General features: G+C 32.4%; 2 protein-coding genes across 3 annotated transcripts in view; both read left to right on the top strand.

Moving 5' to 3' along the window:
• Window positions 1–8,399, top strand: part of LOC132754799 (low-density lipoprotein receptor-related protein 1B-like) — a 14,740-nt gene extending 6,341 nt beyond the window's left edge. Inside the window, exons 4-7 of the mRNA XM_060745509.1 lie at window positions 3,149–3,253; window positions 3,821–3,937; window positions 4,995–5,168; window positions 8,332–8,399. Coding sequence (XP_060601492.1) covers window positions 3,149–3,253; window positions 3,821–3,937; window positions 4,995–5,168; window positions 8,332–8,399 — 464 coding nt within the window. The remainder of the gene's footprint in view (window positions 1–3,148; window positions 3,254–3,820; window positions 3,938–4,994; window positions 5,169–8,331) is intronic.
• Window positions 8,400–38,451: 30,052 nt separating this feature from the next.
• Window positions 38,452–63,231, top strand: LOC132754801 (G-protein coupled receptor GRL101-like). 2 transcript variants are annotated; one of them, XM_060745512.1, is made up of 10 exons: window positions 38,452–38,467; window positions 38,808–38,951; window positions 43,374–43,490; window positions 53,384–53,902; window positions 54,374–55,637; window positions 56,313–56,842; window positions 57,072–57,199; window positions 58,342–58,390; window positions 59,207–59,454; window positions 62,679–63,226. In XM_060745512.1, exons 2-10 carry the CDS (start codon window positions 38,876–38,878, stop codon window positions 62,811–62,813), a joined length of 3,066 nt encoding a protein of 1,021 aa, XP_060601495.1. In that variant the 5' UTR covers window positions 38,452–38,467; window positions 38,808–38,875; the 3' UTR covers window positions 62,814–63,226. The 2 variants fall into 2 exon arrangements, with proteins under 2 accessions (XP_060601495.1, XP_060601496.1); XM_060745513.1 differs by lacking the exon at window positions 43,374–43,490 and having other exon boundaries at window positions 62,679–63,231.
• The last annotated feature ends 8,858 nt before the right edge of the window (window positions 63,232–72,089 follow it).

The following is a 72,089-nucleotide window of genomic DNA, read 5'->3' as shown; positions in this document are numbered from 1 at the left end:
AGATGGTAGTAAAGGAAGGAATTTTTGCTGCGACCAAATTTAACAGAATTATGGCCCTTTATTGATTTTTTCACTATGTACCATATAGAAATTTTGTGAATGTAACTCCTCTTAAACCGGATGGCAGATTTTGCTTAATTTTCCAGGGATAAACAACCTTACTGCTTAGATGAAAGTAAAGGAAGGAATTTTTGCTGCGACCAAATTTAACAGAATTATGGCCCTTTGTTGATTGTTTTCACTATATACCATATAAATGTTGTATAAACTTGAAAACTACTAGCTGGAATTCAATACAACTGTATACAATTGTCAAGCATATTAGGTGAAGTGCAGTGCACAAGAACCATAACACCGTTTTGACAAATTACAGAGTTATTGCCCTTTGATACTTTTCCTTGTTCAGAGCATAACTTGAAAAGTACTGGTTGGAATTCAAAGTAACTTCATACAATGGTCAAGCACATTAAGAGGCAGTGCGGTGCATAAGAACCATAAATCTGTCCAGAGTTATTATAGAGTTATTGTCCTTTTTGACTTTTTCATTGCTATGTTCTTGTGCAGAGCATAATTTGAAAAATACTAGTTGTAATTCAATACAATTTTATACAATGGTCAAGTATATTTGGATTTTTTTTGGTTATTGGTTAGTTCACATACATGCATAAAAACACACAGACAGACCCATTCACATGCATTGTCATTAAGCTAAATCAAGTGTCTAAGCATTGACTTGGTATCTCAGCTTTGTTTGGAATACGAACTAATAATGAATTTTATCATGCAACTGCTTTGGTTACTGAGGATAATACTTTATTTTTTTTTATATCAAGTAAGTAACCTGACATCAAAAATAACCTCGCCTATTCAACGGACTTGTTTCAATCGCTGATATTGTCATTCATATCAGCCTTTGAATTTTACAATAATTTCATATCATTCCCAGACAAGTCTCAAATCGAAAAGTGACATTTATAATTTTAATTTCGTTTTCAATAACGAACAAATGTGAAAGCGACAAGTATAGCACAAATTCAATGATGTGACGTCCTAATTCATTCGCAGATGACATCGTCCATGCCCACATCATATTATAAACATGACAAGCATGCTCATGTTAACTGTGTTACACCAGATTGTTATTAAAAAGTGAGAGAATGTTTTCGTTCAGAAAATAAGCTGCATGTTTGTGTAGTTTTTGTTTTATTGCTATGTTGGCTGATTAAAGCCATGTCGTGTTTTCGCTTCTGAAAATGCAAAAAAAATTCGAATGGACGACAAAGTTGACTTGTCGTCTCTTCGTGTTTTCGCTTTTTCGGGGTTTAAAGGAAAAGAGAGAAAATACGATCAAAACCTATCGTCTATTTGCATTATATATGTCGCATATTTGCAGTTTCATATTGTTGTATTTAGACTTTTTCGCATCGTTGTGTTTTTGCTTTTTGGCATTGTTGTATTTTTACATTTTCGTAAATCGGCCTGTAGCAATTATATTATTTATGATTAACATATCATCCACAAGTACATTCTAATAATTCAATTACATTTTATGAAATAAACAAAGAGAAAAATGCATCAATGCGAAAATGTAACAATGCGATGAAGCTAAACCACGACAGATGGAATGCGAATATATGACAGATTTTGTGTGTCGTATTTTCGCTCTTCTTCTGTCGTATCTTCGCTTTTCTGCCTAGAAAAATCAAAATAAGCGAAAATACAAGTGTCCAACTTTGTCGTCTTTTTGTTTTTGCATTTTGCATTTGAGGTAAAAAGGCGAAAATGCGACATGACGTAAAGCAGCCACCATAGATTGCCGATTAAACTTTGATTGAAACTAACATTATTGTAAACTTTAAATTTGACATGTCGAAGGAAATAGTGAAGGAAAGTTTATGTGATTGATTGACAAGTGATATTTTTGGATCGATTTTTAAAGGTAAGAAAAGTTTAAGTCAAATTTAAAAATGGCCGCCATTTACAAATTCTAGGGACGTTTTGTTCAAAGGAATAATTCTTGACAACAAAGTCCTCCGCCCCTTGAACTTAGAATTTGTAATTGGTAGCCATTTTTTCTTTCGACTCAAGATTATGTCCTTTGATAATAGATGCAACATAATGCAACATAATTAAATAAAATACAATTCTTACCTTTAAACATCGATCCAAAAATATGTCCCTAATACTAATAATAATTATTCACGTTAACTTTATTTTCCGGAATTGCCAGTGAACCGAAATTGCCATACGAACTGTACCGTAGTTTTTTTTTCCAAAAAATGTTACCATATTTTCAGTTTCAATCAAAGAAAATTCAAATCGGCAATCAAACACAAGCTACACAAACATTTGTCTTATTTTCTGAACGAAACTCTTTGCTCACTTATATAATAATTATCAGGCGGAACAAAGTAAACATAAATTTACAAGTTCTTCAAGAAAAACCTAGACAGCATGTTTGTAATGTTTGTTATATGACGTAGACATCGAAAATGTCATTTTCAAAATAAATTTTGACGTCACTTTATTAAGTTGGTGTTTAACTATTCGATATCTTATGTGTTCGTAATTGAAAACGAACTAATTTGTCTTTTGAAGTCTTATCTGTGATACGCAGGCTTCATAACCTCTGATCCCCTTTCCAAATTCCATTTTATTTAGTTCCGCCCATTGTTTTCTCGTTTAGGGCACACGCTTTTTATTACTTGGGGACCATACGCCGCTTTTAATGGAATGGCACGGAAGTGTCACATTGAAGTTTCCATGATAACCGCCGTATGAACACATCTGCGTATATTTCTAAATTCAAAATTTTACCATTTCATGTTTTAATGTTGAATTCTGCTTAAGCCGGCTAGGGGGCGTGGACGGTAACTTGCACTTTCCAGTACCGTCCATGAACAGGCTTAATCAAACCGAGCCTGCAACATTTTCAATTCTGCCGTGTTGGGCTTTCTTTAGGAATTCTGTATTTATCTATTTAATGATAACATGACATATTGATTCAGACTTGAAAGAGTATGGGATAAAATTGTAGAAACTCGAAAGCTGATTAAAATGAAAATATAAGCTGTTGAAGAGAAGTCATTTAAAAGAGGCAGGGCTTATTTCTATCAGTTTATCGGGCAATTATGGTAATATTTATTAGGATGTGATGACAATGAATTCTCTTGTGATGGTGGACATTGTATAAAATTTAGTCAAGTCTGCGATTTTATATCCGACTGTGCGGATGGTACAGACGAAAAATGTGGTAAGTAGTAAAATTAGAAGTATGAAAATTAATAATTCAATAGATTGCTCGATTTTTTTTCTAGGTGACAGGTCTTTAAGATTATATTTTACTTTTCTAATACACTGTAGCTGGCCTATAACGAATTTCTAGGGAAACGTCATAAGAAATTCGTATGGACATAATGTATATTGTTAAGGTAGTTGTTTATTTTGTTAACATAAATTTTCTATATAAGCATCATGCAAACTTACATAAAAAATAACTAAACAAAAGTGCCGATAAGGCTTATCTTGGTGATACATTGAAAACTTATATATCCTACAGAGATATATCATCAATTATACCTACATTAAACAACGGTTAAATTACTAAATAACAGCCTAATTTTATCATTACCAAACATATTCAAATTATAATCAAAACATTTACTATACGAAAATAACATTGTGAAATATTAGTTCATAAAGGATTAAAACACATTTTTTGTGAAACGTACTTACATGTCAAGTTCATAATTCAAAGCTTGATTTGTATCTTGCATGTTTAACTTTTCCTGCAGATCGATTGTTTTACAAACATTTGCAGATTTCCAAAAGTGTGATGAAAATGAATTTCGTTGTTCTAATAAACAGTGCATTCCATCAGATAAACGATGTAATTCTCAACCTGACTGTTTAGATAAAAGCGACGAAGAAAAATGTGGTTTGTATTCAATATTATATTACTATACAATTCAAAATTAAGATAAGTAAATATGTCTTACTTAAATGAAAGAACGTATGAACTATGTATGGAAATCTGCGTTCGTTACTACAAATAAAGGTGGTCTTTTCTTGAATAATGCCAGATATGTAATGCATTTTATTTTTATTGTTTGTCCACTTATTATGTGCACGACTTAAAACATAACATATGAATAGTTTGCTTCAAGTCAACACAGGTTTATTTCATATACATAAAAATACCATGTAGTAATTACCAATATTTTCAAATATCAAATTCGGCATAGTATATCTTTAAGAAAATTCATTTTATAATGTATATCACTTACAAATCAAGACGAATGATTAGGAACGACCTACCTAACTTGACATTAATTAATTAAAACTGATTAACAAATATCATCAGTCATAAAGTTTTTAAAATATTGCGCGTAGAAAATCGCATTAAACATCATCTTTAGGAAGTGGAAAATATTAACAAACACATAATTTTGATAGATAATTCCTGCAAATCACAAGTATGTTAATCACTACATATGCACTGGTTTCTTGTCAAAACAGGTAAGAAATGTTTAAAAAATATGATCCGTAGACGTCAAAAAAGACGAGAACGATGGGGTTTTTGTCGTTCCGGCACTGTATAGATCGAATGGCAACTTTTAAGCTTCACTTGTTGAGGAAGTGCCATGCAGTGCATTAATTTAGAGACGAACGGGCACCAGAGTAGAGCCATTTATATTCGGTAATCGAAATTCGGTTATCTGACTGAAAAGCTTCCACAAAAGAAAGAATCCAAAGTGCCTGTTTCGGTGAATCGAACCAACAGCGTTGAGGTACACAAATCGATGTTGTAAATCTTAATTTTGAAGAAGCAGGAATCATCATGTTACACTTACTTATATTTTGTTTCATACATTGAAACTCTTCATTTACATATTATTTAGGAAATGAAAAAAGATGTACTACGAGTATTACAAAAAGAAGTTGAATTTAATTGTAATCAAGGTTCATAAACATATCTTTTCTTTAAATTAAAGAGTCCTGCACAAATTCATTTTTGTGTTCTGGTGATTACAAATGTATTCCTCTTCGTCTGACGTGTGATCGCTACCCTGACTGTACACACAGCAGTGATGAATTAACTTGCCGTCTGAAAATTCTAACATCAGCTGATATGAGAGATGAATATCTTTCTCTGACAGGTTGGAAAGGTGAGCAAAATTCTTATATCAAGTTATTGTGTACTCAAAATTTTTCTTTTCTTTCTTTTTTTTTTGTTTTTGAGAAAATGGTCAGAACATTGATGACAAAAGCATAAGTAAACTTCACGCGCTCATAGAAACTTTTAAAGTGGAATTTGAGAACTTCATCCATTTTCTACATAAATGTCAATTCTTTTAATGCATTTAATCTATATCTAATAGATGAAGCTTATAGATGAATTTTATGATCAAAAATAACCTTTTTTTAAATTGTTACGAGCCAGGCGTAACGAGAAAGAAAAGCCAGCAACAAACTTGTAACAATAACAAATTTATTACAGAAAAAATAATAAAGAAAATCAAAATAACAAATTATGTTTACAAATACCTGAAGTCCAAATTAAAATGTAAATTACAAATGTCTAGTCTGATCCTGGAATGATCCTTTTTGAATAGCACAGTTAAATCCAAATTAAATCCAAGAACACTTTAGAATAAATTCCCACAATAAAATCCACAAGAATAATTTATTTTAAAATCCAAGCTCCAATAATTCACTTAATATCCAAGTTGAAAAATACTCCAAATATATTGATGTCTTAAAAGGTAACTGATGACTTAAAGATCACTGATGACTTTAAAAGGTAATACGAAAGAAAAATGTCTTCTATATATATTAAGCTAAGAAGTTTCTAGAATAGTCTTCCATTTACTACAGTTATCATAATCTAGCAACTTCAACAATAAAAATCATTCCAGAAGTTTCTCTCTAAATATAATGCATGAGTTTTCTACAGCAGTTAAGAAAGTTCTAGTACATACATGTAGTTTATGTTCTAAAAATAGAACAATGATAATATTGGAAATACCAACTGGTCAGATATAAACTTTATACATGTAATATGTTGCATACATAACACTTCCCCTCTTCAAGAAAAAGAAATATGAATGAAATGAATATTTCTTTTACATAAATCCAAACAATATGACTTGCGAATAATAGGAGAAATGTTAAACAATTTTATACATACAATCATATATATGTGTATTATAAACAATTACAAACAACAATATAAAAATAAACAATCATAAGATGTAGATGTTAAATGTAAATACTGAAAATATCAGTTTTAGACACGAGAAAGTGCATCAGGGATCAAATTATCTTTCCCTTTAATGTGTCTAATGTCAAGACTATATTCTTGCAAAAACAAACTCCACCTCAACAACCTTTGATTTTTGTTTTTAAGTTTATGCAAGAAAGTGAGGGGATTGTGATCACTAAAGACAACAACAGGCAACTTTGAAGAAGTTAGATAAACTTCAAAATGCTGAATAGCAAGAATAAGAGCAAGGCACTCTTTCTCTATAGTAGAGTAATTTTTCTGATGTTCATTAAACTTTTTAGAAAAGTAACAAACAGGATGGTCAACACCATTGTTGTCTTCTTGGATCAATACACTTCCAGCACCTATGTCACTAGCATCTACAGCTAACTTAAAGTTTTTATTAAAATCTGGTGCCAAGAGAACTGGTGCACTCTTAAGTATGGCTTTAAGGCTGTCAAATGCTATTTGACACTTGTCATTCCAAATGAATTTGTTTCTTTTCTTCAGCAAATTTGTCAATGGTTCTGCAATAACCGAAAAGTTATTACAAAATTTACGATAATACCCTGCCATGCCAAGAAATCGCATCAGTTGTCTTTTACAAGTAGGCACAGGAAATTCAGAGATAGCTTTGACCTTAGCTTCTATTGGTTTAACTTTACCCTGTCCCACTACATGTCCCAAAAATGTTAAAATTGCATGACAAAATTCACTTTTTGCAAGATTAACTGTCAATTTAGCATCACTAAGCCGGTCGAAGAATGCTCTTATAGTTTTGAGATGTTCCTCCCATTCATCAGAGTAGATGATTGCGTCATCAATGTATGCGTCACATCCGTGTAGACCAGATATTACCATGTTTATTAGCCTCTGAAAAGTTGCTGGTGAGTTTTTCATACCAAATGGCATAACTTTATATTGATACAAGCCGTCTGGTGTTACAAAGGCTGATATTTCTTTAGCTCTATCAGTAAGTGGAACTTGCCAGAATCCTTTTAGAAGATCAAACTTTGTTACATACTTTGCTTTTCCAATTTTGTCAATACAGTCATCAATTCTTGGTATAGGAAATGAATCAGTTTTTGTTACAGAGTTCACTTTACGATAATCTGTACACATTCTATATGTTCCATTTGATTTCGGTACAAGAATACATGGAGAGCTGTAATTGCTTTGACTTGGTTCAATAAAGTCATTATCCAATAAATACTGAACTTCTTGTCTTAGGTCCTTTTGTTTTACAGGATTTGTTCTATATGGATGCTGTTTTATTGGTTCAGAGTTTTCAAGAATGACGTCATGATGTATTTTATCAGTCCGTGTGAGAATGTCAGGAAATAAGTGTTCATATTCATAAATAAGCTGTTTCAGTTCATCTCGTTTCGACGGTTCTAAGTGAGCAAGTTTTTCATCCAGATTTTTCAGAATATCAGAGTTTTCAAGCTTTGCTGAACCAGGATCAGACTTTTCAAAATTTTCAAACCTATAAGATTCAATTGAACATTGATTTTGTGGAACAGAGTTTACAAAAGATATAGGTTTACTAATTTTGCTATCTCTGTCAAAATATTCTTTTAACATATTTATATGACACTTTTGCTTTTGCTTTCGCCTCCCAGGAGTATTAATAATATAATTAAGGTCACTGACTTTCTTCTCAATAGTATAAGGACCAAAGTTTCTTGCCTGTAATGGTTTTCCAGGTATAGGTAAAAGAGCAAGTACTCTATCACCAGGGTTAAAACATCTTTCCTGAGCATTTTCATCATACCTTTATTTCATTTTACTTTGTGTTGATTTTAAATTGAGCCTAGCTAACTCACATGCATTAGTCAACCTATTTCGAAATACTGAAGCAAATTTAAAGATATGTCATCTTCAGACAGAAATTTCTCTTTTAGAAGTTTTAAGGGTCCTCTGACAGTGTGACCAAATACTAATTCAAAAGGGCTGAAGCCAAGAGATTCCTGAACAGATTCTCTTACAGCAAATAACAATAAATGGATGCCTTCATCCCAGTCTTTTTCAGTGTCAAAACAATATGACCTTATCATATTTTTCAGAGTCTGGTGAAATCTCTCTAATGTACCTTGACTTTCAGGGTGGTAGGCTGAAGACCTGTATTGAGTAATTCCTAACTCGTGCATGACCTGCTGGAAAATACCAGACATAAAGTTTGACCCTTGATCAGACTGTACTGATTTAGGTAAACCAACAAAAGTGAAAAATTTCACAAGAGCCTTGACAATAGTTTTGGCTTTAATATTTCTTAAAGGAATAGCTTCAGGGAAGCGCGTAGAAGCACACATAATAGTTAATAAGTACTGAGAACCTGATTTAGTTTTTGGTAATGGACCTACACAGTCAATGATAACTCTACTAAAAGGTTCATCAAATGCAGGAATAGGCTGTAAATGAGCTTTAGGTATTGTCTGATTAGGTTTTCCAACCATCTGACAAGTATGACAAGATTTACAGTACCTAGATACATCTGCTTTAAGGCCAGGCCAATAAAAATGACTGTGAATTTTATGGTAGGTTTTATTAACACCTAAATGACATGCCATGGGTGTTTCATGAGCCAAGCTTAATATTTCCTGGCGATATGATTTAGGGACCACAATTTGGTGATTTACAGTCCACTCCTCTTCAGCATGGACATCAGGCGGTCGCCATTTTCTCATTAAAATACCATTCTTTTCATAATAACAAACAGGGACTTGTAAAGCTTCATCTTCACTTAAAGCCTTTTGATAAAGGACTGAAATCTCAGGATCATTTTGTTGTTTCTGGATAAGCTGTGACCTTGACAGCGTGTCATGACCTTGATCTTTAGATCTTGGTGTAGAAAAGTCAGATATTGAAGCATCTGTCTGAGTTTCAGGCAGAGTAGGAGTGAGAGAAAAATTTATTTCATTATCAAAAGACTGACCTATAAAAGTATCAGCTAAGTCAATATCTGAACAATAATTATCTTCTTGAATGGCCTTCGTAGCCATAGCTCGAGTAACTGCACATGAAGGGTAAAGGTCAGGAACTTCCTGCTCAATGGGGTCAGGTATCTGATCCACACAAGGAGTGTCAGTTACAAGTGGATTAACCACTACCTTATCTCCAGCTAAGTCATTACCTAGCAATAAATGGACACCTTTAAAGGGTAAGAAAGATCTTATACCTACAGCCACCGGCCCAGTTACCAAATCTGAGTACAAATAAATATTATGGAGAGGGACATTAGAAAAACCACACTCTACACCCTGAATAAGGACACTAGATCCAGAAGAAGTCTTCTCAGAAAAAGGTAGTGTATCTGCTAAAATAAGAGATTCAGAAGCTCCTGTGTCTCTTAAAATTTTAATAGCAGTAGGTGGGCAAGTATCACCGATAAGTGACACGGAACCTTCCGAAAGGAATGGTTCATAAATCTCCATTATAGAATCAGACTTGGGTTCTTTGACCTTCAAAATTGCATTGTTATCAATACAAGACTGAGGTTCAGGCCTTGAAGTGGTAAGACCTGTGGGTTTGGCCTCATCACGTTGCTGTTGCCTCCTTTTTAAGGTAAAGCAATCAGAAATAAGATGTCCAGCTTTCTTGCAATAATTGCATGTAGGACGAGATAAGGGACTATGATCTTTATGTTCATCAGATGACTTTGGTTTGGGAGTACTTGAGTGACTAGATGAGCCAGATAAATTACCAGAACTGAACTTGGAATTAAAATGTGAGGGTGTGGACTTCCCTTTATTTATAAATGAGACTTTGTGGGTTAAAGAATAATCATCAGCTAGACGGGCAGCTTCTTCTAAAGTTTCTACCTGTTTTTCATCTAAGAAAGATTTAACATCAGAATGAATACAACGTTTAAACTCTTCAACCAACATGAGCTGTCTGAGCTTTTCATGATTTTTATCAATTTTCTTAGATAGACACCACCGATCAAAAAGTTGTTCTTTTTCTCTTGCAAATTCGACATGGGTTTGACCAATTTCTTTCTTAGAATTTCTGAATTTTTGCCTGTAGGCCTCTGGTACTAACTCATAACCTTTCAGAATTAATTCTTTTACATTATCATAATTAGAGCTTTGTTCAACAGTAAGTTGTGTATAGATTTCACGAGCTTTACCAGTTAAGACGCTCTGTAAAAGTAATGTCCAGTGCTCTCTTGGCCATTTTAAATTTTCAGCAACCTTTTCAAAATGAAGAAAATACTTATCAACTTCTTTTTCTTGGAAAGGTGGAACAAGCCTAATATTTTTAGTGACATCAAATTTTGAATTTATTCTATGTTCAAACTGATTTGCTTTCTCTTTGATTTCTAATTCTCTCATTCTTAACTGAAATTCTCTCTCTTCTCTTTCTTTTTCAAACTGCCTTTCCCTTTCTTTTTCTTCCCTTTCTTTTTCTAACAGCCTTTCTTCCCTTTCTTTTTCTAACTGTCTTTCTTCCCTTTCTTTTTCTAGCTGCATTTTCTCTAGTTCAAATTTAAATTGAAGTTCAAGCTCTCTTATCTTTATTTCAGAAATTTCAGAGTGTTTTTCAACAATGTGAGAAAGTGCATCTTGTCCAAAAATATCTTCATCCACAAAATAATGAATCAGAAAATTTTGATTTCTTGTTTATGCATTGAAGATTTAATTTCTGATAAATTATACTTTTTTGCAAGATCAAGCAAATCAGTTTTCTTAGCCAAATCTAATACCTCCTGGGAAGGTTCAGCTACAAACTTTTCTAAATCAAAAGACATGACTGCTTGCTGCTGGTTTTAAACTTAAATATGGTGTGTTTAAAAAATTTCAGAATTGAAAAGCACACTTAATAGAACAACTATTATATCAACTCAAATGAGTAAATACGGTAATAATAAAATGTAAAATAAACGGTAATAATTTCCAATAATGTAGCCAAAAAGAAATATTCAATCCCGGACGAGCCCCCAATTTCTGTTACGAGCCAGGCGTAACGAGAAAGAAAAGCCAGCAACAAACTTGTAACAATAACAAATTTATTACAGAAAAATTAATAAAGAAAATCAAAATAACAAATTATGTGTACAAATACCTGAAGTCCAAATAAAAATGTAAAATTAAAAATGTCTAGTCTGATCCTGGAATGATCCTTTTTCAATAACACAGTTAAATCCAAATTAAATCCAAGAACACTTTAGAATAAATTCCCACAATAAAATCCACAAGAATAATTTATTTTAAAATCCAAGCTCCAATAATTCACTTAATATCCAAGTTGAAAAATACTCCAAATATATTGATGTCTTAAAAGGTAACTGATGACTTAAAGATCACTGATGACTTTAAAAGGTAATACGAAAGAAAAATGTCTTCTATATATATTAAGCTAAGAAGTTTCTAGAATAGTCTTCCATTTACTACAGTTATCATAATCTAGCAACTTCAACAATAAAGATCATTCCAGAAGTTTCTATCTTAATATAATGCATGAGTTTTCTACAGCAGTTAAGAAAGTTCTAGTACATACATGTAGTTTATGTTCTAAAAATAGAACAATGATAATATTGGAAATACCAACTGGTCAGATATAAATTATATACATGTAATATGTTGCATACATAACAAAATGCAAATTTAAATCGAACTTCTCTTGTCAAGAATATATCGCAAATTTTACTTAAGATAATCACAATTACTGACCCATAGTTTGATCTTAACATACATCTATCGGTAGTTTATAAACAACTGAAAGACTTCACAAAGTCGAAAATAAGAACCAATTAAAGAAAAATACCGACATCAGCAAAATTAAAAAGAGCAACAAATATTCCTGTTTTGTCACGAATAATTCAAATGTCGACATTCAACTTGATTCAAGCTAGTGTTTTTAACGCTGAGTATTTATGTTAAAATCAACTTTTTAAGTTTCTTTTTAAGTACCTTGCCGACAAATACATGGTTGATGGCCATGTTTTGACTATCCCTATATATATTTTTAATATATAAAAAAAATAATTTGAGCCAAATATCATTGCGTGTTTATTTGTTCCTTTTTTACGCATTGTATGGCTTTAATCATGCATAAGAGTACAAGTAAATAAAAAAAAATCATGTACATCTGCTTTTCATTTCGTTAACAATTTTTGATTTTTTGCATTGTTGCAAACTATCTTTTTTTTTTAAATGAAAATACATTTTGTTATGTCTGTATAAAAATAATGCACTCTAAAACTGTCTGATTACATGGCCATGTGTTACTGACCGGAACAAAATAAAATGGAACCAGGCTACAATTAATATGTGTAAAGAGTATCTGTTTTGCATTGAACGAAGCGCATCGGTGTAAGTGATGTTGCACTGCATTGTCATAAAACGTCTGATATTATCTATATATCCATTTAAGTATCTTTGGAAACAAGAAAAATTTCGTTCTAGAGAAATTAATTTAATCTTATCTTAAAAAGTTCTTTAATTGCCACTTTTTATATTTTGTTGCAAAGGCATAAATGGCGTCAAACCCGTTACCAAATCTAACCAAAATAAACAGCGCACATGTGACCTCGCTTTACTTCATCAATAGATAAACCATGTATATTATTGGATTTATTAACAATTTTTACATTATTATAAAAGATATCAAAATGATAATATAGTAGGAAACTTCTTTGCTTATTTCACTGAATACAACATTTGAAACGACCTTTTACCGCCACAACACGTATATTTTTTTGGCAAACTGCATTGCAAATTCAACGCGCAAATTATTAAGTTTTAAAAATCAACAGCGTTGATTTAAGCCGTCCTGTCGCAGTATAAAATGAGTACTTGTGTGGTCGTAATGGAACTTTATTGCCGCTGCGTTTCCCCTTCAACTTAACTCTAATAGATCTAAGCCGAGCATTTTGTTATGTCCTTCTCTCAAGGAACTAATTACACAGATGCAGTGCAACACCATTTCTGTCACCCATTTTGAGCTTGCGTCAAACCTCTCTTCGATTAAGGGGTGCGACCTAATTCTTGCCAGTTGTCTTTTTTCTAAACAGGTCAGCTCTTTATATTTTGACTGAGTCAACTAAATTATAGTATTATTGTTGTCATAAATAAATATATATTTCTAAGACTTCATGTTCATTTTATATATTCTAATGTTTTGTCGTGTTCACATAGGGGTAAATAAAGCAATTTAAGTGAATATCGTTCTGATCAAGATAATTTTAACTCGCACATTAAAACAAACAATAATAATAATTAATTTAAGCACTTCATTGTTTGTTTGAAAACCCCATAATTTGAATTATATTAAAGCATTTAAATTGACTAGGTTTCACATTCATTGTAATTATATAAATTTGATCCTTATTCAATGTATATTCTTGCAGGCAAATCTAATAAAGCAAAGATCCTCATGAATATTTTAACAATGTATCTATGAGGGTCACTACAATTGCGATAAGTCATTAGTTCAAAAAGAGAACTGTCGATAGGAGATAATAATAAGTTCAAAAAGCATAAAATATCCAGCTGAAAGTTTCCTTTTTCCTTCTTAGCCATTTTATTTTTGAACAAGTAGAGGGCCCTTGAGTTTTAATCTGGAACAGAGGCATCCCGGTGTCGTCTAATAATGTAAACATATGACTGATACGGCGTTGGAAACAGGATATCATCATCCATTGACTCTTTTGAACATTGACATGAGAAACATCTGTGTGAATTGGACCTTAAGTCCATTCACCAGAACGTGTTTTGGAGTACTACACATTTAAATAAAAGTATGAAAAACAAAAGCATAGACTGCGTTTAACAACATATCATCACAAATAACGATCAATGCAGAATCATATCGTGACATTTGACTTTCAAGTTTAATCTTAATCTAAAGTCTGCTGAATTTTATCGTGTTTACATGTATTACATATTTGCTGAATGAACAGCATTGTTTTGTTTTACTGTTCATAAACTATTCATAAACAAGAGCCATGTAAGCATGGCCATCCCACGCCGAATGTGTTTGCTCATTGGGAGAATGTATATGTAGTAGAGCATAATTATCCAATTTAAAGTGGTATTTTGGCAATGAAAATAATAACAGATTTGAAACTTATGTGAATACTGATGGCTGAAAATACGAAAAGGCAATAACTGAAAAAAGCAGGGTAGGTTATCATTCTTGAGTGCTGCACTCCTCCTCAATGAAATATACCCGCCTATGAAGTATCAATTTGATACCTCTTACAATTTTTGGGACAAGCGTCAGACAAAAAGTATGAAAAATAACAAAGGGAAGTAACTAAAAAATTATAAAGGGTAGAGCAATGAATGTTTCGCACAGCATTCCTCCTTAATAAGATAAGTATACCTATGAAGTTTCATGTTGACATCTCAAAGGCTTTTTGAGTTATGCTCCACTCATGTGAAAAATTAAGTATAAAAAATAACAAAGGGCGATGACTAAAAATTATGAAGATTACAGTTATCACTCTTATGCACTTTGCACCTCTTGAGTGAGATACATCCTACCTATGAAGTTTTTATGTTGATATCTCAAAGGTTTTTTACTTATGCTCTGGACAAAAATTAACCACAAAACAATAACAACAGCAATAACTGAAAAATAATGAAGAATAGGTTATCATTCTTGTGTGCTACACTCTTCTTCAATGAGTTTTATCCACCTATAAAGTTTCAAGTTGATACCTCCAACACTTTTTGAGATAAGCTCCGGACAAAATGGGATGAAAAAGAACAAAGGGCAATAACTTAAAATTATACAGGGAAGAGTTATCATTCTTTCGCACAGCATTTCTTCTCAATAAGATCTATCCACCTATGACGTTTCATGTTAACATCTCAAACACTTTTGAGTTATGCTCCACTCAGGTGAAAAATTACGTATGAAAAATAACAAAGGGCAATTACTCAAAAAGTATGGAAGGTATAGTTATTATTCTTGTGCACTGCACACCTCCTGAGAAAGATCTTTCCATCTATGAAGTTTCATGTTGAAACGTCTAATACTTTTTGAAATATGCTCTTGACAGAAATTTCGGACGGAAAGACGGATTGACGAATGTTCTAACAGGACAGTAGTAATGTGGGTACTCTTTTGTTCCTTTTAGCCACACAAAAGAAAATAGCCACATCAAATTATTACGGAATGAATGACATCAGTTTACTATTGTACCTCTATCCACATTGTTCCTGTCCCGTGAGAGCGGAAGGACGGACCGTCGGACGAAGACATTTTCTATATCCCCCGCAGCCTTTCGGCGGGGGAAAATAACAAATGCACAACAATTACAAAGCAAGATCACATAATAAGAACAATAAATTACTTAACATTTTAACTAAGATCTTGTCCTTTCATCTTGAAAAATGACTCTTGCACTCAGAATGACAAAAATATTGAATTTATATTATTTACTCACATCATTCAAAAATGACATTGCTAAAAGTCCTAGCATGAATTTCTGTGAAAAACTATATATTTTAGCTTGAAGCGTAAATGTGTCTTTATATCTTGAACGAAATTAAGATGCCGACAGTGTCATTGAGTAGTTTCAATGAAGTCATGTATCTAGAAAAAATATCTAGAAATTGCAATTACTGATATTGTGGAGATTGGTAGTTTAAAATTGCCATTATTTTGACAAAATCATTAACGTTTTCATAGTTCTCTATAACTACTTTTGTTAAATCTCAATGCTCTAACCTGACCAAGTTGGAAAACTGCAATTGTTTTCTTCATAAGGAGAAAGGTTTTGTTCCTGTGACTGCTAAGTGTACTCATTTCGAGGACTTTTATAGAATATTCAATTTGATGGAAAATTCAAATCGAATAAATGACATATTTCCCAATGTCTCCCTTTAAAAACTATCAATGAATGACCGAATTGATGACCAGACATGACATGCAATGTAATGTCATGAAAAAATCAAAATACTATTTAGACGAAACATCTATGTGTTATTGCATAATAAACATATTGATTAATTAATTGAATGAGTGAATAAATGAGTGAGTAAATGAGTGAATGAGTGAGGGATTGAGTGAGTCACTGTGTGTGAGTTGGTGAGTGATTGAGTGAGTAAACTGTGTGAAATTTGAATGAGACAGCACTAAAAGTTTTGAAGATATATCCCGGACAAGCATAATTTTACATTTAAAAGTATCAAAAAGTGAGATAAATGAAAAACTTAAAGATATCAAAATTATGGTTCTTTAAAACTGCACTTTCTTTCACTGTAATGTATCACTCTGTAAACTTTTAGTCAAATTCCTTCAAAACTTTTAAGTTATTCTCCGAACATGCATTATTAAATATTATAAAGGGAGCTAGTTTAAAAACTATGCAATGTAGAGTTTTGGTTCTTTGATTCTGCACTTCTATTGTTAGTCTCTACAACAATTCGTAGTTTCATTCATTGGTAGTGTTGGAGTTAAAGCTGCATGCCTCTTGATGAACCGAAATATTTCAAGAAAATGAAACTTGAGAAAATGTACTTTTATTTAAAGAAAAATAAAATAAACCCAAGATTTCAGAAACAATGTACATGCTATGCTCGATTTTCATTATCTATCATCATATTTCTTATTCGTTTTTATATTGCGTTACTAATGCAGTAAGGATTATTGTTGCATATTTTGACATATTTGTAAAAATAAACATTAGTAACAAGTTTCATTTGCAATGTATAAAGTATTTTTTTGTTCACTTCTCAATACTTTACTTTGAAAACAATTTTAAAATTTCCATGAAAATTAGCCGGAATCTGGAGGCGTGCTGCTTTAAACTCCAGATAAGCATTTTATCTTTACGGATATAATTAAAATCAATGATCGCTGCACTTCCTGTCAATGTTCTTAATCACTTGATGAAAGTTAAATGAAATTCCTTCAAGATATTATCTTGACAATTTTGTAACAGACGGACATTCTTCACGAATCTTCAATGTACAAAGTATTAAGAACCTAGCTTTTGAACCCTAAGATTAATGTAAAACATTCATATTGCTTTGACACACCCCTTTGGGACTAATAACAACAAAAATCTATTGTAGTTTCAATTCTCAGGTTTAATACCTTTTATAAAGCAAGCTAGGCTACATGTTATAAAATTTGAAGTATGTTAGTTATGGATTTTATTACTAAATATGACTGTATAAGTGGATATATCCGGGTGAAGAAAGTTAGCGGAATGAAAATTCTAGCTATTTGCCTTGGGGTTGTAGTAGAAATGATGCAATGGGTAGGTTAAAAAAGAAATTGGTCGATATTTACGCTTCATGAAACTTTTTTTTGATTTTCGTCAATTCAGAAATTCGCCAATATTCCGCGTTACTAACTTGACCGCTTATACATTTTACAGTACTACAGTTTTGAAATCGAATGTACAGTCGTATCTTACAGGAGGCCCGTACTATTACTATAAGGGGGATTCAATTACAAGTGCTCGCCTATTTCCCTCTCTTATCCAGCAACTTGTTTCATATTAGCCTTGAAAGTCATTATCATTCCGTACATCTGAAAACTAGAGTATCCCACAGACTGTGATGCTAATTTCTATTTGCCTCGCAGTGATGAATATGTGCATTGTCACCTTATTGCTGAAAATGCTAAATGTTATTATTTTCATTCACTGACATTTATAATAAAGAGCACTTGACTTGTTTTTCTGTCATCTAAAATGACCTTCATGATAACAATGCGTCAATATATTCAAAATAAAATAGCTTTCATAAATATTAAACTACTTTCTGTGACTCTTTTTCTAGATTTACAGTTTCATATTTTTATAGTTTAAACCCAAGTCGGGCGAGCTTTGTTCTTGTTCCCCATTTCTTCGAAGATTAAGTGCTCAATTTTAAATACATGTACGTATTTTTATTTTTGGCTACTATCATAAATACAAATTTCAATCCTTTGGAGAAGAAACAATCACTTCACTTTTGTGATTTCATTTTCTGAATGATTTGTTTCAATGATAAATGACCAAAATAAACATTTTGTTCATATAAGGATGAATTTTGTATACATATTAAGATATTATTCAAGACCACAAATATATAGACAATTTTGAAGTTCCTTATAATACCCTATAGGAGTGGTTTGTTCCATACCATACTATGCTACTTCATGTACGTGGTCATTCTTTAGCAAATTAAAAAAAGTAATGCATGGCCAGTTTTTATAAATGCGATGGCAGAGATATTTGAACATGTACTTCATTACACTTTACTAATTTAAAACATAATACATAATCACCCTTCTATGTTTGGCCGCAAACGTCCTGGTACCTCCCAGTATATTGATTTGAATTGAATAATATTTTGTTTGTTTGTGTGTGCTTGTGCGTGTGTGTGTGTGTGCGCGCACGCCCGCTTACGTGTGTGGAATAACGGTCAAGTATGCTTATAACTACATCATAGCGGCTGTTGGCCTTATATATTAGCAGTAAATAGTAGTTATAAAACGTGTAATTGGCAGTAGCACAGCAGTAGCAGTAGCACAGCAGTAGCAGTATTACAGCAGTAGCGTTGCAGTAGCAGAACCAGTACCACATCAATAGCACAGCATTAGTAGTAGCACAGCAGTAGCAGTAGTACTTTTATATAACTTGAAATTGGCAGCAGCAGTAGAACAGCATTGGCAGTACAAAAGAATAAACTTAAAAACGTAAAATTGGCAGTGGTAGTAACACAGCAGTAAACATAGCAAAATTATAGACCGTGAAATTGGCAGTAGCAGTAGAGTGCAGCACAGCAGTGACAGTGGCAAATCTTAAATAGTGACGTTGACATTAACAGTAGCACAGAAGTAGAAGTAGCACAGCAGTAGCAGTAGGACAATTATAAAACGTGAAAATGGCAGAAGCAATATCACAGCAGTAAAACAATCATAAAACGTGAAATTAGCAGTAACACAGCAGAAGCAGTAACAGCATAATACAACGAGAAGATGGTACTAGCAGTAGCACAGCAGTAGCAAAATTATAAAATGTGTAGTTGGCAGCAGCATAAGCACAGCAGTAGCAATAGCAAAACTATAAAACGTAAAATTGGAAGTAGCAGTAGGCAAAAGCATAACAGTAGCAGTAGCAAAATGATAAAATGTAAAGTTATAAAACGTGAAATAAGCAGTAGCAGTAGGTAGTAACACAGTAGTAGCAACGGCGAATTAAAAATAAAAGAAATACGTGTTGTTGGCAGTAACAGTAGCAAAATTATAAAATGTGAAATTGGCAGTAGCAGCAAAATTATAATACGTAGAATTGGTAGCAGCAGTATCACAACAGTAGCATAGCAGTAGCACCGCAATAGCAGAATAGTAACAGTAGTACCTCAGAACAGCAGTAGATTTAGCGCAGCATTAGCGCAGCAGTTGCAGTAGCAAAATTAATAAACATAAACGTGAAATTGGTAGTAGCACAGCAATAGCACCATAGTAACAGTAGTACCGCAGTAGCAGTATAAGTAGCACTGGTAGTGGCAGTAGCACAGCATTGTTACAGAAATAGCTAAGCAGTGACATGAATAATATATTTTCAACGATCAATTTGATTTTACATGTCTCACGACTTCCATAATATGACAATTTGCAGTATACATATTGATATTCAACATAAATTTCTAAATATAAAACATCACTTATTTTAGAATCACAGACTGGTTTGAATAAAACAGTCATTCTTAACTTAAGAAAGAAAGACGGCCATGTTACATATATATGAAATTGCATTTTTATAGAAGTTTTAATTTTACAATCGATGATCGGTTGCATTCGTAATGCTGTCTTATACTTTCAGAATATTCCGGAATTTAACATTCCAGATAATCGATTTCATGACCAAACATAACATGGTAATTTATCTTTACAAACTTAACAATTTTTTTTATTATTAAACCAGAGACATACATACAAAATCTATTTTTTAGCTCTATGATTAAAAGATGTAAAGTTCAAATTTGTATCTGGAAAATGGTAACTTAAGATATAACTTTCTGTATTTTCTTTTTTATGGTTGGTAGTATTAATTGGTTTCCTTTTTTTTCAAGAAAATCCGCAAGTACTGGCCAATGTGAATGGAATTAAAATGGGCAAACACTAAAAAACTAATTTCTCATATGCATTTATAAACATGATGAGTTTTTGTAATTATTTTCAGAGGTACATTTAGTACAGCATTGTAATGTTGATATTTATTCTGATGCGAAGATATGTGCCACGATATTAGATATAGTGTATTTCCGAATAACTTGTTTCTTACATTAGAGTAGAATAAATAGGATGGCGCAATGAAAAATGATAATCTATTGCAAAACTATTAATATCACTTAGGAATCGGTGTAAAATTACATTCGAGGAAAATATTACAAAATACAGCGTTCTGCTTACTGTATATCGCTTATTGTGCATGTTATAAAACTTAACGGATGACTCTCCTTATAAGTTTTTTTTCCAAATAATTACATTCGTTGCAAAATTCGTTTTGTTCCATACGAGAGTAAAAATCTTTAAAACTGTTTTTGCGATAACAACGGCCAATTTTTTGATATTTTCTCTTTACTAACAAAATGAAACAATAATGTTTTCGTAGGTTAAGCCGTAATGGTGTGACTGTTCATCTGAATTTAGTATTAAATAAGGGTCAGCTTGGTTTTATACTGACGCCCGAAGGGCGATTGTAAAACGGTATATTGACGCGAAATCGCAATAAAAAACAAAAACCCGTGCTTTTAGTATTGTGTTTACGCCTGTTCACCCTGTGGTATATATAACGGGTTTTCACCCTCTCAGGGCCAAATATTGCGCTATATTTTGCGGCCTTTTCCGTCTTCACCGCGTTAGTAAAATCGCCGCAAAAATGCGTTGCTGATCTTCCGCTACACTGTTACTGTTACTGCTTTTACTGTGCTTCTGCTTCTAATGTGCTACCGCTACTGTTGTGCTACTGTTACTGCTGTGATACTGCTATTGCTGTGCTATTGCTTCTGCTACTGCTGTGCTACTGCTATAGTTCTGCTACTGCTGTGCTACTGCTATAGTACTGCTACTGTTGTGCTACTGCTACTACCAACTGCACGCTTTATCATTTTTCCACTGCAACTGCTTACTGCTACAGCTATCCTCCGGTCGTTTGGTTTTGCACTCGAAATATTGAGTCTAGTCTGATAAATCTTGGTGACGAAATGACTGCAGATCTTTAAAATTACTTCAAACTATATTTTTTCTCAGGAACAAATTGATATCAATAAATAACACTTATTACTAATCTTAATCAAATCAATACCATATATTAATTTAAAACTTACCTTAACATCATAAACATGCTATCTTAATGATGCTGCATTTTAGGTATTACAATAGGCCAGGTTCTTAAAGTAAACCGGAAGTTGTCAGATTTCATTGCTTCCACCATAATTATAATTATAGCTTTTACTCGGCAAATACAAGCTACAAAAATGTTTTCATTAAAAATGTACTATTTCAAATATTTCTAGTATATCGTGCAAAAATATGTCATGATAAGGCAAGGCAGAGTAAGTTTGATAATATCCACATCATGCATCACTAGGCTACGACTGTATTTGTATATTTATTTTCAAATAATAAATCTTATTATCTACTCTTCTTTTTGTAATAAAATGCAAGTTTTCAGAGCACTATTATTTAACCCGCATCAAAATAAAATATAATCGTCATGGTCGGTTGATCGGTAATCGCTATAGACCCACCGTTAGCGGTAGTACATTACGGGGACACAAGTGAGAAGAGGTTTCTGTAGAAACCGCGGCTCCGCCCTCATGGTGAGAATGTTATGTAATGTTACAATTTTTTTCATGCCTGTCACGAAATATGATCTAATAAGAAACTTTCGACACAATTAATCATAAACTATGTTCATTTATAAATCAAAATGCTGCAAAAATACTTTTTATATGACTTATGTACATGTATTTTTTTCATATGCAGAGTAGATAAAACCGATTATGGACGTTTTCCTTTGTTTATTGGGTATAATCATTTAAAGGGTATGTACGTGTTTCATTAGAAAATATGGAGCAACGCTTTTTAATGTTATCAGATTTGAATGTCTCTGATTCAGAAAGTGTTTAAGTTTTAGTCAATAGGGCACGTGGGAGGTTCAGTGAAAGAAACGCTTAGTGAGGTTCTATATTTATAAGCAATATGAAGGAAGAACATTTCATGATAAACGAAACAGTTATAATAAATATTTTACAGTAGACAATTCATGCAATTCACATATCAATTCACAAATACAATGAATACAATTTTCACATTAATATCAACATTTCATATTAACGCCTGAATACCTAGCACCTCTTGTTCCTCCTTTTGGTGAAACATTAGGGTAGAGTTTGCGCAATGAAATAAATGAGCTTCCTGCAGATCTTCAAAATGCCCCAACACTATCCTCTTTCAAAAAACTTTGAAAACAATCTTGACATAATCCCAAAACTATTTCTATACAGGTATTCGAAAGTATACTCTCTCAATCACCAGCTTGACAATAAAAAGAAATTCACCACTGTGTCAATGTGAACTTCCGGAAAAAAACACTTCTTATTCTTTGAATATCGACGAAACAACACTATTAGAAAAGTCTATTCCATGCTCTATTGATATTTTCCACATGTGTATTTGTATATGCATATTAATTATATTGACCCCTTTCTATTAATCAACCCTTGACAACTCATTTAGAACAAGCTACTAATTGTAGCAGTAATTACTTATTTACCAAATTTAATGAAGCAATACATGACAATGTATCTGATATATAATATCATGAATGTTAAACAGAAAGTACAATTTTTTTTAAAAGCAATCATTTTGGTAAAATATCATCAGTGCAGTATCAATCAGTGTTCTCATTTCATAAAGCACTTACTGACAATCTTATTGGTAAAATATCGTTACTGTAGTAGCAGTCACTAACTTGACTTTGTGAAGCAATCTTTGACACTTAACTCCATAAGATATTATCGTTGCAGCAGTATTCTCTAATATCATTACTAGGAATTTGCACATATCGTATTTTATTGTCATTTTAGTCATCTAGTCTAAAAATATCTTATTAATAATGCCTACCTACACTGGTGGGTAAGTATTACAAACTATCTAGTTTTGAAATGTCTTGTTTTAATGCCTACCTACACTGGTGGACCTCTATTACAAACTATCTACTCTTGTAATATCTTATTATCTTATTATAAATGCCTACCTACTTAAGTGGGCCAATCTTTATTCCTATTTAGCCTTAACATATATTTTTATAATACCTACCTTCACTGGTGGGCCACCATTACAGACATTCTTGTCTTACAATATCGTAATATTAATGTCTTCCTACACTGGTTGGCCACTTCTGCAAACTATTTAGTTTTGAAATATTTTATTAATAATGCCACTCTTAAATCCTATTTAGCCTAAACATATTGTATTATAATACCTACCTACACAAGTGGGCAACTATTAAATACTTTCAAGGCTTGAAATATCTTAATATAAATGACTTTCTACACTAGTGGGTCACTCTTACATCCTATTTAGCCTTAACATATCTTTTTATAAATATCAACCTACACTGGTGGGCCACTATTACAAACTGTCTTGTCTTGAAATATCTTATTATTGTAATTGCCTAGCTATACTGGTGGCCCATAACTAAATCCTATTTAGCCTAAACATATCTTATTACAATACCTACCTAAACTAGTGGATCGCATTTACAGAAAATCTGGTCTAAAAGTACCTTATTAATAATGCCTACCTACACTGGTAGGCAAGTATTACAAACTTTCTACTCTTGAAATATCTTATCATAAATGCCTACCTACAATGGTGGGCCACTCATAAGTCCTCTTTAGCCTAAACATATCTTATCATAAATGCCTACCTACACTTGTGGGCAACTATTACAAACTATATAGTCTTGAAATGTCTTATCATAAATGCCTACCTACACTTGTGGGCAACTATTACAAACTATATAGTCTTGAAATGTCTTATCATAAATGCCTACCTACACTTGTGGGCAACTATTACAAACTATATAGTCTTGAAATGTCTTATCATAAATGCCTACCTACACTTGTGGGCAACTATTACAAACTATATAGTCTTGAAATGCCTACCTACACCGTTGAGCCGCTATTACAAACAATATCTAATTATTTATATCTACCTACACTGGTGGCCCACTTTAATAAACTATCTAGTCTTGAAAATTGTTATAACTTAAACCTACCTACACTGGTGGCCTACTAGTACAAACTATCTAGTCTTGGAATACTCATTATAAATACATACTTACACTGGTGGCCCTCTTTTATAAAGTTACTATCTAGTTTTGAAATATCTAATTTATTATACCTACCTACACTGGTGAGCGACTATTATAACACAGTGTGTCCTTATAAATCTTATTAACTACCATCAGTTGTGGCAAACCACATCTCATTGTAATTTTGATGCCTGAAAATGTTGTTTGATCATTTAGTTACCTATTCTTTGAACATGTTTGAATCTGTATGTGTTTATGTTTATTGAAGAAATACATTCAAATAGCACAAAATATTTTATAGAATACACCAATTTATCATTAGTGCAGTAATGGGTTAATCTATTACTGAACTGTGGTGACAAAATGTTCTATTTGGTGTTGATCCGGTATGTTTACAATGTGTTTACTGATTGTTATACCATGCTAATATAAAATTTCTCAAAGGGTAAAATTGAATTTTACAGTAAGTTATTCAAATTATATTCATGAGTCTAACATTGACCTTTGGACATTGACATGCTACTACAGTATTTGCATATTGAGGCTTATATTTGCCAGCTAACAGATGGACAAACTGCTGCATGCAAAAACACTGTTGTCAGAACACACACACAAACGAAATATAATAATTACGATATTGTTACACATTATCTGTCTTCAGTACCCAAAAAAATATAAATGAATGGTTAAACAGCTAAAATTTTAACTTCTATCAATATATATGAAGAGCTACAATTTTGAATTATAAAACTGATTTGATTTTGTTTAAGAACATATATCATTACTTTAAATTTAATGAGGTTTCTTACAAAAATATCAATAACATGAATATCTGTTTTAATTTACAGTATTAAACCAACCTTCTTAAAAAAGGAGCCTTAATAGAGGATATTGGATGAGTGGAGATGTTACTAAGGTTTAATACTAAATCTATTGAACTAGTTGAATAAAATCATATTAAGCAAGCCTCTGGCGAGCATAATATTGTTTTATTCAACTCGTTCAATAAATTTAGTATGGAATCAATATGAATATAATAATTTATTTATCATATACCCAAAGAGAGAGTGTATAGTTAAAAAGTGTCAATTTCATTGACGCGCATATAGTGTAACGCTAACATTAGCGCACATTCACTCTATGTATATCGCAAATGACGTCTGGACAGAGTGTTATTTCACTAGAGTATTATTGTTTTTAATAAATGGCTTTATTACACTCAGTTGCCGCGGTTTATATGATAATTAGAGTTATTTAAACAGGTAACAAATTTGACAATAACAAAATTTTACAACATATTCCTTATAGCAATGGAATGAAGCAGTTTTGACTAACATTTTAAACATTATTTACATATGAAACAAACTGTACTTTTAAACATGAGGGCCATTATGGCCCTGAAATCGCTAATCTGTATATAGGCCCCTTGGCCAATGCAAATTCTAAACCAAGGGCTTTTATTTGAACAAACTTGGTAGACAGCCATTAGAAGATGTTTCATGTTAAATATCTGTTACCTACACTGGTGGGCCACTATTACAAACTATAAAGTTATGAAATGTCTTATCATAAATGCCTACCTACACTGGTGGGCCGCTATTACAAACTAGCTGGTCTTGAATTATCTAATTATATAATCTAACTCTAGCTTTTTGGGATTTTTATAAGTAGATTTTTTTTAAAGTTTTTACTTTATACATATAGGAAAAAACAATGACCCCCAGGAGGGGCCAATTTTGACACCGGGGCCTTTATTTGAACAAACTTGGTAGACACCTATTAGGAAATGTTTCATGCTAAATATCTTAGCTCTAGCTCTTTGGGGTTTTTAAAAGAAGATTTTTAAGATTTTACTACATGTTCATACATATAAGGAAAAACAATGAACCCCTGGGGAAGGGTCAATTTTTACCCAAGGGCTTTTATCTGAACAAATTTTGTAGACACTCACTAGAAGATGTTTCATCCTTTATATCTAAGCTCTAGCTGTTTTGGGGTTTTTTAAGAAGATTTTTTTAAGTTTTTACTTTATACAAAATATGACCCCCTGGGACAGGGCTAATTTTAGCATTGTTGTTTATCTGAAAGTGTAAATAGAAATTTCTACTATAACTAGGTCTATTATATTATTGATAATTTTAGTCTGTACACCGACTGAGTTCTGCCTCACTTTGAGAGGAAAATAATAAACTAAAGAACAATGCTTAATAAGGGAGGAAGTATCTTGAAACATAACTGGAACACGTGTTATATCCTAATAATGACTGACACCTTGTCAACCATTTTCATAGCGATTCCCCACCTTACAAATTCATGAAAACGTGACTTATTTGTGTTTTGCTCAGAACAGGTACGTTAGAGCTATTAATTACAGAAAGTCATTGTGAACTGAACTTGGTAGTAGTGATCCATTTAATTTAATGTGTTCCATGCATTGCATAATTTTGTTTCTGTTCTGCACCTTGAATATCTAACTTTTCGAAAAACATAACATTTTGGCGTAAACAATCGAGTTACACGTACCTGCTCGGAAACATTTGTTCGCGGTAGAACTTAAAATATTCGACTTTGTCGCATTTGCACGGACACACGTTTTTAAATGTAAATAACCGTGTCAAAAATCATGATTGACCTCGAATAAGTGGCATCCTGTATTATGCCATGCATTAATGTGTATGATTAAATGGTCGGGCCTCATCCAAATTTCGAACATAAATAATGGAATCTACACGGCAGCCATAGGTGACACCTTCACGATTACATTTATTACGCTATAGTCGTTGACAGGATATCACTCTTTATTAGTTCTCTTTAAAAGGTATATATATCTCGGTCTTAACACTTTACCATGTCTATCTTAACTTCTATAGCTTTTATTTATAAAAACCATTGACTACGCTCCTCCTAATACTTCAAATTAATATCGCCTTGCGCTCAACATCGAACCTTTTGCTCCATCTCTCGCCCTTTCGCTCCACTACTTTCGAAAAATATCGATTTACAAATTTAAGAAATTCTTCAGGAGTAATTTATTTTGCACGAAGGACAAGTTCTTATTACGGGTTGATAATTTACTAATACACTTTCTAAAGAAATCCGAAAGGTATGACATTTCTATGGTTTGGAAGTTCAATTTTCTACAAATCATCGTTCGCTTCGTCAGGGAGAAAAGTTCTCCCGGGCTTAATATAATTTTCTTTTTGTAACAGCTTAGATCATTGGAAGCCTAAATCAATCTTACACGGAACTACATTTTTCGTTTTCCGAAAAAATACAACTTAAATAAATAACGAGACAAAAACATAAACAATTCTTACAATTAGGCGTTTAAATCGGCCTTCCGCTCTATCTCGGAAATGCCGTTTGCTCGTTTTACCGTACACCACAATTTTGAAGTGGAGCGACAGTTTGCCGGGCGTGAACTAGTAATTACCAATTTCTATGTAAGTGATCAACTACTTCTACGTGATTTTTAAATCAGCAGTGAAAGAGATAATGTTGAACTATAAACCCAGGATTATTCATTAAATGCTCTCCCGATTGCGCTAAGCAGGCGTGCCAGAGCGAATCCTGCAACAAACAGTTGTAACTCACATTAAACAAACAATTATCATAGTATTGCAAACAATCCATAAGTTCCCTACCGGTTAAAACCCCAGCAACATTCTGATGTGTCATATTCCATTGAATGAATGAAAAACATGAATGCACTTGAATATTTTGAGTTCTAAGTGTGCCTATATCATAGTAATGTACTAGTTTCCCTGACAAGTAAGGAAATTATGTTTATGCAACAGATAATCAAAAGGTCCAATTTTCTCAGGATGAATACGTATAACAAATGTTTCAATTTTTCTCTATTTTAAATAAAATTTGTTGGAAAAATCATTAAGAGTGATCTCAGGAAAGAGTTTTTTATGAACAGAAGACAGACAAACAGACTGAAGGAGACTCTACGGTTATTTTTTTAAACATCCCTGTTACCTAACTATAACAGAGGAGATATCTCTTCAAATAAAAATGCTAGATTTATGGACATTGTCAAACATGATGATACCATTTATAGTCACAAAGAAGAAAAGTAACAAAATAACAATTTTCAAATATACCAATAACATGATGAAAATTAAAAACTATATTTATAATGTAGGTGTTGATGAAGAAATAAGAAAATTAAAGAACGCATTAGAAAAATTCAAAGTTTTAGGAAGAGATAATTCTGGAAATATAGATTCTAGATTTATAAACCTTGTCATATTATTATGATGTTGAAGTTTGAAGTAAATCCTATAAGGAATAAAGAAGTTGGGAGTAGAAAATACCAATTTCTCGAAAAGGGGGCATAATTCTGAAAGTCGTCTTCCTAGAGTATTGAACCTTTTCATATATGTTGAGTGATAATAAGAAACATACATATAAAGTGTTTTCATGTTCAAGGGAGGTAATTCTGATATTTTTTGTGCTAGAGTTGTAAACCTTCTCACACATTATGTGGTTCAAGTTTGTGCAAGGACGGACTGACAGACTGCCAGACAAACGGACGGAGGGTAAACCTTAATTCCCCTCCGGAAAAAACCGGTAGGGGACTAATAAAAGAGATTCAACCATTTTCATATAATACCATACAAGTATGAATTTATAATGGGATAATTCAAGACCAGATAGTTTGTAACAGTGGCCAACCAGTGTAGGTAGGTATTACTAATAAGATATTTCAAGACAAGATAGTCAGTAATAGTGGCCCACCAGTGTAGACAGGTATTTATTATGAGGTATAGTAAGGTTGAATACAATTTACTAGTGACCCACCCGTGTAAGTAGGTATTAAAAAAGAGATATTTCAAGACTTGAAAGTGTGTTACACTGTCCCAACAGTGTAGGTAGGTATAAATGATAAAACATTGGAAGACTAGATAGTTTTTATAGTGACCCACCAGTGAAGGTAGGTATTTAAAATGAGATATTACAAGACTAGATAGTGTGTAATAGTGGCCCACCAGTGAAATTAGGTATTAATAATAAGATATTTCAAGACTTGATAGATTTTAATAGTGGCCCACCAGTGAACGTAGGTATTACTAACAAGATATGTTTGTAAAACATGTATACCCCCTATTGGCAGCCAATAAGTCATGTGATCAAGTTATTATGCATGACTTCTGACCCAGTGAAGAAAAAATGAATAAGGGTTATCTACTGCTCATGACTAGTCACAAGGCAATAATTATTGTGACTATATAGGTTGTGTGCAGCAATTTAAAATATTACTACAAATTCTACAAAAAATATATGCATACATTTTATGAATCATGTAGGCCTCATTAATGACAGCCAAGTTGTTATATTACATCAGACCTTCAAATGTGTATACGAAAAGCATTTTAGATTAATATAAAAATATTAACCAAGGCAACTTGAGTTGTTGAGTTATTGGTCAGAAACCATCTTTAAGTACAAGGTCAAAATGACACTGACCTCTTGTCCAAAAAATAAATAGGGGTCATCTACTGGTCATGAGAAATCATCATACGAAGTTTGTAGTTCCTAGGCCTAAACATTCATTAGTTATTGATCGGAAACTGTGATTATCTACAAGGTCAAAGTAATCTTGACCTTTGACCCCTAAATCAATAGGGGTCATCTGCTGGTCATGATCAATCATCGTACCAAGTTTGAAGTTCCTAGGCTTTAGCGTTCTTTAGTTATTAATCGGAAACAGTTTAACCACCAAAGTCAATGTGACCTTAACCTTTAACCTCTTAACCTAAAAATCAATAGGGTTCATCTGCTGGTCATGAGCAATCCCCATACCAAGTTTGAAGTTCCGACGTCTAAGCGTCTTTAGTTATTGATTGGAAACCGTTTTTACCTACAAGGTCAATGTAACCTTAACCTTTGACCTCTTAACCTAAAAATCCAAAGGGTTCATCTGCTGGTCATGAGCAATCACCATACCAAGTTTGAAGTTCCGACGTCTAAGCGTCTTTAGCTATTGATTGGAAACCGTTTTTACCTACAAGGTCAATGTAACCTTAACCTTTGACCTCTTAACCTAAAAATGTAAAGGGTCATCTGCTGGTCATGTCCAATCACAATACCAAGTTTGAAGTTCCTAGGTCAAAGCGTTCTTAAGTTATTGATCGGAAACCATTTTTACCTACAAGGTCAATGTGACCTTGGCATTTGACCCCAAAATCAATAGGGTCATCTGCTGGTCATGACCAATCACCATACCAAGTTTGAAGTTCCTAAGTTTAAGCGTTGTTTAGTTATTGATCGGAAACCGATTTTACCTACAAGGTCAATGTGACATTTGACCCCTTGACCCCAAAATCAATAGGGTCATCTGCTGGTCATGACCAATCACCATACCAAGTTTGAAGTTCCTAAGTTTAAGCGTTGTTTAGTTATTGATTAGAAACCGTTTTTACCTATGAGGTCAATGTGACCTTGACCTTTGACCCCTTGACATAATAGGGGTCATCTGCTGGTTGTGACCAATCATCATACTAAGTTTGAAGTTCTTAGGCCTTAACGTTATCTGGTTATTGATCGGAAACCGTTTTAACCTACAAGGTCAATGTGACCTTGACCTTTGACCCCTTGACCCCAAAATCAATAAGGGTCATCTGCTGGTCATGAACAATCTCATACCAAGTTTGAAGTTCCTAGGCCTTAGTGTTCTTAAGTTATTAATGGGAAACTGTTTTTACCTACAAGGTCAATGTGACCTTGAACTTTGACCCTTTGACACTAAAAGCATTAGGGGTCATTTGCTGGTCATTGCCAATCATAATACTAAGTTTGAAGTTCCTAGGCCTGAGCAGTTTTTAGTTATTGATCGGAGACTGTTTTTGCCTACAAAGTCAATTTGACCTTGACCTTTGCCCTTTTGACCTCAAAATCAAAAGGGGTCATCTGCTGGTCATGTCCAATCATTATACCAAGTTTGAAGTTCCTAGGCCTAAGCGTTCTTTAGTTATCACTCGGAAACCATTTGGTCTACGGACCGACGGACCGACAGACCGACAGACCGACGGACCGACCGACAGACAAATGCAAAGCAATATATCCCCACTTTTTTGAAGGGGGCATACCCCACTTCCTTGAAGAGGGGCATAATAAGATATTTCAAGAATATATTTTGTTATTGTGGCCCACCAGTGTAGGTCGGTTTTTATAATAGCATATTTCAAGACTAGATAGTTTGTATTATAGTGGCCCAACAGTGAAGGTAGGTATAAATAATAAGTTATTTCAAAACTTAAAAGTTTGTAACAGTGGTCCACCAATGTAGGTAGGTAAATATAATGAGGTACAGTGACTTTTAATAACATTTGATAGTGGGCCACCAGTTTAGGTAGGTATTAATTATAAGACATTTCAAGACTAGAATGTTTGTAATTGTTGGACACCAGTGTAGGTAGGTATTTATATTGAGATATTTGAAGACTAGATAGTTTTATATTGTCCTACAATATTGTCCTACCAGTATAGTTTAATAGGGTTGAATAAGATTTAATAGTGGGCCACCAGTGTAGGTAGGTATTAATGATTAGATATGTCAAGACTTGATGGTAAATAAAAGTGGCCAATCAGTGTAGATAGATATTATAATAAGATATGTGAAGGATATACAGTCGACATTGTATTAAGAGACCACTCAAGGGACTGCCAAAAAGTGGTCTCTTAATAAAGTGGTCTCTCAATAAAATTCTGGGAAATTCGAGACTTTTTATTACAAGTAAAATAGATATAATAACATATTTTTTATAAAAACAAAAACTATACAATATTATGTATGTATTACCGTTTTATAATTACATTTATGCCTTTTTTAAGTAAATAAGTCTCTGTTTTAATAAACTTCTTGATTTTTACAACAATTAGTTTTCACACTACCCCGATTTCAAATTCAATAAGATTTTTAGAGATCTAGGATTTTTTTGCCTTTTTTTGTCGAAGGGTAATATTTAATGCGATACTACATGTATTTTGTAAAGCATCAGATGAGCACCTACACCATCAGCAATGAAAGGCTCGGCTGGCTCTGTAATGTTTTGTCTACTAGGTTTCACGATTTTATTTCGACTACAATCGATGACATTTGCTATTTACTCAGACTCAATTCCATGCACGATTTCCTCATACAATTTATCCGGTCTTATTAGTTGTCTGTCCTCTTTCGCTCGATCCGACATCATTTTCGATAAGGGAGGTCACTCTCAGCACATGACAAAACTATGCAAACGCCGGTGTTGTGATACGTTATTGCTCTGACAAAATATGTCACAATAAATAGTACGATCGGAAAATCCGATTTTGAAACGAGTGCAATTGTTATTCATTTCGTTTTTTAAACGACAATTATTTGTCTGACCAATGACCATGAAAATTTTTTGTTTGTTTGCTTGTACACATCTAACCTACTCGCTAATTACACAGGTGAGAATGCCCGCAGGGTACGATTGTTTGTCACGGCCGTTTAATAGATACTTTAACACTTAATTTTGTACATTTGGGCCGACATTCAGTGGCCGCTGGCCGCGATATAAAATAGTCGTTTAATGGAATTAAATTAAATAGTAAAAATCATCGGGAGGGATTTTATGCGGCCGCTTAATAAAAAAGTCGCTTAATAAAGGTGGCCGCAAGTACGATGCCGACTGTATAGGATTTAATAGTGGGCCACCAGTGTAGGTAAGTATTAATTATTAAATATTTAAAGACTAAATATTTTGTAATAATGGCCTAGTTGTAGGTAGTTATTATAGTTTAAATATTTCAAGACTATAGATGGTATATAATAGTGGGACACCAGTGTAGGTAGGTATTATAATGAGTCAATGAGATATGTTAAGGCTAAATAGGATATTATGATGGGTCACCAGTGTAGCTTAAGAAGGTATAAATGATAAGATATTTCCTGACTAGAGAGCATGTAATGGTGACCCACAATGACAGGAAGTTATAGTAATGAGATATGCTAAAGCTAAATAGGATTTAAAAGTGGGCCGGCCACCAGTGTAGGAAGGTATTAAAAAATTGAAAATTTTATTTCATTTTACGCCTTTTCCTAACAGTATTTCAGTCATATATACGGTTAGTTTCCTAACCATCGATCCTGGAGAACTACACAAGTACTAGACTACTTCCTCCGTGCTAAACTACTTAAGCATCTCCCGAGGATCGACCCCATGCCAGAGAGGTTACTGGATTTGAAGTCATCGACTCTAACCCCTCGACCACGGAGGCGGTCTGACGCTGAACGTGTGTTTCGAAATTAACATATATACAAAGCAGTAAATAAACTGAGCAACAAAAGTATTTACAGCTTACACCCTTCTTCCTATTTTCCTTGCCACAAATCGGACACTGTTCAAAGTTCAATTAAATCCTTTTTTCAGCTTCATCGTCGCTTTTTGCTATAACAGTAGCCATGTTGGATGAAGAGGGTGGAGTGACGGTTTTTTATCGTAACCTTACGGTTTCTACCGAACCCTTTTTGTCACTGGTGTCCCCGTAATGTACTACCGCTAACGGTGGGCCAATAGCGATAAACTTGGTTGATCACTATGAAATTAATTTTCCTGAAAAATGTAAGAGAACATTATAAAATTTAAACTGTTGTTGAAACGTTGAAAATTTCGGGTTTGTTAGTACTTCGTCCCAATATACTTTTTGGCATGCCAGTTATAATTTTAATTTCCGACTGCCGCTCTCGGTATTTTATATGACTCCATCTCACGTGGTGAGAATGTAAATATCATAAAAATCACAAATGGTCAGCCATGTCAAATTTTGATATAGGAAACTGATTAATAAAATTCATTATTCTTTGAAACGTTATAATGAGCAACAGCCTTTTCAACTGTAATTGTAGTGTCTTATTTTATTTTTTCTATATCCCTTTGTTAGGTAGATATTTTTCTTAGCCTCTGGAAAAGCTAAGTATATCATGTTGATTTAAAAATTTAAAAAACAATCATGAGTTATAGTAAGCAATGTTTTATCCAAATGAAGTTTAACAACTGATTGCATTTAACATTTTACGTTCATAAGATGATTCATATAGAAATAGGCACAGCATGCTTTATACATAGAAGGTGGGCTTACAAAGCTGAAAGCAACACACTACACATGGATTTGTTAACAGTTGAGGAATTTAGTTAAATATGTCAGCCAATTTTAACTATGGCGAATAATGTACTCAAGAAGAAAATTATATTCAAGATATAAATTTTCTGTCAGATTTCAGTTTGGATTTACAATCAATAGAATTTGGAAGAATAACTGTTTTAGGTTACGGAAATATGACTTACAGAGAAAGTTTAAGGAAGGGCTATTCATGTATAAGAAGAGTAAGTTTTTCATCTTTTTTTAAATTTTTAAGTACATTTGCATATAATATTTGTACAGTTAGTACTTTTAACATATTCAATATGCTATTATATAAGAATTGCAATTTACAAAAAAGGTATACATAGCTGTAATAAACTATTATAACAAATTTTACTCACAATAAGTATCTTTTAACATGTCAGAAAATATTAAAAGTTTGTTGTAAAGCGTTAATAAAATAACAATTATATTTCTTATGGACCAGGTATAGTTTCATATTGTTTAGTTCGTGTAGAAAGATTCCATGAGTGTTTATAGTATCGGCACGTTGGTTACTCGTCATAATTATAAGCTTTGTAAAGCCAGTAATTGTAAAGATCAAATTAATTTGCCAAAGATTTGATTGCTACGTATTTTCGAACCTATAACCAAGAACAATATTTTTGAGATTCAAAGTATGTTTATAGATTTCTAGCGACTTAAAAGTTTCAATTATTGTTTTCCGGAAAGCATTTAGTGATTGCCAATGAATAAAGAAATGTTCTGTGCTATCAGTACAATTGCATAAAACGCATTTCAGATTATTTTCCTCTTTCATTTGGATAAGTTATCCCCTGTCGGTATTACATTATGAATGAGTTTATAATGAAACTGTTTATATCTTTTGTCAATGCTTGATTTTATATTCAGGTATATTTTATTCCACGGAATGTCATGTTCAAATTAAAGTTCCCATATGCAATGAATGTATGTTTTTTTCTGCTTTGTTGTTTCTTAGTATGTTATTATACATTTCTTCATTCGATTTTTTAATGAGTAATAATGATAATTCAGTTGTAACCCTAGTGATTGATTCGTCAGATTTTAAAATGAATTTCCAGAGTTGCGGTATATGTTTTCGTAGCGTATAAATGTCGAAAAGCCAATTTGATTTATTTCTAAGTTTTTGAAAAAAAAGATGTGCATTGGCATCAATAATATCATTTACAAAAATTATGTCAGAGTTTATCCAATTATGAAAATATAAAGATTTTATATTCCATAAAATGTGTTCATTACCCCAAATTATTTCTTTACGAATATCAAAGAAGTGTTTTGGATGCTTCTTATTAATATGTTTAAATCCATTTTTAATAAGCTCTTTATGAAATCATGTAAATAATAATACTATTTTGGTAAACTTTAGACAGATTTTAATTTCATTTAAAAAACAAGAATTTGTTTAAAGTAAGTTAAGGTTGGCATGAACTATAAATAATCGTATCATCCAAATAAAGTGGTTTTCAAAACGATTGTTTTAAAATGAGATGTTTGGATAATTTATATATAATTTGAGCCGCGTCACGACAAAACTAACATAGTGGGTTTGCGACCAGCATGGATCCAGACCAGCCTGCACGTCCGCGCAGTCTGATCAGGATCCATGCTGTTTGCTATCAGTTTCTCAACTTGTTATAGGGTTTGTAAGCGAACTCATTTCTATAATGGCATACCAGTTATATAATACATAATTATATGTTAATCTATAAATAAATTGTGTTTGTTAATTTAAGTATCAGATAAAATCTGTATTTATAGAACAAATCAGTCCAATGTATGCCTGAAAACATTTGTTATTTGATTATTGTACAGATCTGACCCTCTTCTTTGTACTTGAAACTGTGCAAACTTGTACAGTTTTTTTGCTTTCACTTTAATTAAATGCCAAGTATATAGAAAAATAAAATAAGACAATACGCCAAAATAATATATAATTAAAATCACCATTCAATTTTGAATCCCTTCTTAAAGCAAAAGAAGATCTTTTTCTTGTAAACTCTTAATGGGCTATGTATCAATAATTAAGTTGTATCAGCAGTGAATTATTTGTTGTGTGGGGTATCTTAAAAAGCAATAATACAAAAATAAGAATGGCAGTACAATGTGTTGTAAAATAACATATAGGCAATCGTTGATATATTCATAAGATGCATATTTGATTGTTTATATTTTTCTCAGACAAATTTTTCTAAAATGTGATAAAAAGTAGGTTTATGCAATGCGTACTCATTGTAATGCAATATTATTCCTGTCACATCTGAATTGGTGAATAGAAACTAATAAAATAATAAACATATGAATTAAATAAAATTACAAGGTTTTCGCATTGTTTCAGACAAAATTTGATTGTGAACTAAGATTCCGAGAGGCGGCTGATGTTGACAATTTAAATAATATATTTGGGTATCCGTTTTGTGACTGCATAGAAAAAGTACAAACACACACGTATGTGTTCAAATAATTTTCCAAAAAAATTTGTTATATCAATATTAGATCATTTCTTTAGTTGATATAATTTACATTTCTAATAAAAAAATATTACTTTTTTATTTTCTAAGTTTGACAAATGTACCTCTTTGATATTGAAAATATTATGTTTATAATGTTACAGATATACAAAGCTCATATTTTAACTGATTAATGTTTATAATTATTGAAATCTAGAAACTTCATGGTTAGAAAGTCTTATTTGATTAAGTACATTAGCAATTGCATACACTACATTTTGAGCTCAGCATTCCCTATTACTCTTTAAGTTGATCTGGGGTGTTTTCATAAAGAATCTTATGACCGATTTTAGTCGTACGTGCAAAACTGTGATAAAACTGTGTTTCAAGACAAGTCCCAAGTACAATTTTAAGACTAAACTTAGGACTACTCCTCTAGGTGCCTTAGGGCACTCCTATCTTTGTCTTAAGTTATAAATACAAATAAACAAATATTGATATAGTGCCTGATATAGATATATACGTAAATAGTGGTGGGAATAAGTGAAGATAAAGCTAATATAAATACCAGCAAGTATACAGTACATTATTATATTGATTTTGACATGCAACAACAACCATAAATAGTTTTAAGATGACTCAAACTTTTTTGAAAATAAACATGTTAGGTAAAACGTTAGGACTAATCCTAATACAAAAGTTAGGAGAGTTTCTTGAAACACAACTTTAGTCTTATGTTTTAGACTTACGATTCTTTATGAAACGCACCCCATTAAAAACAACAACAAAAAAGCCTGTATGCATTGCATAATAACCTATAGTGACTTCTCTTTTTGTTTTCAAAAGACGTTAATTTAAAGAGTTCGTATTATTTTCATAATACCAAAGTGATCATAATCTATCTTTATCTATCATATTTATAAGTACAATATAAATTCTGCTATTTTTGAACTAACATTGAGTTTGATGATTCATTTTAAGTTCTTATTATAATAAATTACTGTACTGAAATGAATTTTGCTTTTTATCAACATATAATATTCTGTGACCGCAAAATGCGCAACAAAACGATGATAGAGTAAATAAGCAAAGTATCGTTAAGTGAATAAACAAGATTATTAATATACCGTGCAATAAATATTGAATGAATAAAATATCTTTTCTTCAACACTGATACATTGAATGCATTCTAAAGTTACAGATATAAAAGCAGTTTAAAGAGAAAACATTGCAATGGAAGTGAGATCAGAGACAGGAGATTGGTCAATGAAGGGGGGCACTTGAATTTGAATAGATATCCACCTATTTGTGTGTATGGTATGGAACCTCAAAATAGCAGCGTGATTTACAAACTTATAGTCATGTGTCGTTTAAAGACATATGACACTTTAATTTACTTCGATTCCGTATAAAATTAAAATATAAAATTTTACAAACCTTCAAAATCAGATGTTTAAAAAATTACCGATAAAATAAGATCATATCACTTTTCATTCAGTGTTAATTTACATACAAACTTTTGAAGTTTTCCATAATATGTGTAAACAGTTTTTTAAACAATCACTGTCACAATTGTTTCCAGATAAAATATCTTTAAATTAAGTTGGTAAATACGTTTATTAATTGTTGAGAAAAGTCTGGTATTTTATTTTTTAAGAGTACAGTGCGACCGAATTTGGTGAGTTCTTTTATTGTAAAAGAGACGACAAAGCCATACCAAAGTCGATGATGTGTATATATGCCGTAGATGCCAGCGGTTACATGACTGGATGCAGATCTGGAGATCATTTACAACATTGTGGTAACTAATATAATTATCTAAATTATAACCTTATTTTGTGTGACTTGACATGTTAAGTATCTATGTTTACAGCAACTTATTTTGTGTGACTTGACATGTAAATTATCAATGGTTTTCAAAAGCTTTATCAATTACCTTTTACTACTTGATAAGTTCGATCCCCGGGAGATGCTTGGGTGGTTTAGCGCGGATGTAGGTAGTCTAGTACTGGTGTAACTCTCCAGGAACGATGGTTAGGAAACTACCCGTCTATATGACTGAAATACTGTTGGGAAAAGGCGAAATATGAAACAAACAAACAAAGTTGATAAGTAATATAATCAATTTGATAACATTCCTTTCATGCGGGATATTTTTCTCAACTAAAGGGCATACATCATCTTAATTCTTCTATATTCAAAATCTTCCTCTTTTATCCAACATTTTTAAATTCAATAAATGATATGAAAAGACAATGTTTTGTTATATCGATATGTAAAAAAATGGACTGTACAACTGTATGATTTCATGAAATGAGGGTAGTTTACCACAAACCAAGCTTAAGTTAAAATCTTCGTAAAACACAATCATTGCCTCCATTTGAAGGGGCACCTTTTGCATTGACAAAATGCATCAATGTAACATCTATTGCAATGCATTGTAATAAAGCATCCTTGTTTTCCCGTGTATTCTAAATAATTTTGAAACAAAAAAATAGAGAAAAACAGAATCCCGAAAGAAAACCCAACACGGCACAATTGAACATGTTGAAGGTTCGGTTTGATTAGGACTGTTCATAGACAGTACTGATAAGTGCAATTTATCTTACACGCCTCCTAGCACCGGCTTAACCAGAATTCAACATTTAAAAACAAAACGGTGGGATTTTGAAATTAAAAACATCCGCAGATGTTATTATGCGGCATCAATGTGACACAGTAGTACCATTCCATGAAAAGCGGCGTATGGTCACCAAGTAAAACATGCGTGTTCCCTAAACGAGAAAACAATGGGCGGAACTAAATCAAATGGAACTTTATGAAGCCCGCATTTCACAGTTAAGACGTCAAAAGACAAGTTTAAAAAGCAGGCAACATATCCTAAGGGTGATTATACAGCATTCAAGTAGGAATACTGGAACCACCCAAGTGCAAAATAGCAAACACTGAAAAAAAAACACAAAACATGTACACAAAACAGTAATGATATTCAAGTAAGTTTCGAAGAATTATTTTATAAAGTTCTTAATTTTTCTTTTGAGATGGTTTTGATAGTTCTGTGCGGACGTAGTTCTGTCTTGACGAAACGAAATTAAAAATGACGCTTGTAATTTCGCTGTACCTCATTAAAATAATCTGTGTGTATAAATGGATTAAGAAAGACTTCTTTTATTATTATGTACCGTTGTAATATTTAAAACAACTTTCCACAAAGCGAGACCTCACGAACCGCTTCGAAGTTTCAACATAAAAACTTTGTGGTTCTATAATCGTGCTTCTTTTTTAACTTGAAAATAGAAAAAAAGAGTGTTATAATATTATTGCAAATTTTCCAAATGCGCTGATTGGAAAAGGTTTTTGTCATTTAGGTACTCTCAAGGCTAATAGAGCAGAGCTTTGAAGCACGCCATTCTTCTGTGGCTATTTACCTCACCTGTGAATATTGATTTAATGGAATAGATGAAAGTTGCACAAAAAGAAAGAGTAGTGAGATTAGTTGGCGAATGAATAGTTTGACAGCCAGTACATTTTCATATGTGATTTACAGTCAGTCAGTATGGATATTGTTTTATTAGAAAAAAATGTTAAAAGCAACAAGCCACCAAAACTTATTTAAGTCTACTTCTATTAAGAAATCGTTGCTCAAATAAAAAGGAGAGTTGAAGGAAAAAGCATGCATATTTTGATATTTTGCTTTAAAATATTATTTGAAAAAAAAGAATGAAATGGAATCTTTTATCCGGTTTTCATAGTACTACTTAACAGTAGGACAAAGGTATCTAAGGATCGTATTAAACATATTCGGAAACAAGACAAAAAAAACTGCTTTTATTTAAGCTTATGTCGTTTTTTGCGGCAATAATGATATATAATATGAGGTTGTTATACATTGTTAAGTTCTATTTGGACAAGTAAACAGCTGTTAAAATTATACTGGATGACCACTAGCCGAGCCTGAAAAAGGCTTTGCAGTACAAGACAAATAGTACCAGTATTAATCTCAAAAATATATAATGAAATGTCTTGTGAATGCCATCATTCTTGAAAATTTTGGTTCTCAAACTACAAATAGGATTTTTACTCTTAAAATGAAAACGAAGCTAGATAAAGAGTATGATTTGCATTTTATAAAGAAGAAGATTTTTTGAACTATGAAAGTGAAAACGATGATATATGGGGTATATATGATGTTAATTTCATACGTTATTTTTGGACACTTGAATTGAAAACAAGATCCGTTTTGATAAAATTATATAGATCTAATAATTATTTATATAAGAACATAAAGTGATGCAAACGTTGAAGATTATTTACATTTTATAAAATGTAGCATAAATGATTTTTTACATCATATAAGTATATTTTATATCAATTTAAAATTAGGTTGAAAAAGGATCAGAGCTTTAGCAGCCTTCACATAAACTACCTCGGATTCCATGCGTTCCAGAATCCCTTGTTTTCGTCATTTATGTGCCAATGAATTATCTTCAATATACTTTACCCACTTTTTGTTATTTTAGAAAAGTCTTAGATCTGTTTACATTATCATTTATGAACATAAATATTTTACCTTAAAAAAGCAATTCCTTAACTTGAACTGTAGGAATCTATTATATCATTATAACATCTAAAAACTCTAAAGAAAATCAGCATAGTATATATGCATTGTGTGACAATTTAAATTAAACAGAATTAAAACTGAAATACAGCTGGAAGATACAGAAACACTTAAAACTCTCAAAATGATAAGGGAGTTTCTTGATACGTCAAATCTTTAAACCTCATTTTCAAGATAAAAGTTCTATAAAATATCAAAAGGTTCTTAGCAGTGTACATCATTTTAATTATCTATTAAAAACAGGGGAAAATATTTTTTTAACAATTTCAATAGATGCAATTACAATACGATATGATATGTGAAGAAATATTCGCGGGCTTAAATCTTTCGCGATCTTCGCGGTGATATTGGATTTGAGAATTCATGTTTAGCGCAATGAATTATCCAAAAATAATATCTAAATAGTCATATTTTCGCAATTCTATAGAACATTGTTTACTAATGTGTTATATGATTTCAATTAATACGATTTTTGTAAAATGTTTACTGAGTAGTTGTGTTTTGTTTTCAAGATTTGATTCCGTTAAAACCGTTTATTTTTGTGTTGTTTGTATTGCCTGTTTATACGTTTATGACGCAAACTGTGAAAAATCTTGCATGTTAACGGGCATTCTTTTGTTTGCAATAATCTGTCTGCTAGACAATGTCTTTGTCCTGCACAATAGCATATATTTTGACATCAGGTAATGAAAATAACTGTTAACTCCTACGATATTACAGTAATTTCCCTTATGTTTTTACCTGAGAGGTCTATGCAAATTTATATTTTTTTGCAGTCAGCTCCATGAATCATATCGTCAACTATGTCAGTAACGCAGTAGTGATACACTTTTTACTGAACATTACCGTATCCAGGGTTTAATCAAAATATAGTGTAAAAAATCTTTACATTATACCATGTGAAAGAGTGTTGCATGTAAAAGTTGTTTTTAATATAATGACTGAAAAAGGACATGAAACAAATTAAACAGTTAGTGTATAGGTAAATCACACTCATTTCAACTAGTTGAATAATCTCTATTGTAAAAACACATATTGATGAGTTCAACGTTATAGATGTCAATGCTTACTAGAAATAAACCTATGTTTTTTCATTTGTTAAAGACGATTTGTTCTTGCTGTTTACATATTTTGCTTTTTGAATTTGATATATTCTTAAGATTCCTGATGAAACATGTATAGAGCTGAAAAGTTGATGTTCATAATAGAAAACATATGTTTCAATAAATCCAGCTTTTACTTGAACATGTCTGTTTGCTTTTAAGTAAAAAAAACATCACGTTTAAACGGATATTATTCATTAAGTTAAGATATATATTTCCGCAATCTAATACAGAAAATTGAACAACGATTCTGTTTTGATTCAAAACAACTTTATTAATGAATCAATCATTTAAAATAACCTGAATAATAATGTAAAGTAATAATGTAAAACATAAGGCGCTACTGAACAATAAACAAACATATAACATGTCTTTCTCAAATTCTTTGTTGTTTTAAATATTCAAGTTGAACAAAGAAAAACAGAATGTCATCATAAATGACATAAATTCACAAAGAATTGCTCAATATTGCCCGAGTCATTGAAAACAATTTGATTTTCAGAGAATTTCACTTGTCCAGCAAATACTGTCAAATGTCCTGGAAGTTATTGTATTGAACAACGATTTCTTTGTGACGGCCATAATGAATGCCCTGGAGGAGAAGATGAACAAGACTGTAGTAAGTTATAAAATATATAATTTGTAAAGCTCATTCTTTTGTTTTGCTTTTGGTTTGTTTAAGTTATGTTATTTACCGGTATTCCAGTAGTAATTACATTTTGTTAATTAACGGGCAATTATTATGACTCCGGACTCACCCTAAAAGGTTATTTTGTTGAATATTACAAAAACATCTAGAGATCAGCCCATTGTTTTACATGCAGATTAGCCCATTGTCATACATGCAGATTAGCTTATACTATTGTCATACATGCATAATAAACCTTCATATTAACCCATTGTCATTTATATATACAATCTCATTGACAAAACTTCAGATTAGCCCATTGGCATATTTACAAATTATCCCATTGTTAGATATACAGATAACCAAATGATATACCTTATTAATCCATTGTCACACCTACATATTAGCCCACTGTGTACCTACAGTTTAGCCAATTTTCATACCTACAAATTACAGGTCTTTGACATAACTACAAACTAAACATTGATCTAATGTTGGGCAATGATATGAATAATTTCGTTAAGATTTCTTTTCGTTTTAGTTTGTATCTTTAAATAGAGGATTTTGAATAAGTGATAGTTTAGAAAGGAAGCACATTTTTTAAACAAAGTATTTGATATTATAAATGAATGCATACATGATATTAAATTTGATATTGTATTTATCACGTAGCCAAAGTTAGAATGGTTTACAGTTACACTGTTGCACCTATAATGTTACGCTTACTTACGCTATATTTTATATACAGCGCAAATGACATGATATAAAATTGTTACTTCGTTAGTGTAATATCGTTTTCAGTACATGGCATTTTTTATTCTCCTGCACCATATAGGCTTTGTATTTTGAAAATAAAAACAATGATTTAAAAGGGATTTCAGTTAAACTAGCAAAATATATTTTTTACGTCTCAGAAATGTTTCATTCAACACATATGGATATAAAACTAAATCAAGTTAAACAATTTATTGTCACATATATACATATATTTTAATCGCAAAGTTATATTATGGTACAGTATACGTTGCAGAGAGTGTGCTAAAATCTAAATATTACATTCAATTTTTATTGCATTGTTGACAATACAAATTTTGCCAGATAAACTATGGAAATTATGTTGGAACAATTGAATGTATATGCATATATCTTAATATATATTTAAGCATATTTTCCTTATGTGATTATTATAAATATATATGTATGAGGACACGCAATAATAACTTGTCTAATATTGCATGTGGTACATCATCGTTTGTTTCATTCGATATTCCTAAATCTTCGCTGTTTAATAGGTCATTCATTCAAACAGTATCAAAACCTTGTACGTGACCTTATGAACGCAACTAACATTATTTTCTTTCATAATTTATTTCAATATTCAGCTTTTGATTCCTTTAATATTCAACATAAGTACTTTGTATTTGTAAAACTAAAAAGATAATTTATTTACTTTTAATAAGTTTATTTCTTATTCAGAAAATATTCAGAACAAAGTAGTTGTTGTTTGTAAGGATTGACATGAACATTGATATTATCAACATTAAAGGTGCATTATGCCTCAGCAACTAATAAATATTTCCCTATATGGAAGGGCAAATATGAATTCGTTAAAGGGACTCCACTGAGGTTTTTTGACATGACGGGACTGAAAATATTTTTTTCTAGATAAATGTACCATTTCATGACAGTTTATGCCTCTAACCTTTGTGCAAAATGTCAGATTATTCGGGCACTTCGTTTTGCCAGAATAATTATTCAAATTGTAAAAACATGACCCAAAATGAATCACTCAAATCGGGCTTAGAAAAGCATAAAAATACGATTTTCAATTTATTTCAAAGTACATGTTTTAAATAATTATGCATATATTTCTTTTTTAAGTGTCCCAGTTCATTTATGTAAGAAATTCAAATGTAACGTTTTAGGCTATTAAACCTCAGTGGAATCCATTTAAAGAATCAAAATGTAAACAAAGTAATATAATGACTTCCATACAAAATACTAAATCACCATAAGTCTATGTACCTTTTGCATCAGAAGACAAGGATGGATCACGTCATCGGCAAATCAGAACCTTTTCGAAAATATAACCGAACACCACAAATTAGAAACCCTTGTAAAATAAAAGCATGTTTGGGGCATTATGGGCCTTTTATCAATGAATACAAAAATCCTAAAAATTGCATACCTGGTTTAAAACGATATTATTGAAATCCTTTAATAACACCAGTATATTCAAAACACAATTTCTGATATTTCATAATTCTATACAAGTACTTTATAACACTACATTTTACTGTGAATAATAAGGGAAATAATCCAAATTTAACTGGTACTTCTCCGTCAGTTCCTTTAGCCTAGAGAAATACAGAAAGCCTAATCAAAGCAGTCAGACATAGCGCTATATTTATCAAATGCCCTGTTTTATAAAGTACCAATGGATATCTCTGATAGGATCAAATTGTTTGATGCTATGGTATTACCAATGTTAAATTATGACTCTGACATTTGATGCCTCCAAAAAGCTCCGGATTTTGAGCGTATACATGTAACAGCAAATGTTATAAGTCAAACAACAAACTGTAGATCCGACTATTTATGGTGAGGTAGGACGATTTCTTTGTGTAGGTACAGAAATATAAATTTTGAAATATTTTTTGAAGAATAATCATAATTATTAATTTACATAATTTATATTTTTTTTGATATGGTCATGTTAATGGTATTGTTATAAATAGATGTCCTTAGGAAGTTTAAGAAATAGTACGGTACTGGCATGCAGATGATCCCAATTTATTTTGGGGTCACTTGGTTAAAAGTCAAGATCGCATGAACCGCTTTCGACAAAACAGTTTCCGAACAATAACTCAACAAACAATGGACATTTTCCCGAAAACATCTAAGGTGCATTGGTCTTGACAGTCAGACGAACTTTATTATTTTTGATTCAAGGGATAAAAGGCTTATGTCACATTTACTGTCTATAAATAACAGTTTCCGATCTATAATTCAACAACCTGTGAGCCTTTCACCTTAAAATTTGACAGGTGTATTTGTCTTTAGCAGTTTATCAACCATATTAATTTAAGTGTCAAGGTGTCAAAAGTCAAGGTCAAATTCACTTTATTTCAAAACGTTTCCAACCAATAACTCGACAACCCAAGCAAATACTTCTATCATGGTTACATTATACTAAAATATTATCTTCTCTTACTTCAAATCCTTCATAGTCTTTCTGCATGAATTAGCTGGCAAATATTTTGCTGACGTTTTTCAGATAATATATAGCTCTTATTGATAAAGGATTTATTATATTATGCAGAAAAAAGAATAAAAAACCGTAAACTTTCAGTCTACAATATGAAATGATTCAAACAATTGATTTTCTTGTTTCAATTATATTTACGTGTAAAGAATATTATATGCAGAAGGCCACCACTAGGCCACCACTAATTAGATAAATTAGTCAAGACAGATAGCTACACACAACTACACACATCATGTGCATGTATCTTATTCATTGTTGACAGAGTGTATGGAATAACTACGCATTAAAACACCGGGGTCTGTTGCAACAAGAAAAATCCAAAGCTTGTAGTAAGGGTCGTATTGGGCAGCACAAATAAGTTTTCTTGAATTAATGTCATTTTTCAAATTCCTTCTGAAAGTAAATAGAGTATGTGATCTTAAATTAAATTGGTTTTATTGTAACCTTATAATCGTCACATTGGAGCAAAAAGTCATGTAATTGTCATATTTTGAAAAAAATCACTTTTTGTCTTTATTTGGTTAGAAATACAAAGTTTCACCAGTCTTAGAAGTTTAGAAACTATATATTAATACAAAATGACTTTTTTGAAATAGAAATAAAAATAAACGTAAGTGCAGCTTCAGAATTTGTTGGTGCAAAAACTACAGTAAGTACACTAACATGTGTGATTGAGTTTTTGCGCCAATGTTTTAAAATTATTTCACTATTTCCTTATTAAATAGCAAAATTATTTCTAAAATACAATTTTATATCTAAATCTACTATAGGAAACTAACATTTAAAGAAAATGTTTTATTTTTATTTGACAACAAACAATACAAGAGGCCCATGATGGCCCTGAGGTCGCTCACCTATATAAAGGCACCCGGAGCGGGGCCAGTTTTAACCCCAGGGCTTTTATTTGAACAAACTTGGAAGACACCCATTAGAAGATGTTTCACAATCATTATGTTAAGTTTTTACTACACACATATAATGAAAAACAATGATCTACCCCCCCCCCCGTCAGGGCCAATTTTAATCCAGGGGCTTTTTGCTAAACATCTAAGCTCCAGCTCATTTGGTTTTTTAAAAGAAGATTTTTTAAGTTTTTACTATACACATATAGTTAAAAACAATGACACCCCTGGGGCGGGGCCAATTTTGACCACAGGGCTTTTATTTGAACAAACTTTGTAGACAGTTACTAGAAGATGTTTCATGCTTCATATCTTAAATCCAGCTATTTGGGATTTTTTCAAAGAAGTCTTTTAAGTTTTTGCTATACACATATAAGGAAAATCAATGACCCCCGGGGCGGGGCCAGTTTTGACCCCAGGGCTTTTATTTGAACAAACTTGGTAGACACCCATTAGAACATGTTTCATGTTTTAATGTTTTAAAGTTTTTTTACGTTTTTGCTCTACACATTTAAGGAAAATCAATGACCCCCGGGGCGGGGCCAATTTTACCCCAGGGCTTTTTTTGAACAAACTTGGTAGACACCCATTAGAACATGTTTCATGCTAAATATCTTAGCTCTAGCTCTTTGAGTTCTTTAAAAGAATATTTTTTAAGTTTGTACGATATGCATATTGGGAAAATCAATGACCCCCTTGGGCGGGGCCAGTTTTGACCCCAGGGCTTTTATTTGAACAAACTTTGTAGAAACTTACTAGAAGATGTTTCATGCTTAATATCTAAACTCTAGCTATATGGGTTTTTTTCAAAGAAGATTTTTAAGTTTTGCTATACACATATAAGGAAAATCAATGACCCCCGGGGCGGAGCGAAATTTGACCCCAGGGTTTTTGATTTGAACAAACTTTGTAGACACTCACTAGAAGCTTTTTCATGCTTAATATCTAAACTCCTGCTATTTGTTTTTTTTTTCAAAGAATATTTTATAAGTTTTTGCTATAAACATATAAGGAAAATCAATGACCCCCTGGGGCGGGGCCAATTTTGACCAAAGGGCTTTTATTTGAACAAACTTGGTAGACACCCATTAGAACATCTTTCATGCTAAATATCTTAGCTCTAGCTCTTTGAGTTCTTTAAAAGAAGATTTTTAAATTTTAACTAAATACATATAGGGAAAATCAATGACCCCCTGGGGCGGGGCCAATTTTGACCCTAGGGCTTTTATTTGAACAAACTTTGTAGACACTCATTAGAGGATGTTTCTTGCTAAATATCTTGGCTCTAGCTCTTTTGGTTCTTTAAAAGAAGATTTTTTAAGTTTTTACTATATGCATATAGGGAAAATCAAAGACCCCCTGGGGCGGGGCCAATTTTGACCCCAGGGTTTTCATTTGAACAAACTTTGTAGACACTCATTAGAGGGTGTTTCTTGCTAAATATCTTGGCTCTAGCTCTTTTGGTTCTTTAAAAGAAGATTTTTTAAGTTTTTACTATATGCATATAGGGAAAATCAAAGACCCCCTGGGGCGGGGCCAATTTTGACCCCAGGGTTTTCATTTGAACAAACTTGGTAGACACTCACTAGAAGATGTTTCATGCTGAATATCTAAACTCTAGCTATTTGGGTTTTTTCAAAAAAGATTTTTAAGTTTTTGCTATACACATATAAGGAAAATCAATGACCCCCGGGGCGGGGCCAATATTGACCCCAGTGCTGTTAATTGAACAAACTTTGTAGACACTCACTAGAAAATGTTTCATGCTTAATATCTAAACTCCAGCTATTTGGGTTTTTTTCAAAGAAGATTTTTTAAGTTTTTGCTATACACATATAAGGAAAATCAATGATTCCCGGGGCGGGGCCAATTTTTGACCCAATGGCTTTTATTTGAACAAACTTGGTAGACACCCATTAGAACATGTTTCATGCTAAATATCTTAGCTCTAGCTCTTTGGGTTCTTTAAAAGAAGATTTTTTAAATTTTTACTATAAGCACATAGGGAAAATCAATGACCCCCTGGGGCGGGGCCAATTTTGACCCCAGGGCTTTGATTTGAACAAATTTGGTAGACACTGATTAGAAGATGTTTTATGCCAAATAACTAAGCTCTAGCTCTTAGGATTTTTTAAGAGAAGATTTTTGAAATTTTTCCTATTGGTCGCCATGGCAACCAGAGTTTTTAATGGAATTTAAATTTTTGAACAACTTTGAATGGGGTCCACCTAAGGGTCATTTCTGTAAAATTCGGTTGCAATTGGCCATATGGTTTAGGAGGAGATGTTGTTTGAAAAGTTTGATGCCATTTTTTGAAGGACGCACGACGGACGCAGAGTGATGACAAAAGCTCACCCATGAGCACTTTGTGCTCAGGTGAGCTAATAACTAGGGATTTTTCAGTATTCAAATTTTGATTTTTTTAAAAAGATTCAAGTAATATTAGAACTGTCATTGTTTTGTTGGAATGAAAATATTGATGATACACATATATATTGAAAATTACATACTTTAAGTTTTATCTACTTGTATCTAATTCTTTTTCATAATTGTTGAAATGCTTTCAGTAAAAACATAGTCTTATCATAAATGTGTCCTGTTTCAAACAAATGCCCATTTCATGATTTTTGCTAACAATTGTTTTGTTATCATTGCTATGAAATATGCTTATGCATATGTTTTTATTGAATTTTCATAATTTCTAGACATTCAATTATTAAATAAAATTCTTCATTTTTTTAATGTGTACTGATCAACAGAAAATATCAACATTGCATCAATAACATTTCTATCGATGACAGCTCTAATTAATGTTGTTTTTTTTTCAATTGTTTACTCAATTATTTATTATGCAATTTCACTGTTGATAGCCTTGAATTTCTAACATTGGTTTATCTTTTCTATTTAAATTTCTATAAAAACATGGCAGACAAAGGCATGTAATCTGTTTCAATGTTATATTGGTCAAAACCATCATTGCTAGTATTTGTTACGTCTAATGTGGTGCATGTACAACTCGAATAAATTCTTACATATAGAATGGGGTCATATCAAAAAATAAGAATGACTCAGTCTATTCCCTACACTTAATTAACAGAAAATCTCAATTTTCAACAATTGTAGAAATTGCACATAGACCTAAACCAAATTACGTCACAGAAATAAATCTGAATTTTTAAATATAATCAAATCTATTAATCCATGATAATGATATGGTGTATAAGGCTTAAAGTTTTTCAAGTCAGGAAATAAGACAATTTAAATTCAATATATCAAAACTTTGAAAAGAAGAAGCAATGAAAACAAAATTATATATTAAAATTGAAGTTTGTTCATGAGAGATAATAGAGAAGGATCTCACTAGGATATGTTGGGCAAGAAAAGTTTAGGATTCTTAGCAGGTTCATCCAAAATCTTAACTTCACACAACCAAAATGTTTAGAAAAGTTCAGGAGTCCTAGTGGTTTTATCCAAAATCTCAAAGTCTATGTCCCTGTGATGGTTGGATATTATTGAGACATATATTTATAATGATATATAGATCCCCAAATACCCCTTTTTATAACAAATACATAAATAAACTGTACCATTAGAAAATGACAACAGTAAAAACATGGTTAATAAGTTTTCACATTCTTCACTTCAGTGTTGTTATATTTTTATTGGTCCTCTGTAATCATTGATTCCAGCACTTTTAAGTTTGAAAATTGAGTACAGCTCAAGTCGGTGCTACAGGGCGTCAGGGCTGTTGCAGTTTTTATTATTGCTCATATACAGACTAATTATGTCATGTCCGCAAACTCATCTAATTTTGTTGTGATTTTTTATTGGTCCTCTGTAATCATTGATTCCAGAACTTTTAAGATTAAAAATTGAGTACAACATAATTCGGTGCTAGGGGCCGTCAGGGCTGTTGCACTATTGCTAATTTCTCGCGTACAGACAAAATTAAGTCATGTCTGCAGTTTTCATGTGATTTTGTTGTGATTACAATTACTTTGAAAGTAAAAATATATACTGCTTTGGACTAACTGTTACTGTTTAGAATTAATTTTAAAATATTCAATTTTTAAACTTCCATTCATATGTTTTGTGTTATATATGTGGTTCATAATTCATAATGATACATTTTGAACAAAATGGAGAAAAACAGAATCCCTAAAGAAAGTCCAACACAACAAAATTGAAAATGTTGCAGGCTCGGTTTGATTGAGCCTGTTCATGGACGGTACTGGAAAGTGCAAGTTACCGTCCACTCCCCCTAGCACCGGCTCAAGCAGAATTCAACATTTAACACGAAAATGGTGAAATTTTGAATTTAGAAACATCCGCAGATGTGTTCATACGGCGGTTATCATGGAACCTTCAATGTGACACAGTAATAAATTCAATGACAAGCGGCGTATGGTCCCGAAGTAAAAGAATGCTTTTGCCCTAAACGAGAAAGCAATGGGCGGAACTAAATAAAAGGGTGATTATACAGTATTTAAGTAGGAATATTTAAACCACTAAAGTTGAAAAAAGCCAAATAGAAGAAACTAAAAGTACCAAATAACATGTATACACAACAACAATGGCGTGCTGAACGATCTTCAAGGATCGAAAATATAACATCATTGATTGAATGTACGGGGAGACTTTTTACAGCCGCCACACGGCACAAATAACACGGATGTGACAATAAAATGGAGAAAAACAAAATCCCTCAAGAAAGTCCAACACAACAAAATTGAAAATGTTGCAGGCTCGGTTTGATTGAGCCTGTTCATAGACGGTACTGGAAAGTGCAAGTTACCGTACACGCCCCCTAGCACCGGCTGAAGCAGAATTCAACATTTAACACGACAATGGTGAAATTTTGAATTTAGAAACATCCGCAGATGTGTTCATACGGCGGTTATCATGGAAATCTTGCAATTAATTTGTTTGTAATATTCATCTTTAAATGTCTATGCCATGCAGTAACCTCGATACTAAAAATTAAAGTTAGTGCAAAAACTATGGTAAGTGCAAAAAGTCATGTAAAAGAACAAGCATATTTAATTATTTTTCATACATAAATGAATAATTGTAATGTTTAAAACCTATTTAATAATATTATTAATGATGTTTTGACATTATTGCCTCGAATTAAATGGTTTACTCAAAAGGAACAAATCAGTTTTTTGTGTCTCCTGTATTATTTAACAAATGTCAGTTACAGTACTTTTTCCGCCAATGTGACGCTATATTCATATCAAATGTGACATTCTTAAGGTTTTCTTTTTTTCTTTTATTTCTGTTACATGAAATCATATGTTGACACGAATTTCCTACGAAAACAAGCTGACTACGAGTTGATGTTGGAATTAAATTAGATATTGAAGGCCTGTGATATTATACTAAAATATATTTAAATATTGTGCATCAATCGACAAGTTGTGGCTTAGATATTAATACTAATTGTACAAACAATAAATCTGATTCGTCTTAACTCAATATGGTCGTACACAGTATCAAACAAATTCAGCAAATTATTTAATTCAGGTTTATATTTACTTACTTAAGGTTTTCGTTATGATGTTGTCGTCAAATAAAAACATTATTGATAATACATTTACAGGGTTAATAGCTGAGGGAAAATAACTGTTTAGTCAAGATTACAAAAAAAATGCCTTTTTATGACTCAAACAAATTATTGGCATTTAGTGTTTTGTTTTGATTTCTTATTTCAGCTTGTGGAGACTCGGATAGAGAAGTAATCTTATTCGTGGAAGATGAAGACTCTGAGAGCAGGGACGCAGCAATGCATTTAGCTAAACAATTCTTTACAAACAGTGAGAATAACATCGTTAAATTGTTTAATTTCAATATTCTTCATAGAAAAATGAAGTTTGACATTGAGTACAGGTTATTGGAAATAAAGGTAGAACGCGTTACCAGAGAACAGGGAATAGAGGAAACTGGATGCAAGTTTAAAACAATGGCAAGAGACTTTCTTAAACAACTGAAGTTTTCCGAGCTAGAAAAAAGAGCGCTTATTGTACTAGAAAACAGTATTGAATCATCAGTTGTCGCTAGCTTAGTATTGTCCAATATTTCAGAGCCATCGTTTTCAATATACCGGGTGATAAAAGATTTTAGTTCTTCACTCTATAAAGATAACAGATACAGATTTGTAAAGGATATACATATAAGTAAATGGAGTTCTCTATTTTCGATTGGTTTTAGACGATTTCCAGAAATATGTACAGGTAACAGCTTTGCCAGCTTGACTCGTAAATATATGAAACCGTTTTTAGTTTTTTTTCTCTATCGTTGATTTTGAATATAATACCAAATGTACATTCATGACTTGGACAACAATTTATCTTCTTCTATGTCATATTATATTTTTTCGAGACGTTCTGTTGTCTTATGTTCGTTAACACAATAACATCGATTTTTTAATCATTTTTATTGTTCAAATTTATTTTGTTTTCCCCCTGTTTGAATGTGTTTTTATACTTCAGCAAAAGACATTTTACCCGAATAAACTTGTAAAGCTACTATACAACTGCATAAGTAATTTTCTTTATACTTGCATGTTTGATGTTGAAAAGAGTTCCATAAATTTAACAACTAAGGAAAACCAAGAAAACTAGAGTATAACCATGTAAAGGTGACCATTTGTTTTAAAAAAAAATCATTTGTTAGGGTATATTTTCTTGATATTTCCGTTTCAGAGGCTACAATCGTACCATGTGTTGGAAAGTACAGATGTTCGTCTAGTAAGCAATGTATACCATTTGAACAAGTATGTGATGATGTCATTCATTGCAAAAATGGTGATGATGAACGACTTTGTGAATCTGAATGTCCATTGAAATGTAATTGTATTGGTAAGGTAATCAATTGTAATGCAGCCAACATATCAATGTCTGATTTTTCGTCATTTACTGTAAATGCTATAAGTCTTGATCTGAGTAAAAATCCAAAAATTGAAGAAATACCTAAAGAAAAATTAAGTTTTCCTTACATGCAACGACTTAATTTTTCAACATGTGACATTCATTATATTCATAAAAGGGCTTTCTTTGACTTGAAAAACTTGTTATCATTAGACCTTAGCAACAATAGAATACAGCGATTACCTGATCGGGTATTTAGCAAGCTTCGCGATCTAACCTATTTGAATCTGGATAGAAATATAAAATTAACAGTGATTTCATCGACTGCTTTTAAAGGTTTGAAATCTGTAAGAAGCTTAAAAATTTCCGGCACAAACCTGAAAAAGATAAGTTCACTTACATTCTTTGACTTGAGAAACTTGTTATCATTAGACCTTAGCAACAATAGAATACAGCGATTACCTGATCGGGTATTTAGCAAGCTTCGCGATCTAACCTATTTAAATCTGGATAGAAATATAGAATTAACAAAGATTTCATCGACTGCTTTTAAAGGTTTGAAATCTGTAAGAAGCTTAAAAATTTCCGGCACAAACCTGAAAAAGATAAGTTCACTTACATTCTCGGGCTTGGAGTTGGACAGTATCGACATTTCTTACAACAGAATTGAGGAAATTGAAGATTTTGCCTTCAACAACTCGCTTGTTCATAAGATTAACTTTGAAGGCAATAAAGTGATAACATTCGGAGAATTTATATTTAACGGCGTCACATCACTTCGTGAGCTTCATACACCTGCATTTAAATTCTGCTGTATCCGACCTTGTTATCTTCCTGAAGAATACTGCAAACCATTGAAGAATGAGTTTTCTTCATGTGAAGACCTGATGAGAAACTCTGTACTTCAAGCAGTCCTTTGGATAGTTGGGTTCGCTTCATTGTTCGGAAACCTATCGTCAATTATCTACCGGCTCGTGTTCGATCGTGAAAGGCTAAAAATAGGTTATGGCATATTTGTAACTAACCTTGCAGTTGCAGATTTTCTAATGGGTGTTTACCTTATCATAATAGCAGTGGCTGATTCACTTTATAGAAACAGGTATTGATAAATGACTGATTTACTATACAAAAACAGGTACAGATTAATAACTGTTTTACTTTTTATTTAACAAGTCCTGATTTATTATTCTTGCATATAAGACATGATTATCAAGTGTTAACACTTGTGCTGGAAACAACTGTCTTACACCCCATGTTATACTTTAAATTACGTTATTCCTACACACCTTTTATGAATGATTTGCTTTCTTAGCATGATGTACTTGTGCCGTTATGAATGAAATTGTAAATTCATACGCTACTTCAGGAAAAATGTGCTAAATGAAAATATCAGTTTTCGTAATCTCTTTTCGAAATATCATAAATTTGTAATATGCAAGAAAAAAGAATCAAACACTGTCTGTCATTGTAAACTGGAATATTTAGCCCTCTGGTAACTGTTTGTCGGATACTCGACAGAGCCTATTTTTCGCCGTAAACAGTTTCCTCGACCTAATATTCTGGTTTGTACCGACAGCCGGTAAAAGGTCCTTGACTAACTGACTGTTTACTGTTCAGAAACAGAAAGAACATTTTAACTGATTATATTTAAAATCAAAATCAAATTAATTTTCTCTTATAAACAACATATGTTTAGTCCTAATTGATGTTAATATAACAAAACTACCGTGCCATGTTGCATTAAACAGATTTCCTTTTTTAATTTTATTTGCAGATATATCTTTGTGGACGATCAATGGAGAAACAGTAATTGGTGTATTACTGCCGGAGTTTTGTCTACAATTTCATCTGAAGCCAGTGTCCTCTTTCTTTGCTTGATAACATTAGATAGACTTTTAGTGATCAAGTTTCCGTTTGGCACAGTGAGGTTTACACCTATGAAGGCCTATGTCTCTTGTGCATTGTGCTGGTTCATTTCCATCATCCTATCGGTCATTCCAATTCTTTACACAAGTCACTTCCAAAACAAATTTTACTCTAGAACAGGAGTTTGTATTGCATTGCCTTTAACACGAGATAAACCCCCAGGGTGGATTTATTCTGTGTCAATCTTTGTCGGCCTGAATTTTTGTACATTCATTCTTGTTGCTGTAGGACAAATCTCAATATTCACAGAACTTCGACGATCAACATCAGCTATGAAGAAGACACAACTTTCAAGAAGACGTGACTTGAAAGTTGCAAGAAATCTTATACTCGTTGCAACAACTGATTTCCTGTGTTGGTTTCCGATAGGTGTAATGGGTAAGATCTCATACACATATGATATATGTGTTTGTATTGTCTGCATCACGATTTAACAATTAAACTGAATAACGCACGTCTATCCCCAACGATTCTTTTTTGTTTAAAATTTTTTACATGTACATTGTATATGATTTGGTATTCATATTCTATGAAAAGATCTAACGTGTATTTGTGCGCTATTTAATCTATTACAACAATGTCAAAAGTACAGCTATTCCTTTTTCAGGTATTTTGGCCTTGAACGGATTTCCGATTCCTAGTGATGTTTATGCATGGTCAGCTGTTTTCATTTTACCAATAAACTCTGCTCTTAACCCGTTTTTGTATACAGTGACAGCAATAATCGGGAAGAAGGTAAATCATTGGTTCGCGTCCCTGAAGATAAATGATACAAATGTCACTTAATTATTTTTTGGAATATCAGAAAGGAATATCAATTGCTTACATATGTGCTAGAAAAAAGTCTTTCACCCTCCTCCACCCGTGTAAGACACGTCGCGTGTTTTAAATGGCGTATCCCGCGCGCCTCATATTATAAATAGAAGAGTATCTGGCAAGCATAATATTGTTTTAATATACGAGTCAATAATTTCAGTAATGAACGTGCACGAATGATATATTCAATCTATCAAGTACCAACATTAAAGACTGTTAAAAGTGAAAACGGTTAACTTTTCATTGACGCGCCTATAGTGTAACCCTAACATTTTGCGCGTTTCAAGCTATGTTTATGTAATGCAAATGATGTCACGTCAAAATATGTACACGTCCGTGCAATACTGTCTTTGCGGGGTCGCAAAAACGGCACGGGTATGTGTTTATAGCAAAAAAAAAGATAAGTGAGATAACTAGCTCAACGCAAAAGTGCCAAATGAATCCAAATAGTTGTATGTTTAATTAGGTTAGAGGATTGCATAATTGTAGACAGGAAATCTTACAGTTATCAACAGTGATCATACAATATATCAAAAGTGGTTATTACAAAAAACAACAACATTTAACTCACTACAGTGTTGAGCAAAACCTCTAGACGCCTGCAGAAATCATGATCAGAAAGAAGAAAAAATATCGTTTTTTCGACTATTTTTACATTTTTCATTCATGTTCGTATATTAATCGATGTCAAAAGATGAATTTAAAACATCTTATACTGCACTTTGGTGGGCGAAAAGGCGAGATTTTATCTTCAAAGCGTGTTATACGGTATATACCGGAATACGGTATTTAGTGTGTTGCTCCAACACATGAAATTAAAATGTCGAAAGTAAATACATGTAGTGCTATAATACCTTTGTCGAATGAATTTGTTAAATTTGTAACTAATTATACCTGTTATTTACTATAATTTAATGATTAACGAATTCATTATACCAGTCTTCAAGTTTTAAATATTAAATAAGTGATAGTAGTGCCTTTAATACGGACAATTCAGATGTTATATTTTTGCAGTTGAGCAATCGTTTTATTTGAAATCAGTGTTTTACTTTGTATTTTAGAGTTTTAATCCAAGCCTTGATGAGCAGAGTCGAACAGCGGTCCAGAAAGGTAAATACTTAGCTGTAATCAGATTCAGTTCTATAATTCTTTATTTGCTTTTTGGGGGGAAGAACATTTTAAAAGTTATAAACATGCAATGTAATATCAAGACAATAAGAAAAAATAAAACGTCTCGACAGATGAAAATGAGAAACGAAAGATGAAGAATTCTAACTGATTGAGACGTTACATATTTTTTTATAAGCGTCCAACTTAATAAGTCGTTGACTTTTCGTCAGCACGGGCAATGCTTATCCAGATATTTATAAAGACGACGTTTAAAGCAACTCCTCTGAGTTTGTAAAGCCTAAAACATAAAAGTTCAATGTCCTACAAAATTCAGCAGGGGTACTTTAAACAGAAAAATGCACAAAAGATAATTGAGAACTATTCTCAGATAAATTTGAAAATCAGTTTGTGTGCTATTTTAAACCGATTTGAGCGAAATTCGTTGCATCGCTTTCCAAAATGTTGATTTGTTTGTGCACAAATAAAATATTCTAAAACAATGGAGTATGTGAACGATCTAAACTTCTGTGCACAAGATAATGTTCTCGACCTGCATCAAATGGACCATAAATTTCGAACAGCTATTTCTAATCCCGTAATGTCAAACAACCTTAGAAGAGTATCTTAAATAGTATATTTCAAGTTAGCGATGCAAATCTGATATACGAAGCACCACATAGACTTTTGTTCGAATTGTTTCAAATGCAGATAGCCTGTTAAAATATAATGATTGTAAACATAATATAATTACAGCAGTGTCCGGGATAAACAAATTACAATAATGTATAGTTCAATTGAACATTTACTTTTTTTTAGAAATTGGTACCGCCATTTTGGAATACCAGCAATTTAGCAGATCTGTGCGGATGACAAGTGAACTTGTACCAGTTGGTACGAAACGTAGTATTCGAGAATTTCTTGATGACGACAGTTGCTTGTCAGTCAATGTTGTTGCGGCTCTGTGCAAACAACTTGCCGATTATCTACGTCTATTGCATGTGGGCTTTATTGCTATAGATCAAATATGTGAGGAAAACATTTACATTACAGTGTGTAAAACAAAGGTACTCACACAATTTTATAAACAACATTTCAAATTCATTATACCCCCAAAAACGAAGTTTGGGGGGGTATATAGGAGTCACCCCGGTGGTCGGTCGGTCGGTCGGTCGGTCGGTTGGTCGGTCGGGCGGTCGGTCGGTCGGTCCAGACGTCCGTTGCATTTTCCTTGTCCGGAGCATAACTTGAAAACTAATGGTTGGAATTCAATATAACTACATACAATGGTCAAGCACATTGAGAGGAAGTGCAGTGCACAAGAAACCATAACTCTATCTTGACTAATTACAGAGTTATTGCCCTTTGTTACTTTTCCTTGTCCGGGGCATAACTTGAAAACTACTGGTTGGAATTCAAAACAACTTCATACAATGGTCAAACACAATAAGGGGAAATGCAGTGCACAAGAACATAACTCTATCTAAAGTAATTACAGAGTTATTGCCCTTTGTTGCTTTTTCAATTGCCTTCTTTTTTTGTCCGGAGCATAACTTGAAGACTAATGGTTGGAATTCAATATAACTACATACAATGGTCAAGCACATTGAGAGGAAGTGCAGTGCATAAGAACCATAACTCTATCTAAAGTAATTACAGAGTTATTGCCCTTTATTACTTTTCCATTGCTTTCTTTTGTCCGGACCATAACTTGAAGACTAATTGTTGGAATTCATTATAACTTCATACAATGGTCAAGCACATTGAGAGGAAGTGCAGTGCACAAGAACCATAACTCCATTTTGACTTATTACAGAGTTACTGCCCTTTTTTGTTTCTTTTCCTTGTCCAGAGCATGACTTTAAAACTACTGGTTGGAATTCAAAACAACTTCATACAATGGTCAAGCACAATAAGGGGAAGTGCAGTGCACAAGAAACCATAACTCCATCTTGACTAATTACAGAGTTATTGCCCTTTGTTACTTTCCATTGCTTTCTTTTGTCCGGACCATAACTTGAAGACTTATTGTTGGAATTCATTATAACTTCATACAATGGTCATGCACATTGAGAGGAAGTGCAGTGCATAAGAACCATAACTCCATCTTGACTAATTACAGAGTTACTGCCCTTTGTTACTTTTTCTTGTCCAGAGCATGACTTGAAAACTACTGGTTAGAATTCAAAACAACTTCATACAATGGTCAAGCACAATAAGGGGAAGTGCAGTGCACAAGAACCATAACTCCATCTTGACTAATTACAGAGTTATTGCCCTTTGTTACTTTTCCTTGTCCAGAGCATAACTTGAAAACTACTGTTTGGAATTCAGTACAACTTCATACAGTTGTCAAGGACATTCAAAGGAAGTGCAGTGCTCAAGAGCCATAACTCCATTTTGACAAAATACAGAGTTACTGCCCTTTGATACTTTTCCTTGTCCGGAGCATAACTTAAAACGTACTGGTTGGAATTCAAAACAACTTCATACAATGGTCAAGCACAATAAGAGGAAGTGCAGTGCACAAGAACTATAACTCTATCTTCAGTATTTATAGAGTGTTTGCCCTTTGTTCTTTTTATTTGTCTTTCTGGACTTATTACAGAGGAATTCAATTAAACTTCATCAATGGCCAACCACATTGAAAGGAAATGCAACATACATGAACCACAATTATCTTTAATTGCCCACAACCATAACTCTATGTTTCAATTCTTTTACAAGGTATTCTGTTACTAGTAACATCCTCATTTCCGGAGCAGACTTGTGGGGGTATTAATCACATTTAGTGATAGTTCTAGTTTTTTTTTTACAATAGCACACATTTTATGATTAACAAAAACATGAGCAATCAAATATCCAAACATATAAAAGAAATAGGTTTCTGTGATTAGGTATTGACTAAAAATAAACACTAATAATGATAATTAAACATAGAGGACAAGAATATAGATTAATGTTTTGTAAGGTGATATATTTAAGAAATAACATCGGCCTGAGAGGTGTATATCGGCTATTTAAAACCGGTTTTGAGTTTGGATGTGTAGGAATTGACCACCAAAACGACAAAACCGGTGTTAAATTGCCGATATACACCTCTCAGGTCGATGTTATTTTGATTCTACAAGATAAATAAGGAAGATCACTTATGTTATTTTTTAAGCGGTAATTACTTCCGGTGCCGATTTTTGTATAACGCTGTTCGATTTTCGCACCCTACTGTTGCGAAGATATAGAAATTATTAAAGAAAGGAACTAATAAGAAAAAACGTTATTTTATTAAGTTTTCAACAATAAAAACTTACGTCGTATTGTGTTTACATCAGTGCCCCATTTATCATTCTTGTTTGTATGAAATAACGTCAGCTTGTTTATGAATGACTTGTTTACTTGGAATGACTTTATTACGTTGCTTACGGATTAGCGCCGTTTTGTTAAAATATTTATTAACTGATATGAATAAAATATGTGGCGTTAGGCGTAAGTGTATGTGAGATATTATTTCGGTATTGTATGAAACGAAAACATTATAAAAACTGAAAATATTAATAAAAATACTTTTTATTGTTGATTTAAAAGGCTTTGCAAACTATATAATCGAGGATGAAAACATAACAGCCGCATATACAAGTAGTCCATAACCAGTGTTTATTGAGGTTAAACACCGGTTTTTTACTTCTTTGTCTATAGCTATATAATAGAATGTATAATATAATTATACCAGAATTTTAGTTTTAAGTTATTTGTGAATAAATATTTAGTACCGTTTGATTGAAAAAAAGTAATCCAATCGCACAACCCCGGTGAAACCATTAATATTGTCTAGAACACTCATTAGCTTTTCTAATTGTATACAATAAAACTCAGTTGTTTAATCATTGTCATTGATAATTGCGTGCTTAATAGACTTTATTATGGCAAAACATTTAGTCCCTACATGTCCACATGAATTGTTGAAATGGTTCTTGCTTGGTGTAAAGTCAAATTGTTAAAATGTTCAGCAATTAAAAAAGAAAAGCTATTAATGATTGGAGTTTATCTTTTATACGTCAAAATTATGATATTTTCAATCCTTTACGCAAAAACCCTCAATGTTTTTATGAAGCTGTTCATATATGTTTTTGTAGAAGCGTATTAATTATTCCGCAAATATGCTTATAATGAAGAGAAATAATAGTGCCATTGGCGGTATATATCTGGATTTCCTCCCATTTTCTTTTAACATTTTTTACTTTAATGCACAGCTTCATCAGCCTTAATTAGTTACAATTTTACATTTTGTCAATAGGTTAACAAACCAATTGTTGTAATCGATGCCAAAGCGTTGTTAGCTGCTGATGAAAGAGCTCTACAGGAAAATATTCGCCAATTTGGTAGCATTCTGCGAAAGCTTATCTTAAAATGTGAAAAGGGTTTAAAGTAAAGACTGGTATTCAATGGAAGGAAGTTGTCTCTGTTACGAAGCATATGTACTCAGTTATATATATGAGTGAGACAAAAATAAGTGTTGGAGCACCATACTGCTTCTACACTGTCGACAGTAGAGACATTTCATTCGTACTGGATGACGTGAATAGGAAATCGAAATTACTTGACTTTTTATTTCTGTGTATAGATATTTTTAATTTCAAGTGACGTACTGTTTTTGTTTTAGATATCTTTGTACATACACGTTCATTGTTCCGTCATTATGTCATATCATACTGTGTCAGATTAAAATCGGAACAACTCGGCCTTTATCTAAAATAAGCTCGGACTTAATACGGATTGAAATTACACAAATGTAGTTCTTCAACGTGGTTTAAGATGTAATACAGACAGAGCGCGCAATCTAAATGTGACAAACTTTTGTATCTTAAACCCCTATCACACTAGGGCGGCGTTCTCACGGCGTCCAAAGAAAATTCAGAACGCCGAGGTGAGCGCAGTAGGATCGCAAACATCGCAGCATCGCCATAGCATCACATTGACATCACATAGAACGCCCACCGACGGCGCGCATTTTGAGCATGCTTAAAACAAACGCCGTCACTCGGCTTTCTGAAAAGAGCGCTGTGGGATCGCAGTAATGACGCCTTAGCAACTCAGTAATATCTCCTACAACGCAACAGGAGCGCCGTGAAAGCGCAGAAGGATCGCCGAATAAACGCCGTAATTTTCCTTGGCGCTTGTACGGAGATTGTACGGCGTCTCTATCGCGTTTGTACTGCGTGTGTACGGCGCTTTTACGGAGCTTACTTTTTTCTAAAACGCTCTTACTGCGACTCTACGACACTGTCACGGCGACCATTGCGCACTCAAGACGATTCTACTGCGTTCATCTGAAATTGCGGAATACGGTACAGTAGAATCCCTACTTAAGGCCACACCAGAATTAAGACCAACCCTCTAATTAGACCCATTTTTTAAAAAAACGGAATTTAAGTTCGTAATGTTAAGGGTTACATGATCCACAATTAAGACTACCCCACTTATCCACATTTAAGACCACCAGCTTTAGTCCCAATTCATTGTTTTATTTATCTAACCCCACTGTTGAGACTACTGATATTCCAGTAAATACCTATTCAGATAACAAGTTTTTTGTTATTCATCTGCTTGAATTCTCTAAAGCATGACACTCGAAACATTGTGTTAAAACTGTTATGATTAGAATATTGTATAAAGGTAAGACAATAAATTTCAGATTGGTTTAATGCTACTTTCTGCTCATTTTTGTGACGATTAAATTTTTTAATTAATAGGAATTATGTACATGAAACAAGACCTATAAAAATATAATTTATACATTAAATATCGTCATGCAGATTAATGTTCTTATTAGTATTAATAAATATTATAACATCAGTTTGTAGTAATACTTGAAGGTTATAATATAATTGTTTCAACACGTTTATACATAATAAAAACAAATAGAGTGGTAATGAAATAGATATGCCTTGATGATTATTTATATCCACAATTAAGACCATTCGCAATCAAGACCACTTTACTGCAGTCCCTTTTGTGGTCTTAATTGAGGGTTTTCACTGTATATATAGAACGTGAATATCCTTTTAACCATGTATGATGAACAGCAGCAAGCTAGAATTCTGCTTGCTTGCAGGTACACGACTTTTCAGAACTTGTATGTGAAGCACGATTTCAGCTCAGTGTGAGCGCCGCAATAGCGCCGTGTGAGCGCAGTGAAAGCGCAGAGGAAGCGCAAAGAACGCAGTAGAAGCGCAGTCCAAACGCAGACAATCGCCAATGAAAACGCCGTAAGAACGCATTGCAACGCCGTGGAAGCTCCGTAGCAACGCCATGATTGCCGTAAGGACGCCATGAATACGCCGTGAAGTATCCGTGTCATCAATAATATCAGATTTTTCTTGCGATCTTGCGGCGCTTTGAAAAATTTAACAACGCCGTGCAAACGCAGTGACAACGCAGTCTAGTGTGACAGGGCCTTAACATCCAAAGGAATATAAGAAGAATATTTAGGTGAAATAATGATTTAAAATATGTCTATCAATTATTATCAATTAAAAAATGCCAACTGAAAATCAAACCCAAATTTATGTCAACAGGTTTCTACAACCATCATAATAAGTATATGAAAAATGTACTGCTTACTTTTATGTCTATGAATTTACTTAAATTATGTGGATTTTTACTCGATTTATTTTGGGGAAAATAAGTCAACAAATAATTCCTAATTCTTACTTACTTAGCGTAGGTTAGACCAACAAACCTTATCCGTTCTGTGTATTCTTACTATTGTGTTCGATCGTGTTCTTATCCGAAGTTTGACGGAAAGGGTAGAGAAGATGCGATTGTGTCAAATCATTGTTGTTTTCATGTTTTTGAATTAAATACGTTTGTTAGGCTGTTGTGGTTGCTTTTTTGTCAATTTTAATGGTAATTTTACTTATTCAATATTCATAAAATCGTATAAGAATCAATTTTAACCATGGGATACGTTACCGCTGTTAAAAATATGTTCATTTAATGTTTTTATTTTGTCGATGACGTTGTCAATTTATAATCTATGTTTTCCCATAATTTTGTAATTGATGTTGAAAAAATACAATGATTTGTTTTTTTTATTAATATTTGTTATTTTATTAATATTATTAACCTTATTATGTTAAATGTTGTCATCATAGTATCAATGTTGTTTATTGTGATAGTATTGTGTATTCTTATTATTCTTTTAGAGGTTATTATCCGGTTTGAAATAGCCGAGAAGGTGCAATTGTATCAAATCATTGTTTTACATTTTCTTATTAGTGTTGTATCTGTTGTTGTATATGCATTATTTGTCAGAGAGGAGGGGTGGTAGTTATTGTTGTAAAGATTAAAATACTGGCAATATTGGTTCGAGTCCTACTCGTTTGATATCTATGTACCCCTTGTGAAACCAGTACAGAATATTTGGAAAGTTCAAAGAGGAGAATTCGATAGCTGACAAAGAAAGAGTTCTTTAGAGGAAAATATCCGATACTTTGGAAACTTTCTTCGTAAACAAATTTCGAAATGTAAAAAAGGTAACGTGTGGTACACAAAATTTTACAATACAAATTGCGGATATTAAGTATTAGAATCAATATTGTTGAACACGGGATACGTTACCGCTGTTAAAACAATATATTCATTTAATGTTTTTATTTTGTCGATGACGTTGTCAATTTTAAATCAGTGTTTCCAATAACTAAGTGATAGGTGTTTTAAAAATTTAATCATTTGTTATTTTATTAATATTTGTTTTTTTATTAATATTTGTTATTTTATTAATATTTGTTATTTTATTAATATTATTAACCTTATAATGTATATTGTTGTCATCATAGTATCAATGTTTTTTATTGTGACAGTGCTGTGTATTCTTACTATTCTTTTAGAGGTTATTATCCGAAGTTTGAAATAGCCGAGAAGGTGCAATTGTATCAAATCATTGTCTTACATTTTCTTATTAGTGTTGTATCTGTTGTTGTATATGAATTATTTGTCAGAGAGGAGGGATGGTAGTTTTTGTGGTGTTTTTCCAATAACTGTGTGACTGATGTTGTAAAAATTCAATCATTTGTTATTTTATTACTTTTTGTTATTTTATTAATATTGTTAAACTAATTATGGAAAATTTTGTCATCACAGTATCAATGTTGTTTATTTTTCAATGAGGAGAATTCGATAGCTGACAAAGAAAGAGCTTAATAGAGGAAAATATCAGATAATTTGGAAACTTTCTCGAAATGTGAAAAGGATTATGCGTAGTACACAAACATTTACAATACAAAATGCAGATTTTTAGGAACATAATTTATTATATTGCTTATTTTTAATATACATGCAGTGATTTGTTATTATCAGCATCTTAATCTATATACGTTTAAGGTATTGTCAAGATATTATTAATATTTTATTCAGTGTCAAATCATATTTTGATGTTTTTGGATAAAACGCTTTTACTGTTGTTTCTTCCTTTGTATGAGGAAATTGTACGTTTAAAGGCCCAGAATGCCTTAGAAATGATTTTATTTTTATTTCCCAAAAGCCTTTTAATGTCGGTGCTAAACGGACAGAAATATTCCGGAAATATAGTAAAATGTGAACAAAGTAGTATTTTGACTTCCATAAAAAAAATCAAATATTCACTTTAATTGTACACATTGCCAATGAGCAATGGAATCAAAAGATTGTTCTTCTATATACCCATTTAGTAACTATTTTGAAAATGTAAAACAAATATCCTAAAATAAATAGTTTTTTTTTTCAGAAATAAAAATAATAGCATTTCGAAGGTATATGGGCCTTTAAACGTCTCTTCAAATGATCAAATTGGAAAATTTGCATTGGTATCAACAATAAATATTCACCGGAAAATAAAATTAATTTCATATATACATATATCTATACGATACAAAATTGATGCGATAACAAATACCATCAAGATTTTTTCAGGTTACAATGCTTACATAAACTTAGTTAAGAATATATACACAAAAAAACTGTAGTTATATCATGTATATTGCTCAGAATCTATATAGTCATTTTAGTGTATTAAATATTGTACGCAAACTGCCTTTGTTATGTTTTGCTTGAAAATGTTACCAGTCGTTTTATATAAGGCTTGAAATCATTAACTGCGTATGGATAAAATAATGTATCAACATTTAAAAAGATAAATTTTATTTCATTCCTTAAAAACGATAACCAATGAACCTTCATTCTGCGTTTGAACCAAGTGACGTAACGTTATAAGAGTTATCATTGGTTATTCCTATCAATGAACCTTCCTTTTTATTTCCAGAGCCGAAAAAATCGTATCAAATGCATATCGTACCCCTTAAAGCCTCATTTATTTTAAAACTTATCTGATTAATAATTCCTGGAAATATACAGGAGTGGCATGTATACACAATCAAGAGCAATCAACCGTGTCCAACTGTCTATAAAAATGTTGAAGTAAGAAATAAATCATCCTGAAATTGTTTCAATGGCGCTATAAATCGTACAGACACACGCATATATTTTTTTAACCAACAATTCATCTGTTTGCCATTGAGTCATTCTGTCGGAATATTTATATTTTATTAATATTTTGGGACACTGACACTCGGCAGGAAGACAATCAGCAATATGCCTTTAACATGTTCAAGTCTCCATCGTCCAGCAGCATTTGTTACAAAACAAAAAGCAAGTAGTTCAAATAAACAAAACAAATAACAATTATCAAAGAATTGCAGTGTTATTCCTATTGGTTGTAATTCTCGAATAGATTGCTAGAAGATGCGGGATCATAAAAAAAGTGAACTACTAGTAGCACACTCACGCAATATACTTAAGTATGTAGATACAAAAAGAACATTCTGATCAATTAGTAGAATATAACGTCAGTTTAACTTAGTAATTAGTCTGGTTTCCAGCATCTAATTTAAACATATAAACATTTTGATATTAACTCGTTAACGGAACGTTTCCTTCGCCATTATTTTCCTTTTGTCTTTGACTATGTGTGTATGAAAAGGACAGATTATGCAGACTAGTTCGTAGTGTGACGGCTCGAGAATACCGAATCCAAAAATAAAGACCTAATTTATGTTTCTCTTCAGTTAAAATTAACCATGTTTACATCAGAAATCTTGACTAAAATCTAATATAAATTGAAAGAATTCGGCTGCACAGATTTTTTTCATTTTAAGAAACGATTTAGATACAAAATCTTATTAGTTAAAGAGCGAAACACACATTTTCCAAGCAAATTTTATTTTCTTATCATATATTTGACGACCAGATCAAATCCTTAGCCGAGTGGTTAAGGTCGTTGACTTCAAAACACTTGCCCCTCACCGCTGTGGGTTCGAATCCGACAGAGACTTTTGATTCTTTCATGTGAGGAAGCTATCCAGCTAGCTTACGGAACGTCGGTGGTTCTACTCAGGTGCCCGTTCGTGCTTGAAATAATGCACGGAGGGGCACCTGAGGTCTTGCTCCATCATTAAAGCTGGAACGTCGCGATATGACCTATACTGTGTCGATGTGACGTAAAACCCAAGCAAAACAAAAGATCGGTCATTTGTTTAGCTCACATTAGAACAAAGATCCAAGAAATGAGCGTTTGTGATGCCCGTGTGCCCGTCGACGAATTGGTATCAACAAAAAAACTTTCAACAACAACACCACCAGAACCGCTGGATGGATTTCCACCAAACTTCACAGGAGTGATATTTAGGGGGTTTCGTACAAACTTTTATAAAAACGGGTTTTCGGGTCTGATGTAAAATTTAGGTCCTAGCAGTTTTTAAAAATCCCTAGAGCTTAAATTTTTGGGGAATGTAGCATCCCCCTTTTGTTGCCCTCTACAATAAGGAAAATTTAAATAAGACATAAAAACTTTTATAGGGCCATATAACCTGTCAAAAGTCTGTATAATTTAAAAGTCTTTAAATTTTAAAGTCTGTAATTATTTTGGAAAAAATCATTGCATAGAGCTTAGATAAATCTGGCATACAGTATGCCATGAAGACCTCTACAAAAGCTATACATGTTTATTTGTCATGCCACTGAGGTAAATGATGGCTCATGGGGGACACTTCGTGTACATAGACTTGTATATAGAGAATGTATTAAAACCTTTTTCTCTGAAAGTACTTTGCCCAGAGCTTAGATGTTCTGCATGTAACATCACCGCGTGGTCCTCTGTTTTAAATCAAGGCCCTATAGGTCGAAATTGGTTCGTAGCCCAGGGGTCACTTTGTGTATAAACACTTATATTACAATGGCAAGGGCTTATAATTAGTTATCGAAATATTGAACTGATAAGATCAAGTTTGCCCTTTGTGTCCCTTAAGTAAGGTATATTTTCTACATGCACGACACAACTTTAGGGCATACATTAATAATCATGTCAGTGGTTAGTATTTTATCCGTAACGGTATAGAACCTTGCATATCTGACGGTCCTAATTTTGTTACAGGAGAGTTCATTACAAGAGTTAGTACATTATATTCCTTGGGTACGATAGATTTTACAGGCGGTAAAGTAACATGCATATAACCTGTTCTGGTACATTCCGTTGAATCAACTTCATCTATCAAGTATCTTGGGATTACTATAGACCAAAATCTGTCATTTTGCTACATGGCTGAGTCTGTTCTTAAGAAGGCCAACTCTCGGTTAAAATTTCTTTACCGCAAGAAAAGAGTTTCTTATTCAGCATACCAATAAACTTCTGGTAATGTCTCTTATTCAGTGTCACTATGATTACGCATGCTCTGTTTGGTATAATAGCTTGACACAGTCTTTAAAAAATAAGTTTACAAACTTGTCAAAATAAAATAATGAGAGATTTTGTACTTGAACTTGGATTCCAGAGCCCATATTGACCCATCCCACTTTAAGTCCCTAAGCTTGTTACCGGTCCACAGAAGAGTTGAACAGATAATATTGTGTCATGTTTTTAAGATAAAAAAAAGGCCTGTCTAAGGATAACATGTCTGATCACTTTATTTCGCAAGATTCCGTACATTATTATAGTACAAGACTTAGTCAAAAGGGTCGGTATTGTCTACCTAAGGTCAAAGGTCAGGGTTCTAAATCATTTGCTTTCTCTGGAATTAAATTATGGAAGGATTTACCTGTAGAGTTAACGGAGATCAACAGGTTACAAAGTTTTAAGGTTGCCATCAAAAGTCATCTTATGGAACAGTATTTTTTTTTACTATGTTTTTTTATTTTGGCTCAGGATTTGAAATTGTCTGCTAATTATCTTTTTTCAAATTTTAGTAAATTAAATGTGTTTTAAATCCTAGCTGTAAACACCAGTGTCATTAACTCAAGATTTGACTGTAATATACATTTTTATGATTCATTTAGTATTTTTTAAACATGATTTTATTTAAGTCTGTCTCTCTATGTCATGCCGCCAATATAAAGGACCACAATGAGAATAATACCTTTTTGCCCTTTTTGTGTATCCTTGGTGTTGGTGAGCATGTCATAGTTTTCTTGTATGTGATTTAGTATTTAATAATGCTCATTATTTTATCCTATGTTATGTTGTCAACTATGTATATGCTTCCTATGCCGAAATAAATCTAAATCTAATCTGTCGCGCTACATCGACAAACATGGACAGGCCTTTTCCCCAGAAATTTTGCCAGGCAGGAGGGGCGGAAATGGAGGTAGGTGTGGGAGCGGGTAGGACCTCCGTACAACGTTCGAAATTTTGTATCATATACCTCAAGAAAAGTGACTATATTTAGGCTTTTTATCAATAAGTTTGTTTTACTAATGTATATAATTTAATTGTGATCAGTATCTCCACTTAACAACACAAACTGAACTTACCAAAAGCATAAAATAGTTGTTGTCATAAGAAATGAACGAAAAATCTTCTTCATATTCATATCCAAATGTAACGTTAGACAATGCAAAATGATTTTAATGTAGATTTTCAGTTGAAGAAATGCTTACGACTGCGAACGTTTATAAAAGATATAGTTTCGCTATTTAATAGCTTTTTATATCATTTCAACTTTGTAATAAATCGTGCAAAATGTTTATTTGCATAAATTCAATTTTAATTTATTTTTTTACATCAAACTTTATCTTATATTCAATATAATATATCATTTGTATTCCAATCAAGTGCGTGTATCAGATACATATTTACTAGTTTTTGGAGTTTTGAAAACACTATTCTAATGAGAATCGATAAATGTTTACATTATTTTTTTGTATTTTTATTTAAATAAAAATGCTTTTTTGTGGAGAAAATTTTGTATTATATATTGGAGCCAAAACAATATTGATAAAAAAAATAGAAAATTAGAAGTTGGATAGGTTTTTAAAGTATTTCTTTACACTATTGAAAAGCATGTAAAATACAAAGAAAATGATAATATTAAGGAACTTAATTAAAAACACACATTTGTTTTGCTGATGTTCTTTTCAAACGTATAATAACCTTTAATAATAGATTACTTCATTTTATTCAATTTGTATTATTTTCGTTCAATCGTTTTCATTTAACCGCCCAACATGTGCTACATATTAGACAATGACGTATCCAGAAAATTCATACTCTTTGTCACGTCATAGATCAACCCTATCACCTCACATGACAACCCCGCGCCGAATGTGCTTTTTTGCTTGCTTAGAAACGGAAGCATAATGGTTTTTAAACAATAATTTTGGTAATGAACATTCAAGTTTA

This window comes from Ruditapes philippinarum, unplaced genomic scaffold (assembly GCF_026571515.1).
Source record: "Ruditapes philippinarum isolate M1 unplaced genomic scaffold, ASM2657151v2 ctg2375_1_1_1_1, whole genome shotgun sequence".
NCBI classification, from domain to species: Eukaryota; Metazoa; Mollusca; class Bivalvia; order Venerida; family Veneridae; genus Ruditapes; species Ruditapes philippinarum.
This window is presented reverse-complemented; position numbering and strand designations above follow the sequence as displayed.

Bases quoted from the DNA above. Each gene is read 5' to 3' on its own strand.
- LOC132754801 (XM_060745512.1), top strand. From the start codon at position 38,876: ATGATGTGTATATATGCCGTAGATGCCAGCGGTTACATGACTGGATGC. The intron at 43,491-53,383 runs GTAAGTTATAAA...TTCTTATTTCAG, and splicing joins AGAAGATGAACAAGACTGTA to CTTGTGGAGACTCGGATAGA. The intron at 58,391-59,206 runs GTAAATACTTAG...ACTTTTTTTTAG, and splicing joins TCGAACAGCGGTCCAGAAAG to AAATTGGTACCGCCATTTTG.